The sequence below is a fragment of the Thamnophis sirtalis genome, unplaced genomic scaffold (assembly GCF_051295495.1).
Source record: "Thamnophis sirtalis isolate CommonGarterSnake01/CBP01778 unplaced genomic scaffold, rThaSir2_p1.2 scaffold_15, whole genome shotgun sequence".
Lineage (NCBI taxonomy): Eukaryota > Metazoa > Chordata > Lepidosauria > Squamata > Natricidae > Thamnophis > Thamnophis sirtalis.
The window spans coordinates 13,701,589-13,772,987 of NW_028261395.1; the positions used below are offsets into that span (position 1 = coordinate 13,701,589).

A 71,399-nucleotide genomic window follows, 5' to 3' on the forward strand; every position below is an offset into this window, starting at 1 on the left:
TCACTTCCATAACTCCCTCTTTCTTTCTCTCTCTCCTTTCCTTTCTTTTCCTTTTTATTTTTCCTTTTCTTTCATCTCTCTCTTTCGCTCTCTTTCTACCCCTTCCTTTCCTCCTTCCAAAGCTAGGAGATCCACCTGAAACAAAAACTCCTTTGGAGGAAACCACCCATTTTACACACACACACAGACTCTCGCACACACACTTCCAACCAGCTCTGTGACTCGCCTCATTGTTGGATTTTAGTGGTGGGCCGGTGGCCGAAGTCCTTTCCAAGCGCCCGGCAGCATCGCTCGCATCCCAGGAAAGCCCGGCTGATTAACTTACTGGGACGCGCTTCGATCGGTGCCTCTTCTGCGCAGGCAAACTTCTCTCTCCGGAGCAGGCAGAGAAGGGGGACTTGCAGGGATAAGAGTGTGAGTGTGTGTCTGTGTCAGAGAGAGAGAGAGAGAGAAAGAGAGAGAGAGAGAGAGAGGGAGGGAGGGAGGGAGGGAGGGAGGGAGGGAGGGGAAAAAAGAAAAAGAGAGTGAGAGTGAGGAATCAGAAGCTTTTCAACCTTGTGGGCTGCCTGGGAGGAGGCGGAAAGAGGGCGAGGGCCTCTCCCCCTTTCCTCTCAATCTCCCTCCCTCTTCCCCAAGTTTTTATTTCCTCCCATCCATTCTCTCCCCCACTCCTGAGAGGGAGGCGGTGCTGCTTTCCCTGGGAGTTTTCTGGGCTCTGGAAGGGGCAGCTGGGGGGTGTTGGGTTCCCCAGAACTTCTTTGGGAGAAGCGTCATTCTGAACTCCGCATTGGTTGCAGAAACGCAAAGGGGTGGGCAGCCCTTGGAGGGCCTGTTCACCCTCCCCCTTTTCCTCTCAGCCCTGCAAAACCAGAAATCTTCCCTCCCCGACCAAGCAGCAACTGAGACTGTGCAGGGGAGAGGGGGGGCAGGAGAAGAAGATCTGAAAGATCCCAATTCTGCAGCAAGAGGAGTTTCTGCAATGGGGAGGGGGAGGGGGAGGGGGCACCCCAGCTTCCAAAGGCCTTTTTGCCATAATTGCCATTAGAGCAGATGTTGGGGAGGGGGTCAAGGAGGAAAGGGGTCCCCTGACTCTCCCTCAGACCCCCAGGAGGGGAGGAGGGAGGAAGGGAGGGAGGGAGAAAGGAAGGAAGGAAGGAAGGAAAGAAGGAAGGAAGGAAGGAAGGAAGGAAGGAAGGAAGGAAGGAAGGGGAAGGGACGGGAAGAAGAGGGAAAGGAAAGGCAATGGGAAAGAAGGAAAAGATGAAAAACGGAGGGAATGGGAAGGGAAGGAAAAAGGAAAAGAGAAAGGAAAGAGGGAAAAGGGGAAGAATGGCCGCTGCTGGAGTGGTCGGGAGCAGCCTGAGGTGGGCATTCGGGAGCAGACCAAGACGAGCAGGAGGCCACGACAAAGGCAGGCAAACAGGCTGGGCTGCGTGGCCTCGTGGTCGAGGCAAGGGAGCCAAACAGCAGCTGCAGCAATGACTCTAAGGCCCCAGCCGAGGCCTGCGAGGCAAGTAGTGGTGGGGAGAGACGTGGCCAGGCAGAATTTTTACTATCGGTTCACTGTCTGAATCCCACCACTGGCTGTATCCTCCCTTCCCCAACCGAGAAATTGTTTCAATTGGAAAGGGGGCTCCCAGACTCCTCTTGATCTTCAGCTCTTCTCCTTGCTGTCTTTCCTCAAGGCTAAGAGCAGCTCCTTTCAACTCTTCCTTGGCTTCATTCTTCTTCCCTGAAGTTCACGTAGATTTTGTGCAAATTCTCCTCCACGTGTGATGCCTGCAAGGGGACCTGGTCCTTCAGTTGAGGTCTCTCCAAAACAGAACGTTCACTTCCTCAGATTCTTATGGCTGCATTTACCTTCTTTCCATGGACATCACCCTGCTGACTCAGATTCTGTTTCCATTTAACTACGATTTTGAGATCATTTTCACAAACATACATATCAAATTTGGTATCCTTCATGTTTCTTCCAGTCCATCATTAATGTACTTATATGAGACTCTATTGTTAATCAAGTCCTAGTAGATAAAAATCAGATACTTTTCTACTGCTTTTTACTTATGAACCCTTCTCTGTGTGCTAATCATAAATATTGTTTCTCGAAACTTGATATTCCTCTTATAGTTTTGGAAAATAAACTATTACAAAGACAAAACAAAACTAGATGAAACATTAAAAACAGACAAAGACATTCATATTGTCTCCCCAATTGAATACAATACAGCAATAATAGTTTCTCCCACTTCCAAAATAGGCCCACAATTATAAACTATATATCTACTGGACTTGTCATCTATCTGCTGTATATAAAAAACATAGACAATTGTAGAAGAAAGATTCAATCTGGGATAAGAAACAAAGGTTACTGCTTTTCAAATTCCTGGCTGTTCCCATTCTAGTTTCATCCCTTTCTGGAGAAGAATGAATTTTGGAATATTTCTGAATATGAACTGTACTTGGACCAAAATGGAGAGATAAGAGCAGATGTAGCTATTTGCAGCTACTTGGTTCTCCCCAAAGAGGAAGCCAAGAAAGAGGATCTGGCGTATTTTATAAGACAGAGACTTTATATCGACCCAGATGCTCTTTCACAGCTAAAGTTGCTCAATAAGGTGAGATGAATTTTGGAGTCATTTCTCTGTTTTCCAAAGCCTGAGGTCCCATTTCAAGTGGGCAAAGCCGAGAGTCTCCAGGGTGGTTGGCATCCCATGCCAGTTGGTGTTATCTGATTGTAGTTCTTCAACAGACGGGACCGACAGTGAGTGGAGGGGCTTTGCCATGTTTTATGGAAACCTTTCAAGATCTTACTGGTCAGAGGTTTCTTTCTTCATCACAGTTTTATTCTTTATTGAAAAATCTAATGGGATAGAAATTTCCTAAATCTTTTACAATAAATTTTATTCTCAGATTTAATATGAATATATCATCATATGTAAATCTTTTTTCAATTCCATCTCTGCTGACTTTATTAAGTAGAAAAGTCCTTTATTGTAATGTTAAATGCCAAAAGCGAAAGGGAGGAACTAAATGAAGAATCTGCCAGTAGTTAGTTATACCTCCTGCATCTTCTTAGTAGTAGTCAGGTATTTCATATTTACTTACATGAAGACCAGAGGCTATTTGGTTAATGTCCGTGTCTATCTCTATTTTCCATGAATGTTGACTACTAACACATTTTCTTTGGCATTCTTCATTTTTCTGCTCAGTCCCTGCCTCAGTCCAACTGTGCGGAAAATTGTCATTCTGGATTTGTCAAGAGGGCTCGAGAAGGAGAGCCAGTTTGCTGCTATGACTGCGTTCCTTGTCCGGAGGGAACCTTCTCCACTCAGGAAGGTGGGTCACACTGAGGAAAATGGGAGGCTTTCTGGAAGTGGATCCATCCAGAACCTTTTCATGAAAGTGCAAGTTAAAAGACACAAGCTCACCCTTTTTAAATTTTTAACATGCACAATTTATTATCCAAATGGAAGTAAATCAAAAAGTCTTTGAAGGAGGGGCTGGGAGGAGATGGGAGGAGTGGGTGGCAGACTCAGCAAGCTTTACTAATAGCAGAGGAAACGTCTCTCCTGCTTTCTAGTCTGGATATGTGCTGCTAAGTTCACCTTTCTAGGAAGATCTGAGTTCTTTGAAACTTGATGGATTGTTTTAGGTCCACCTTCTGAAAGACCTTGCAATTCACTGTACATTGGATCCTCCCCCTGAGGATCACTGAAAAGGTGTCACTGGTCCATAATGTGGTGCTGTGGATAGTTATGGGGGCAACTCATTGCACAAATATTCTGACAGTCATGTAGATCAATCAATCAATCAGAGTAGAGCTGGAAAGGACCTTGGAGGTCTTCTGGTGCTATTCCCTGCTCAAGCAGGAGACCTGATACTATTTCAGACAAGTGACTGTCCAGTCTCTTCATAAAAACATCCAATGTTGAAGCACCCACAACTTCTGGAGGCCAGCTGTTCCATTGGTTAATTGTTGTCACTGTGAGGAAATTTCTCCTGAATTCCATATAGCTTCCAGATATTACAGGATAGTGTAAGTATCCTCTAAGTCCAGCATATTAACTGCCATGTGGCAGGACTCTAAATATTTGTATAAAAAGATTATATGATTCATTATTAACCTGTAATAATGTAGCTTCCTATGAATTACATTACACATTACACCAGAAATAATTAACACCCATGGACTTTCCTCAACTTCATATACCTAGCTAGTTAAAAAAAATTACATCCTGCTCATGCTATTTTTAATGAAAAATAAAAGGAACAAAATATTAAAGAAAATTGATTTTTGGTTTCTCAGATGCAGAAAAATGCACCAAGTGTCCAGATGACGAATATCCAAATGAGGCCAGAGTCCAATGTATCCCCAAAGTTATAGCCTTCCTGTCTTATGAAGAACATCTGGGCATCATCCTGGTCTCTTTTGCCCTGCTCTTGTTCCTAACTACAGTCCTTGTTTTAATTATCTTCATTAAATATGGAGAAACTCCCATTGTCAAAGCCAACAACCGGGACCTCTCCTACATCCTCCTGGTCTCCCTCCTGCTTTGCTTCTTGTCTCCTTCTCTCTTCATTGGTCAACCAAGGAAAGCCACCTGCCTTCTCCGACAAACGGTTTTCAGCATCATCTTCTCAGTTGCCGTTTCTTCTCTCTTGGCCAAAACCATCACGGTGGTGCTGGCTTTCCTGGCCACGAAACCAGGAAACCGGGTGAAGAGATGGTTGGGGAAGAGCTTGGCCAACTCCATCATCCTTTCTTCTTCTACAGTCCAAATTATCATCTGCTCCTTCTGGCTGGGAGTTTCTCCCCCCTTCCCTGACTCTGACCTCCACTCCCAGCCTGGAGAGATCATCCTGCAATGCAACGAAGGGGCCGTTGTCATGTTCTACGTCACCCTCAGCTACATGGGCTTCCTGGCTGCCATCTGCTTCACGGTGGCTTTCCTGGCCAGGAATCTGCCTGGGGCCTTCAACGAAGCCAAGCTGATCACCTTCAGCATGCTGGTCTTCTGCAGCGTCTGGGTGACTTTTGTGCCCACCTACCTGAGCACCAAAGGGAAATACATGGTGGCTGTTCAGGTCTTCTCCATCCTGGCCTCCAGTGCTGGTCTGCTGGGCTGCATCTTCATCCCCAAGTGCTACATTATCCTTCTGAGGCCAGATCTGAACACAAAGGAGCAGCTTACAGCCAGAACAAATGTAAAAACATGAGCTATTAAGAGTCACAAACACACCATTGTTTGTAAAAGTACTATTTTTTACCTGGCTACTAAAGGGGATTCAAAATAATTTAATCATTAAAACAGACCTATCGTAAAAGTATGAGGATTCTTTTACTGTGAGAAACATTTACCAATTCTAAAAAAAAATCAGTTGTTTCTACAATGATCAAGAATTATAATATCTATCAGCAATTATAAATATATGGAACTTGCCTGGGCAACTGTTCCAATCACTACTTTAAACAGAAGTTAGCATTCAAGGGATGAACTGAAGTTTGGATGGAAAGAAGGAAAATAATCTGGAGTTGTTACAGTTTTTATTCCGTCCCATCTTGGTATTTCAGCGACTTCCACAAAATAAGAGGAAAAGAGAGAAGCTTTGGAAATCCAGACCATGCAGGAAATTAGAGACAGGTCCTTTCATGTAGGAGTAAGTGGAGTAAAGAGAAAAGAAGGAAAGTGTTAAGAGGAATGCAAACAGAGGAAAGGAAACTCCAGCACAGGGAATGACTTAGGAAGGAAACTGACCAGGAGGAGCCTGGTTGGAAGTCCTTGTTGTATGCAATCTTCTGGTGAAGCTGAGGATTCTCCCAATGAGACAGTCTCCTGGCCTAGAAAAGCTCCATGGATTGTTTCTATCCTGGTGCTCCATACTCAGCAGCAGGGACATGCAGTCAGGGGAGGCAGGGGAGGCAGAGCCTCACCACTGTCCTCATGAAAAGAAAAAAAATGTAAAAGGAAAAAGGCAAGAGCTGAGGTCAGGCTGAGCTAGTTGCTGCCAGAGTCACTGTGGATGACTCTGCTTAACTGTTTAAAAAAGCCTCTAAAAAGCGCCCTCTACAGGAGGAGGCAGGAGAATGACATGCCTAACCTAGTCTGACTTTAGGTGTTTTATGATCACTCGAGCAGACTTAAGCAAGGGTTAAAAGTGTAAAAATTCCTGACATAGGTGAGGCACATCGTTCTCCTGCCTCCTCCTGTAGAGGGCGCTTTTTCAGAGGCTTTTTTAAACAATTAAGCAGAGTCATCCACGGTGACTCTGGCAGCAACTAGCTCAACCTGACATCAGCTCTTGCCTTTTTCCTTCTACATTTTTTTCCTTTTCATGATGACAGGCAAGAGCAGAGTTGAAATCCTCTCTGAAACAGCTGGAAAAGGTACGTGTGGGTTGGAGGGAGGGGGAGGAATTCAAACTTCATCCTCAATTGTAGATCCCTCCCCAAGTGTAGTTTGATTGCAAGCACAGCCACCTTGCCTTTTCAAACACACATAAAAACATACACACACAGCTGGATAAAACTATATAAGCCCAGCTTCACTGATTACAAGTTTCAAAAGGCAATGTGGCTCCGCCTGCAATCAAAGGCTCGGATCGGAAGGCAGCAGGGGAATGAGGGGAGGGGTATTGCAGAGGAGCTGGTTTCAAGTCATTGGAAAATATATCCAATCCAACTTCTGTGTTTCTGTTTGTTTGAGAGAGAGAGAATGAGAGAGGGAAGAGGGTAGGAGAGATAGTCCAATCCAACTTCTCTGTGTGCATGTGTCTGTTTGAGAGAGGGGGAGGGAGGGAGAGAGGGAGGAAGGAGAGGGAGGAAGAAGAAAAAGAATGAAGGAAACTTTTTTGCAAAGGAGAAAAAGAAATGCAGTCACTTTAAATCGGAACTGAGCATGCCTGGCTGTGCAATTCTGGGAGTTGAAGTCCACAAGTGTAAAAAAATTTGAAACCCACCACTGTCGGTGCCTCAGCAGCCATAAACCTCACTGCATGTCACTGCTCAGCGGGTACTTCATGCTCAGCTTCCCAGAGACTGGCTGGGATACCACCAGCACCAGAACCAGTAGCAGGAGGTCCACAATTCATGGGGTGAACCAATCAACCCCCTTCCTGTTTCTAAAGAAGAATTAGGAGAACTCAAAGGACTCCTGTTATGTTCTGGGCGAAGATTGGAGGCGAGGCCAGAGTGAATTCTAACAGCCCTTTATTCAATACTGCCTGTGGGGTATCAACTCCCTGGTTGTCACAGCACCTTTTAAAGGAAACTGATCACCCGAACAACCAATCAGGAGAGAGCATTTTCCCGGTCCAACAGAGGACCAGAATGAAAACTTCAACTGACAACAATACACTATACACCTTCTGTACCTCAAAAATAATAAGACCTCCCTGAAAATAAGGCCAAGCACTTATTTCTGGGGTTTAAAGAAAACAAGACCCTGTCTTTTGGGTGAAACACAGTACAATACCATATTTTTTCAGAGTATAAGACACTCCGAAGTGTAAGATGCACCTAGCTTTTGGGGAGGAAAACAAGGGGAAAATATCTGCTTCTGCCTCCCAGCAATTTGCCTCCTTGCAACAAACAGTACAGACAATATACATTGCTTGTAGTGTTATATTTCAGACTATACTTGTACAGATGCTGTTAAAATTGATGTGCTTTCTGGAAGTATAGTTATTCTCTGCTATTTAAAAGAATAGCGCTTTTTAAAATAATAGCACGGGGCCTCTTCAGATCAAGCATTTATTTTAAAAAGCTTCTTCATTTTCTTAAATTGTCTAGAATAATAAAGCAGTCTTTAAAAAATAAGCCTAATGATTTGAACATTCTGTAGGCATTTATAGTTGTTGACTTGCCTCCTTGCAGCAAACAGCCTGATCAGCGCAAGAAAAAAAAATCTGCCTCCCAGCAATTTGCCACACAGCAAATTTCACTTTCCATTTCTTCCATCAGCTTTTCAGGCTGCAGGGATTGCTATAGCCTGTTGAAGCCCCCGCAAGCCCCCATTTGCTGCAAAGAGGTAAATTGCTGGGAGGCAGAGGCCAAAGGGTTGGGGCTGGTGGGTGGGTGGGGCTACATTCAGTGTATAAGACGCACCCAAATTTTCACCCTCTTTAAGGGGGGGAAATGTGCATCTTATAGTCCGAAAAATACGGTATATAACAACTGTCACAAAGTGGAATATCCAGGTGCTTTCATGATTCAAAAGGAGAGAAGCTAAGCTTCAACTGAAAAGGAAAAGCTTGAATAACAAGGATATTCTGCTGTCCTTCAACATGGTCTCGTCTCCAGAGACTGCTGGGGAAGGTCACCCAGAGCTATAGAGTTTGGTGCCATTCTATTTATTCTGTTCTGTTCTGTTCTGTTCTGTTCTGTTCTACTCTACTCTACACTGCACTGCACTGCACTGCACTGCACTACACTACACTACACTACACTACACTACACTACACTCTACTCAGCGATGGTGGCACTGTGATTAGAATGCAGTCCTGCATTTTCCTTCTGCTGACTGCCAGTTATCTGTGATTTAGCAGTTCGAATCTCACCAGGCTCAAGGTTGACTCAGCCTTCCGTCCTTCCGAGGTGGGTAAAATGAGGACCCAGATTGTTGGGGGCAATACGCTGCCTCTAAGTGCTATTGCTATTCTACTCCACTCCACTCCATTCTAGTCTACTCTAGTCTATTCTATCCTTAGGTATTAAAAACCATCTGGATGACTACAGTCACTCTCACCCCAGAATTCCAGGTTCAGGCAACAAGCCAGCTGATCAATTCATGTTTGTCAATCAATTCCTATTGCAACCAATGAGCAATCAACTGGGTACAAATATGAAAAAAAAACCTCAATGGAAAAATGTCCCAAAGGTTCTTTTTCAAGAGGCAAATGGACTTCCTTGTTTTCCTTTGAACATGATTACGTGTCTTAATTTTAAAAACAGCAACTAGCACCATTTTTAACCACAGAATTGGACCCTGAATCTTCTCCTGGCATATGTTTTGTATTTGGGTTGGCCATTTTGAGTGTGACAGACTGACAGCAGTCATCTCAAAATTTAATATAAATAAGAATAAGTAATAAAAATAATTGCTTCAAAAAAAAATCCATGGGAAATTGTGGGACCAATAACAGCCTGCCACCTCGGGGCCATTTTGAATATTGCAGGCAGAGGCCAGTGATGGAAAAGTTTGATGTACCGTATTTTTCAGTGTACAAGACACACCTTTTTTCCTCAAAAAGAGGCTGAAAATCTGGGTGCATCTTATACACTGAATACAGCATTTTTTGCCTCCCAAAACCTCGCCCCCTTCACCAAAATGGCTGTGCAGAGCCTGTAGGAGGCATCTAGAGAGCTCCTGGGGGCTGGGGAGGGCAAAAATGAGTGAAAAACTGTCTGGTTTTTGCTCAATTTTGCCCCCCCCAGCCCCCAGGAGTAATCGATAAGCCTCCTAAAGGCTATGCAAGCCCCTTTTTTGTGAAAAATGGGCCATTTTTGCTCTTTTGGGGGGGGTCACCCCCCAGCAGCACTCTATAGGCCTCCTAAAGGCTATCCATGCCCCCCCCTTTTTTTTTTGCCAAAAATGGGCCTTTTGGGGAGGTCTGCAGAGTGCAAAAACGTTTTTTTAATTTGCCTCTTCAAAACCTTGGTGCGTCTTATACTCTGAAAAATACGGTAAATAAAAGTCATCAGGGGACAGATTGTGGGATTGGGCTGTGAACCCCCTCACACACACATTTGGCTAGCGGTGAAAATGGGGTCCTTCAAATTAAATGAAAACTATTGCTTTAAAAGTCTCTGGGAAATTCATCATCTTTTAACAATCCCATTGTCAGCATTCGAAATATCATGCAGAATTAAATCAGAGTCCAAGGCAATAGTATCCTTAACGTTCCAATTTAATAAGTCAGACATGTTGGTACATCTGTGGAAAATCCCAATTCTGAAAACTTCCTGGGATTTCACACAGTTGAAACTTCATGATCTTAACCCCACACCCACAAATCCATCACATGGTCCAATCTTCTTCAGCCACGCTGGCATTTCCACCCATCTAGTTCCGGTCAGATGCAGAGGTGCGGAGACAAAATATGACCTTGGGCTTCTAGAAAAGAATGACAACAACACATTCCACAATTCTACTCCTTTCTATTCCCCCTTCCCAACTACTACACTAGCTAAACAACATAGGAAAATAATAGTGAGTGTGGCAGGCCAAAAATCCTAAAAGGAATATAACTGCAGGCCTGACAGGCAGCCTCTCCTCAGAAGAAAACGTTTCTGGAAAAGAGAATAACATAAAAGTTAACATAAGACAATTAACCACCTCTTCCCCTCTCAGGGGGACCCTTTGGCTTATTGGGAAACTTCTAATGGAATTGTTCTACTAACTTCTCCACTTTTAGGTTCCAGCTTTTCACCTAAGTAGCTTCAGACAAAGGGTAACCCTTCCAATGCACTAAATACTGTAAGCAACCCCTATTCAGCCTGGAGTCTATGATTTTTCCACCTCAGATTGTGTTTCCCCTTCTATCACTACAGGAGGAGAGAAAGCTTGGGTGGATGGTCTTTTGCGAGACCCAATTACTGGCTTCAACAAGCTACAATGAAATTCTGGGCCAATTTTCCCTAGACTTCTGGGTAGACTGAGTCAAATTATAACTGGGTTAACTATCTTCACTATTGGGTATGGACATAGAAATGTTGGACCAAATTCCTTGCTAGGCATTCTTAATCTCATGTACTTGGTAGATACAAAATCTTTGTCCCCCACACCAAAGGGGATTTGGAGCGAGCGGTGTTTATCAGCTTGCTTCTTCTAAGCTTCTGCCGCATCTGCTAGAGCTTTCTTCGTATTTTCCCATCCTTTCTTTAGTGTGTCCATCCATTCATTCAAAGACATGGAGGAGGGAGGTTCTCTAGCTCAGGCATCGGAACAAATTCCATGCCACTGGTAATCTGGAAAGGAGTAAATCCGGTGCTGCTGTGGACCGCCTTGTTGTACGCCACTTCGGCCAAGGGTAGCAAGCCCGACCAGTTATCTTGCTGATAGTCCGCATAACACCGGATGTATTGTTCCACCACCGCATTGGCCCTCTCTGCTGCGCAGTTCATGCTGGGATGAACCTCTGAGCTCAGTCTTGGGTGGACTTTCTTTCTTTCTTTCTTTCTTTCTTTCTTTCTTTCTTTCTTTCTCTCTTTCTTTCTTTCTTCGGCTGTAGGACAAGCCCATGTGGCGTGTGCTCCCTTCTCTTCAACAGCCGCCTCGTTTCCAATGGAGGGGGGGATCCATGCAGAGGAAGGTGTAAGGTGTGGAAATACGCTTAAGCCAAAAATGAATCAAAATGAAGACTTAAACGGAGGCTTGAAAAACAGAGAAAACAGACTTTATTCTCTGATCAAAGTGAAAGTTCTGGGTGAGAAGGCCCAAATCCATGCACAAGAGACATGGGAGGAAAGTTCTACAAACACTCGATGATACTGCGTCCTTTCTTATACCCAAAAGTCTTTGTTCTTCGTATTCTCATTATTCTAAATTACTCTGGTCCTATAATCTAACAACATTGCAAAACTCAAGTCATATATCCTAACTGACTAATTACTCTAAATGACTCTAGTCATATAATCTAAATAGATTATAAAACTTCATTATATATCCTAACTTAGATTTACATCCTTCCTGGCAGGGTTTATGTTTTGTTATCTTTTCCCTTCTCTGTTTGCTTAATTACCCCTTTGTCCCCTTATTAGCAGCACAAAAGGTGTGAGGATTGCTCTGGTATTTGAGATGGAGCATAGTTATGTGCTGATTCCTGGAAGAGGCAGGGTGGCATATGAAGGATCCAGATCTTATCACAGGAAGAATGCCATCGATTGCAGGCATATATTTTTACAGATGCTTAGAAGGAAAATACTTTCACAGCAGTATAACATATCTGTATACTACAACAGAAGAGATATCTAGAACAACAAGTTTCTACTTTAATGGGATAATACTTATTACTTGTATTACTATTCCCTTCAAAGGAAAAATGCAAAAAATGCCCAAAGGGAGACTTGTGCATTCTTGCCACGTGAATATGAAATTAAATTTCCAATCTTCTCTTCGTTATCCTTTTAAACTCCTACAATACAGAACTTTATCACCATAAAAATTTAAATTCTTAGGGATTTATTCCTCTGCTTTCATTTGTGCCTGTGGAGCTTTGTCAAGCCAGGTGGCAGATCCAGCTGAGGAGAGTTTTTGGCTTCCACTGATTTAAAGTTTTCTCTCCTCCCGGGAATAACAGACTCTTCTTTAACTGCTATGTTTTTCAAGCAAGACTTTTCTACCTCCATTCAGAGGGAAAAGAAGAAAGCAGCCTCCTAATCCCCCTCCCTCCTCCGCCACGGGTTTTCCGATGACCTGGAGATCAAATTCCTAAGAGGGATCGGGAGAAGAGCTGTATCCCTACAAGTTTTAAAGAGGAAGACATGGGGGGGGGGCGGAGAGTGACTCGCTAACAAACTCTACTTTCGCTTTATCTCTTTCGGTCTTAATCTGTTTAAATCGCCTTTGGTATTGCGGGGGGGGGGGGACGACACAGAAAGTATTGCGTTTCAATGACACTTTGTGGCAAGGACACGCGTTAGTTGCGCCCTTTCCTGGCTTCTGTGCGCAAAGAGGTCAGCCTCAAAACGACTCCGGCAAAGCGGCAAGAGGGGAACGGCAGCCACTTCCCTCTTCCAACAGCCCCAACCCCTCTCCGGGAAAGTGGCTTTTGTCGGTTGCCTTTTGAAACTCCGGAGGGCCCAGCAGAGCCTGCCAGTCAAGGCTTCCCGATGTTAAGCAAGGGAAACATCTGTTGCTTCAGTAGAAAGGAAAGCAACTTCAGAGCTGCGGCTGACGTTGGGCCGGCAAAGGCTTCCCACTGACTCCCCCCCTCCCACCTCCGAGTTCCTGATAGATCGAATTATTTCAGCAACCTCTTTCCCACCACGGCACCCGGCCCCCCCTCGCACGTCACCTCCGCTCCGTTCTCCAGAAAGCCTCAGTTTTTTGCCTTTAGGCATAAGAATGTTTGAAAGGCTTTTTTTTTAATTTGGGGGGGGGGGAAGATGATAAAGGTTCTACAAGAGCAAATCTCCATCGCAAGCTACGCCTTTTCTTCCTCCAAATAATGGTCACCGCTTATTGTAGGGAGTCAGCCTCCTAACTTCAGTCCAGGCTCTGCAATTACCTTCTCTCCCCCCCCCCCAAACCCGCAGAAAGAGGGGGGGGAATCGGTCATTATCATTAGCACTCTCTCCCACGCCTGGCCTCCCCTTTGGAGGTAAGGGGCGGGAAGACCAGATCTCCCAGGGATACAAATATTCCCCAAGCGGCCACCACCCGCTTCTCGTCTCCCCCCCCCACTAGAAAATGGGAGAGGAGTGAAATAGTGCTATGCTTTGGAAATGCGGATCTCCAACGCCAGGTCCGGGGCTTCCCTCCAGGCCTCCTGCACAGCCAGCAGCCGCGTCCACAGGCTCCGTGGAGAAAGGCGGGCCGTGGGAAAGGGGAGCAAGTGCGCTCGCCCGCCTGCCCGCTCCAATCTCGCCCGCTCCGTTCCCAAACCCCGCTTTTCGGAAAGAGTTCTCCAGCAGCCTCTGGCAAGGTGTCTTCCCCGCCCCGCTCGGGCCGAAAGCAAATCAAGACAATAAAATCTAAAATGCTGGTTTACCTTTCTCTGCTGCTTCTCTCCCAGGCTGGATCCAAGAGGAGACCCCTGTCCTAGTCTTCCTCCTGCCCTCGTGGGCTTCAGGCACCAAAGGCTCCGGGCGAGATTGCGCGGAGCAATCTGCCCTGCCTGGCTCCCGTGACGGAGGGCGAGAGAGAAGCGACAGCTGGAACGAGGTCCGGTGCGGTTCCCGGCCCTTCCCCAGAGGATCCAGGGACAGGGAGGGACCCTCCTTCGACTCCGCTGTTTCTGGGGGGCGCAGAGCCCTGGGGGAGCCTGGCGGGGTAGGCGAGTCCTCCGCCCTTGTTCCTTCCTTGGCTGTGGAAGAAGCCCTCGATTCTTTCGACTGGGCAGGAGGGCGGGGGGGGGGGAGCGAGCAGGAGGGGGAGCTTTGGGGGATCTGGCAGGCCCTGTTAGTTTCTCCAACGGATCCCCCCCTTGGATGCATCCCTTCCCAGGTCCTTCTGGCTTGAGGGACAGAGAGGAGCCAACGCCTGGCTTTTCCAGAGGTCTCTGTGGATGGAAGCCTCCCTGGGGCTTTCTATGCCCCTTGACAAGCTCCTCTTAAATGTAGGTTTTCTGGCCATGAAAAAGAGCTTTGGGCGTGTTAGTTCAACGCCAGTTTGACCTTCCTTTGAAAGACTCTTTGAATCTTGTGCTGCACAAAAGGTCCATTTATATTGGGAAGGAAAGTTCGGTTCTGCCAGCTAGAATGTTTCTGATTCGGTCATTATTAGTCAATTACAGGGTGTGTTTTTTTTATGCCCCAGATCAGTGGTTCTTAACCTTTTTGAAAGAATCCCCCCCTTGAGCCATTGAGGACGTTTCCATCGCCCCTTCCCCCAACATAACCTCTCAATCACAACACAAGGAAATAATTCTTCAATTTATGCAAACACATTTTTTGTTTTCTTTAAAATTGTCATCAGGACATATCGATGCAAATAATTTATTTCAAGTCTTTTTCCCAAAAGGTCCAAAATTGGAGGAAAGATCGGATTCCAAAGTCTTTTTGGCCCAGAGACAGAAAACCTCTTTCCCCCAAAGGGCCCAAGAGACAGAAGGAAAGAGGGCTTCGCTCTGCCCCACAGTGTCAGCTTTCCAAGTATCATGTAGAATTTAATCAGAGTCCAAGGCAAAACGTTCCTTAAAGTTCCAATTTAATAGATTAGACATCTTGGCATTATGCTATGAAATCCCAATACTGGGAATTACATCAGAATCCCACCCAGTTAAAAGTTCATGATCTTCTCCTCACACCCATAATCCATCATATGATCCAATCTTCTTCTTCCATGCTAGCACCTACGCCCAGCTGCTTCCGGTCAGGTGCAAAGGTGCAGAGACAAAAGATGACCTTGAGCTTCTAGAAAGGAATTTTTTATTTTGAAAACAACACATTCTACCCCTTGCTATCCCCCCCCCCCTTAATGAGAGTGTAGCAGGCCAAATATTCTTAATGGAACCACTGCAGGCCTGACACACAGATCCTAAACTCATCCACTAAGACGGCTCCCACTTGCCCCTCCCCAGCCCTCTCCCCCTTCTAGCCAGAGTGCTGCCCTCCCCTCCCCAGAGGGACCGGTAGGTCTCAAGGGTTACGGAGTCCTTTGTGGGGAGCCTCCATGGCAGCTGGCAAGTCTCCTGGTCCTCTTCCCAGCCTTCAAAGACACACGGAGCTGCTTCCTCTCCATCCGGACCCTCATAGACTCCAAGGATCGCCTGAATGGAGCCCTGGAGTCATAGTAATGTGGAAATGGTCCTGAGAGGCCGTGTGGGGCATCCTGCTGCTCCTTTCTTATATCTCTGATACACATTTTTATAAGGATCTGAAATTTTGATGAATCTCATCACTGTTAAATAAAGAAAGTGAAGGTGTCATTTCTGTGTGGTCTCCTGTCCAATGAGATGATCAAGGTTATCCTAAGGATTGAGGAATTGAGGCATGAACTCTGTGTCAGCTGAATGGAGGGGGAGGGGAAGTTGGGAGAAGGGGAAGGCAAAGGATAGAGACATAGGAAGGGAAGCAGACAGCAAAATGGAAGCAAACAGGGAGAGAAAGGAGAAAAGTTTTAACTGTTTAACTGTTTAATAATTTATAGGCCGCCCAATCCTGAAGGACTCCGGGCAGCTTACAGAAATACACTTCAAAAATAAAAAAAATAAAATAGAGAGAATAAAAACAGATTAAAAGATCACTTCATACACTCAATCTAGGCAGGGCTGGACCTCATACATGAGGTCAACAGCCCCAGGCCTGCCGGAAGAGCCAGGTTTTGGTAGCCTTTCGGAAGACCGTGAGAGTGGGAGGGGTCCGAATCTCCAGGGGTAGATCGTTCCATAGGGTCGGAGCGGCTACAGAGAAGGCCCTCCACCGGGGGGGGGGGGGTCGCCAGGCAACATTGTCTGGTTGATAGTACCCGGAGAAGGCCCATCCTGTGTGATCTTATCAGCCGTTGGGAGGTATGCGGCAGAAGACGGTCTCGCAGATATCCGGATCCTAGGCCATGTAGGGCTTTAAAGGTAATAACCAGCACCTTGAAACGCGTTCGGAGACCGATAGGGAGCCAGTGCAGCTCACAGAGGATGGGTGTGACATGTGTGTATCTTGGTACACCCAATATCGCTCGCGCGGCTGCATTCTGGACCAATTGTAGTCTCCGAACACTCTTCAGGGGCAGCCCCATGTAGAGCGCGCAGGAAAAGGAAGCAGAAGGGGAATTGGAAGAAGAAAAAGGGAAAAAAGGAAACAGAAAGGAGAAGGAGAAGAAAAGGGAACTGAAATAAATCCCTTCACCTTCCCTTCCCTTTGGATTATTTTGCAACTACAAATAACTGAAGAAGAATCAGCCAGACACACTCACAACTTCAGAGAGCAAACCAATCAGAAGGCCTCTTCAGAAGGAACTCACACAATGAGTCTCCCCCTCCCTCCCTCCCTCTCCCTCCTCATGGAGATTTCCTTCCTGATCAGCTGCCAATGTCTGGTCAGTGTCTGCAGCCTATTTGTGACACCGTCTTATTACGTAGCCCTTACACCGCAGAAGAGCTTGGTCAACTCCATCATCCTTTCTTGTGCTGAAGTCCAAATTGTAATCTGCTCCATCAGCTACATTATCCTTCTGAGGCCAGACCTGGACACAAAGGAGCAGCTTAAGGCCAGAGTAAATGTAAAAGCATGAGCTACAACACCATTATGATATTGGAAGAATTGTTAAAGTTTATTTTATTTGAAAAGAGATATTCTTTCCACTTTGATAGTAGGCAGGAGCCAAAGAAAATCAAATCTACTTGTTTCAGAATGGGAAATGATTGAATGGCTGTACTTCTTGTATCTCCCTATTCATCCCCATAAATCTATTTTATTCTAAATATAAAGAGAACTCTGGGAAAGTCATTCAGAGGAATGTAATATTCAGCAACTACCAATGAATCAGACACCTTATGAAAAATAATTGAGGCACTTGTTCCTACTGACAGAAACTAAAAGTTCGTGTATGTAAGAGAGAGAGTAAGATCCTAAGGTCAGATGGGAGCTGTAGGAGCCCTGCTCTAACTGTGTTGTTGGATCATCTCCATGAGAAGCCTTGGAATGGCAGAATGAGCTGGAATTGCAGGGATTGACATGCTCTCCTTCACTATTATGTCCTTCTTTCTTGATTTCCTGATAAAACCCCTTTCATAGAAAGCATCGACCGGAACAGCTGTTTGGGATTCCACTTTGGGGTTGTTATTATTTAAGTATCTCCCTTTTAGAAATCCCCACTTTTTTCCTTTCTCATCCAGAGAATGAAAATAGCAACATCTAATCTGTCCCTTTAATTTTCCACTCTATCACTCGTCCATAAAGCCTTTCCCTGCTTCTATTCCAAGTGGGCTTGTGTGTGTGAAGGGATGGAGAAGAGGCCCAGGGGAAAAAGCCCTTGAGAGTCTCTCCGGGAGGAGGTTGAGGGGATCCTGTGTAGAGGCAGCCTCAAATGCTCTGGATTGAGAGCATGAGAGAGTTCAATGCCGCCTATTCATCCAGGTCAAGAAGGGAAGGGAGGGGGAGTAAGGGGGGGGGGCATCCAGGTTTCTAGCAGGAGGAACCCATGGAAGGTCTTCTGCTTTCCAACCACAGAGATTGTGGGTGGATCAGGAGTCGGCCTGAGGCTTCAGAATAGTTTCTGATTGCCACTCGGATCCCTTTGCAAATTCCATTTTAAGCAGGTAGAAAAGATTTGATGGACCAGACCAAGATACGTCCAAAATCCACGCTGACCCCCCAGATGCCTCTGGTCTGCCCACAAGCAGGGGGGGGGGGACGTATCACTTGGCCATGACATTGAACCAGGTAGGGGAGGGATTCAGCCAGTTCCCACGGGTTCCCTAAAACCGCTTGTTAATTGTATGAGCAGTTCGGCGGCCAACCGGCTGAATTGCCGCGGCGTGTCCTCCTACCCCCTCCTGAGGTGTGCACCCCCCCCCCCCACGAGAAAATGACCTATCTCAAGATCCCATGGATCACTTTCTTCAGACAGTGGAATTCGCCACTGGCTCCCTCTCTTCGCAAAGCGAAGGGATCGCAAAAACTCTGCTGAGCCCAGAATGAGACTTCCTCGAACTTCGGCATTGGGAGGGGCCAGAAAGGAGGATGACCAATGGGAAATCTCTCTTCTTTAGCGTCATAGGTCTCCGGGCAGAGTCTCCTTTGACTTCACCCAGTGCAGGAGAACGTTCCAAACAGAGAAGAAGCTCCAGTTGGTTCTTCAGGCCAAGATCCCCCCTCCCACTTTCCCCGCTTCTCTCCCTCCACAGAACTGGCTCTCCTCCTTCGGGTGAAGCCCCAAAGGACTCTGCCCGGAGACTGATGACGCTCAAGCAGGGAGAATTCTCATTGGTGCTGCCTCTAGTTCTGGGCCGGCCCTCCTACTTCCGAAATCCGAGACAAACGCCCCCCCCCCTTCCAGATTCCTCCTCTGTGGTTGGGAGCATAAGGGGAGACCCACGCAGGCCGAACGGGGCTTCAGACGACACAATGCCTGAGAAACGCAGAATGTGCGTTTTCCCAGGATCTGACGAAGCCCCAACGGACCAATAGGAATTCTCGCTACTGTAGCGTCATCAGTCTCTGGGCAGTCATCAGTCTTTGGGCAGTCTCCCGTGACTTCACCAGATGGAAGAGAGATTTCGGTGCCTAGAGAAAAAGAGAGGGAGAGGGAATATGTTCAGTCTTGGGGGAGGGGGGGCGCAGATCAAGGAGATTCATGCCAGCCCTGGAGGGGAGGGTAAACTTCCTTCCCCCCCATCCAGCATGGAATGGGGCTGCAGTGGATGAGTGAAAAGGAGGCGCAGCTCTCTCTCCCCCCCCTCTCTCTCCCCCCTCTCCCTCCATCATTGGGAGTGCCCCTCCCCCAACCTAGTGGGGTCACCCCCCCTTCCTCTCCCTCCCGGAAGCTTCTGCCTTTGATCCTTTCCTGGCAAAGGGGCTGCCGGAGGGCCGCTTGTACCCGCAGCGCTGTGGGGTTGTCTGACTGTCCGCAAATAACCGCTCGTTTTGTCAATGGGGGCGAGGGATAAAAAGGTGGTGGGAAGCAGGACTCCCTGGCTGAGACTCGTGAAGAGAGCAAAGAAAGGGGAAGGTCCCGTCTGGGGCTGCCATGAGGCTCCCCTTGAGCTGCATCCCCCCAAATACCGAACGGATCCCCCCTACCAATTTCTCCGCTTCTCTCTCTGGCACGAACTCCCTCCTCCTTCAGGTGAAGCCCCAAAGGACTCTGCCCGGAGACCGATGACGCTCAAGCAGGGAGAATCCCCATTGGTGAATGGTTCTGGCCCCTCCCACCTCCAAAGTCCGAGGCCAATGGTCCAGGCTCCCAGGAAGCGAGCAGAAGGGAGAAGGAAGGGGAAGTTCTGATTATGAGACCCTGAACGTCTCTGGAGATAAATTCCAATGGACTATCAGGCAATCAAGGTAGTCCTCCACTCATGACCACAATTTCTGTTGCTAAGTAAGTTCTGTGTCATTTTACAAACTTTTTGCCACAGTTGCTAAGCAAATGAGTGCAGTCGTTAAGTAAATCAAGCGGTCGTTAAGCAAACCTTATAGTGATCCCATGACCCCAAGGTACTGCAACTCTCATAAATACACTCCAGTTCCCAAGTGCCTGAGCTTTGATCATGTGATTTATGACAGGCGGTCGTCAATGTTCCCTCTAATTTTTTTTCAGTGTGAGCGGAAAAGTATAGTGTTTGAGTGGCATATTTTCATGCCTGAGCACCTGAATTTTTTTCACAGATGTCACCTAAGACAACAACAAAATCAGTATTATTTGAAACTCAAAGTTATGTTTATTCAAGGTACCCGCTTAATTAAAAGTGTTATATAATATCAGTATCACTTAACAACGCTCCTGCTTAGCAACCAAAATGTTGGCTCAGAAAGTCTGGCATTTGAAGCACGCAAGTCTTAAAGCTGTTGTTACAAGACCCTTGCACCCCTAACCCTTTAGGGAAAAAAAAACCCCAGGGGTCTTCAAACTTGACAGCTTTAAGACTTGTGGACTTAACTCCCAGAATTCCTCCCTGAGGGGAATTATATATTTGGACTGTTTCATAGTTACATTAGAGAACTACATTGTTAGAACTTAGCCCAAAAGATACCTTTTATCTGAAAATCCAAATAGAGTAAACCTGCTATTATCCCAGAGCACTAATGTCATTTGTCCCAATCTGTTTTACGAGTCTGTATTAAAATAGATAGAAATATTTTCACTAAATTTTATAGATCTATATTTCAGGAACCTATCAGAAGTTAGGGCAAGATAAGAGTAGAAGAATGAATTTTGTTGCAGGTCATGGGGATTTTTTCAGCATCTTAAAAGTGGAGTGCATGTGCATTGAACTAGCAATACCATTTAATAACAAAAGGAAATGGCTGAATTAAATTTGGTAAAGTTGCAAGCGAGCTGTAAAAAGCTTGTGGTTTTTAAAATCATAGAATCGGAAGGGATACTGGACAAGGGATACTGCCGCCACCGCCCCTCCTTCGCCCGGCGGGGCAGTGGTGGTGGCAGCGGCAACGGCTACTTTAAGTGCTCCCTTGTCTCACAGCCGGGGCCGCTCCAGGCCGCCGGCCGCTGACACGTGCTCCTGCAAGAGCCTCTGCGCAGCGCCGGGAGGCCGCAGAGAAGCTTCGCTTTGTTTTTCACTCAGCCTTCCCCCAGAGGCGATCCGGGACTTCCAGCGGCGGAGCTTGGAGAAGCAGCGGATGCAGGCCGGGACAGCGGGGGGGGGGGCAGCGGGGCATTTTGCATTGCGGGAGCCACCAAGCACCTTTGCTGCAGACCCGGGCGCTTGGTTGCTCCTGCGACCGCTGCCCTGCTGAGCCTCACCAGGTATCAACCTCACCGCTGGGTGCCTCTTGCTAGAAACCTGGATGTGCCCCCCCCCCATCCCTGTTACTTCCCCTCTCCTTCTGGACCTGGATGAATAGGCAGCATTAAATGCAGGGAAAAGCTTTATGGACAAATTATAGAGTGGGAAATTAAAGGGACAGAATAGTGTTAGTTGTTGCTATTTTCATTCTCTGGATGAGGAAGGAAAAAATAGAGTGGGGATTTCTAAAAGGGAGATATTTAAATAATAACAAACCCAAAGTGAATCCCCAGAGAGCTGTTCCGGTCGATGCTTTCTGTGAAAGGGGTTTTATCAGGAAATCAAGAAAGGAGGACATAATAGTGATGGAGAGCAGGTCAATCCCTGCATTCCAGGTCATTCTGCCATTCCAAGGCTTCTCATGGAGATGATCCAACAACACTGTTACAGCAGGGCTCCTACAGCTCCCATCTGACCTCTTATAATCTTTCTCTCTCACGTACACGAACTTTTAGTTTCTGTCAGTGGGAACAAGTGCCTCAATTATTTTTCATAAGGTGTCTGGTTCTTTGGCAGTTGCTGAATATTACATTCCTCTGAATGATTTTCACAGAGTTCTCTTTAGCAAGATTTATTGGGTTGAATAGGGAGGTACAAGAAGTACAGCCGTTCAATCATTTCCCGTTCTGAAACAAGTAGATTTGATTTTCTTTGGCTCCTGCCTACTCTCTAAGTGGAAAGAATATCTCCTTTCAAATAAAAGAAACATTAACAATTCTTCCAATATCATAATGGTGTTGTATCTCATGTTTTTACATTTATTTACCTTCAAATAAAAGCCAAAGGGGCGACTTGGAGCCAATCCCCAGGGGACTCGAGTTCTAATCCTCCCTTAGGCATGAAAACTTCCTGGGGGACTTTGGGCCAATCACCAGGAGAGTCCTGAGTTCCAGTCCCACCTTAGTTCTTATTGAATGGGGCTGTGGAAGTTGGAAATATTTTCTTAGATTAATTTGGGATACCAGAATTGGGGATTCCTAGAGTGTGAGATGTCCGCGTGTCCAATATTGTGGTGTGTGATGGAAGAAAGTGAAATTGTGCAAAAATGTCTATTCCATGTTGAGCAAAGCCATAAGTCTCCGCCTTCTTCTGCTTGTGGGAGAACCAGAGGCCTCTGTGTGGTCCCTGTGAATCTTAGAGTGACCTTCTTCTGGTCCATCAGATCTTTTCTTACCTCCTTAAAATGAAATTCGTAAAGGGATCCTATTCCCAATGGGGAGCCGTTCATAGACATAAACATTGATTAACAACAGATCAGCAATCTCTGTGGTTGGAGAGCAGAGCAGCTTCCATGGGTGCCTTTTCCTAGAAACCTCAAAGTCCCCCACCCCCTAATTCAGCCCCTTCTTGGACCTGGATGGATATTATGCAGCATTGAAGGTTTGTGACCTGGTCAATGATGCAGCTGCCTTTAGACAGGATCCCTCCAACCTCCTCCTGGGGAGAGTCTCAAGGTCCCCTTTCTCTGGACATCTTCTCCGGCCCTTCACAGACAAGACAAGCTTGGAAGAGGAGCAGAGAAAATGCTTTAGGTCGAAATTGTAGAGTGGGAAATTAAAGGGTGTGAAAACCGCTATTTTAATTCTTGGTTGATCAAAGAAAAAAAAATACAGTGGAAATTTTACACATTTTTTATTTACTTTGTTTTTATTATTTTTATTATTTTGGTGTGAAGTTCATAACAAAACAAAAACAATCCCAAACTGAAATCCCAGACAGCTGTTCTGCTGAACCCTTTCTGCAAAGGAGTTTTTATCAGGAAATCAAGAAAGAATTATATATTCGATTTCCCTCCCCAGCTGACAGCCAGTCAAACATGGGATTTCACATCATTCTGGCATTCTCAGGGAGAGGATCAGGCAACCAGGCTGGTTCTTGGTTCCCACAGCTTCCTCCTGAACTCTTTTCCTCTCTCTCTCTCTCTCTATGTCTCTCTATGTCTCCCTCCCTCCCTCCCTCCCTCCCTCTCTCTCTCTCTCTCTCACACACACACACACACATTTTGAACTGTAGGAACAAGTGCCTGAATTATTTTTAAAGGTGTCAAATTCAATAGCTGTTGCTGAACAGCAAATTCCTCTGAATAACTTTCAGCAAGGTTTATTAAGTTGAAAGAGAAGAGAGCTAGAACAATTCAATAATTTCCTATTTTGAAACATATGAATATTTTCTTTGACTCCTGTATACTGTCAAAATGGAAAGAATATCTCCTTTCAAAGAAAATAAACTTTAACAATTCTTCCAATATCATAATGGTATTATATATCATGCTTTTACATTTGTTCTGGCTGTAAGCTGCTCCTTTGTGTTCAGGTCTGGCCTCAGAAGGATAATGTAGCACTTGGGGATGAAGATGCAGACCAGCAGACCAGCACTGGAGGCCAGGATGGAGAAGACCTGAACAGCCACCATGTATTTCCCTTTGGTGCTCAGGTAGGTGGGCACAAAAGTCAACCAGACGCTGCAGAAGACCAGCATGCTGAAGGTGATCAGCTTGGCTTCGTTGAAGGCCCCAGGCAGATTCCTGGCCAGGAAAGCCACCGTGAAGCAGATGGCAGCCAGAAAGCCCATGTAGCTGAGGGTGACATAGAACATGACAACGGCCCCTTCGTTGCATTGCAGGATGATCTCTCCAGGCTGGGAATGGAGGTCAGAGTCAGGGAAGGGGGGAGAAACTCCCACCCAGAAGGAACAGATGATAATTTGGACTGCAGAAGAAGAAAGGATGATGGAGTTGGCCAAGCTCTTCCCCAGCCATCTCTTCACTCGGTTTCCTGGTTTTGTGGCCAGGAAAGCCAGCACCACCGTGATGGTTTTGGCCAAGAGAGAAGAAACAGCAACTGAGAAGATGATGCTGAAAACTGTTTGTCGGAGAAGGCAGGTGGCTTTCCTTGGTTGACCAATGAAGAGAGAAGGAGACAAGAAGCAAAGCAGGAGGGAGACCAGGAGGATGTAGGAGAGGTCCCGGTTGTTGGCTTTGACAAGGGGAGTTTCTCCATATTTAATGAAGATGATTAAAAGAAGGACTGTAGTTAGGAAGAAGAGCAGGGCAAAAGAGACCAGGATGATGCCCAGATGTTCTTCATAAGACAGGAAGACTATAACTTTGGGGATACATTGGACTCTGGCCTCATTTGGATATTTGTCATCTGGACATTTGGTGCATTTTTCTGCATCTGAGAAACCAAAAACCCTTTTTCTTTAACTTTCTGTCCTTTTATCTTACAGGAAATACCTTCTTTGGATAACAACTGATACCATTGGCATTTTCCAAGAAGTATTTCTTAATGATTTCATTAAAAAGAGCATAAGAAGGATATTTTTAAATATATATATATAACTAGGTATTTGAAGTTGAGGGAAGTCCTAGGATGTTAATTATTTCCTGTGTAATGTGCAGAATCTTCATAGGGAGCTACATTACTAGAAATTAGTAATGAATCATATAATCTTTTTAGGCAAACATCCTGAATTCAGCCACATGGCAGTTAATATACTGGACTTGGAGGACTCCTACAGTATCTTGTAACACTTAAAAACAATCTTGAATTAAGGAGAAACTTCCTAATAGTAAGAACAACTAACCAGTGGAACAGCTGGCCTCCAGAGGTTTTGGGTTCTTCAACACTGAATGTTTTAAAGAAGAGACTGGACATTCACTTGTCTGAAATGGTATAGGTTCTCCTGCTTCAGCAGGGGTAGAAGATCTCCAAGGTCTCTTCCAGCTCTACTCTGATTTATTGATCTACATGACTGTCAGAATATTTGCGTAATGAGTTCCCTCCATAACTATCCACAGCACCACATTATGGACCAGTGACACCTTCTCAGTGATCCTCAAGAGGAAGATTCAATGTACAGTGAATTGCAAGGTCTTTCAGAAGGTGGACCTAAAACAATTCATCAAGTTTCAAAGAACTTGGATGTTCCTAGAAAGCTGAATTTAGCAGCACAAATCCAAACTAAAAATCAGAAGAGATATTTCCTTAAATAGTAGTAAAGCTTGCTCAGTCTTCCACCTCCTCCTCCCAATTCTTCCCAGCCCCTCCTTCAAAGTTTTTTTTTTATTTACTTCCTTTTAAATAATAAATTGTGCAGGTTAAAAATAAAAAAAACCTGGTGAACTTCAATCTCTCTTTTAACTTGCACTTTCATGAAAATGTTCTGGATGGATCCAGTTCCACAAAGCCTCCCATTTTCCTCAGTGTGACCCACCTTCCTGAGTGGAGAAGGTCCCCTCCGGACAAGGAACGCAGTCGTAGCAGCAAACTGGCTCTCCTTCTCGAGCCCTCTTGACAAATCCAGGATGACAATTTTCCGCACAGTTGGACTGAGGCAGAGACTGAGCAGAAAAATGAGGAATGCCAAAGAAAATATGTTAGGACTCTCAGTTCATGGAAAATGGAGGGAGAAATGGAGGGAGACAAGTAGCCTCTGGTCTTCACTGAGGTAAATATGAAATCTCTGACTACTTCTAAACAGATGCAGGAGGGAGAACAACTGGAAGATTCTTCATTTACTTCCTCCCTTTTGATTTTGGTATTTAATATTACAATAAAGTACTTTTCTGCTTTAAACTTTATTAACGGATTGAATTGAAAAAAAATTAAGTATGATGACATATATAAAAGATTTAGGAAACTTTTATTCCATTAGATTTTTTAATATAGAATAAAACTGATGAAGAAAGAAACCTCTGACCAGTAAGATCTTGAAAGGTTACCATAAAACAGGGCAAAGCCCCTCCACTTAGGTCCCATCTGTTGAAGAACTTCCATTAGATAACACCAACTGGCATGGAAGGCCAACCACCCTGGAGACTATATAGGCTTTGCCCACTTGAAATGGGACCTCAGGCTTTGGGAAACAGAGAAAAGACACCAAAATTTCTCCCACCTTATTGAGCAACTTTAGCTGTGAAAGAGCATTTTCTTCGATAGAAAGTCTCTGTCTATCAAAATACGCCAGAATCTCTCTCCTGGGATGTTCATTGAAGAGAACTAAGAAGCCGTGAATGGCAACATCTGCTGTTATCTCTCCATTTTGGTCCAAATACAGTTTTCTATCAGAAATATTCCAAAATTCATTCTTCTCCAGAAAGGGATTAAACTAGAATGGGAACATCCAGGAATTTGAAAAAGAGAAAAACTTTGTTTCTTATCCCACATTGAATCTTTCTTCTACAATTGTCCAATCTCCAAATATGGTTAAATGGGGTACAAATACTGCCAATATCTTCATAAGTGAATGAAAAAGTTTGAGAAATATTTGTCAATCACATACTGACAAAATATAAGGAAAATGTAATCCACACAATTGGTCAATTATAGGGAACATTCAATAGAATGAACAGAGAAAAAAAAGATGATCCATAAACTCTTTGAAAACAACAGGTTGATTCCCTGAAAGCATGAGATGATCAAGAAGAAATCATTCAGGCTAATCTTTTCCCTTGTAATCCTGATGGAAAACACCTCCAGATGTGCTAATTCTGCTTTATTGTAATGTGACTTTAACAAAAAAATTTAAATCTGAAAGAACAAATCTCCCACCAACACTTTACTCAGGCTGAAAAGTTAGGGAGGATCCTTTCTGAGTTTCTTTCTCTCCCATTATGCAGCTGCAGGATTTCCCCCTCTTATCTGATCCCTCCCTAGGCAGCCTCTCTTCTCCTCATCCCAAAAGTCATTCTCACATATCATTACACTTTCTAAATGGATTATGGGAGCTCTGGTGATAGAACTGGGTTTCAATAAAGGACTCACAAAGAATTTTGTGAATTTTGTGGAAACTTGAGGGGTGGTATGATAACTAAATGGATAAAAACTGTCTTCAAAATGTTACTCAAATATGTTTTAACAATTTTTAATCTTTCCTATGAAACCTGAAGGTGATGGATTATAATTTGCCATTGGTCGTCAATTTTTCTGTTATTAATATGGTAATTAATAGGATCTTAGAGTAAGCTAATTTTATGTGATTTAAGAATATAAAGTTCTTTCAACTTAGAAGCTTTATTTGAAACTTTATTTTAAATTTCATTTTAAAAGTTTGATAAAATAAAAATGGTTTTAAATCAACTTAAAGGCAATAATCAGAAGCAAGCAACAATTGTTGAATAGGATGGATTGGATGGACTGGAATTTAATTTGCTGCTGGCATCCCTGAGGAAGGAGTCTGGCTTGAAGGCAGGCTGCTTGGAGATGGCTGGAGAGGCCATGGACCCTGAAGACTCAAAGTGGACAGAAGGGATGACTGATGAAATGGATTCTTTCAAGAAGATTGAGGGAGATTTGGGAATGAACTTGTCATATTTAACTGGAAAACAAAGAGTTTAAGATTCGTCATGTTCCCATTTACAGGAGGTCCCATGACTTTGGGGAATGGGAAGCAGTTGTTGAGAAAGATCCTAATTAAAATTTTAAGGAAATGTCTTATTAAGAATCAACCAAAGCTGCTTAACCCTGGGCAGATTCTGGATGGATCAGAGGTAATGAATGTGGTGGTCTGTAGTAGAGAAGAAGCCCTTATAAATATTCTGTGGGTTAAATACAACAGCAGATAACACAGAAGTTTGAAGTTTTGAAATTTAACTTTATTGTTGGATTGCCTGTTAACTACATTTTTTATATACAGCAGATAGATGACAAGTCAAGTAGTTGCAAATTGATGTGTAATTTATAATGGTGGGCCTGTTTTGCAAGGGGGAGAAACTATTATAGTTGCATTGTATTCAACAGGGGGGGAAATATGCATGTTTTTGTCTGTTTTTAATGCAGATTTTTTTAAAAAAAAAATGTGTTGTCTACTTTTGTTTTGTCATTATAATAGTTTTATTTTACCGGGAGATGTCCATGGAAAGAAGGCAAATACAGCCATAAGAATCTCAGGAAGTGAACGTTCTGGTTTGAGGAGACCCCAACTCAAGGACCAGGTCCCCTTGCAGGCATCCATGCAGCCCAGCCTGTTTGCCTGCCTTTGCCGTGGCCTCCTGCTTGTCTTGGTCTGCTCCCGAATGTCCACTCCAGGCTGCTTCCAACCACTCCAGCAGTGGCCATTCACCTTTTTCCTCTTTCCTTTCCTTTCTCTTTTTCTATTTCCTTCCCATTCCCTCCACTTATCATCCTTTCCTTCTTTCCCATTGCCTTTCCTTTCCCTTCCCACCCTTCCCTCCCTTCCCTTCCTACTTTCCTGGGGGGGGGGGTCTGAGGGTGAGTCAGGGGACCCCTTTCCTCCTTGACCCCCTCGCCAAGATCTGCTCTGATGGCAATTATGGCTAAAAGGCCTTTGGAAGTTGGGCTACCCCTCCCCCCTCCCCATTGCTGAAACTCCTCTTGCTGCAGAATTGGGATCTTTCAGAACTTCTTCTCCTGCCCCCCCATCCTCCCCCCTGCACAGTCTCAGTTGCTGCTTGGAGGGGGAGGAGAGGGGGATTGACCAGCTCAGCCAACAGATTTCAGTCGTCCCTCCTGGCTCACCACTCCAATTTCCCCCTGGCCAAAGGAGTCGGGGAGAGAATGGATGGGAGGAAAGAAAAACTTGGGGAAGAGGGAGGGAGATCCAGAGGAAACGGGGAGAGCCCCTCGCCCTGTTTCCGCCTCCTCCCAGGCGGGCCACAAGGTTGAAAAGCTTCTGATTCCTCACTCTCACTCTCTTTTTCTTTTTTTCTCCACCCCCCCACTCTTTCTCTCTCTCTCCCTCTCTCTCTCTCTCTCTCTCTCTCACACACACACACACACACACACACACACACAGACAGACACACACATATCCCTGCAAGTCCCCCTTCTCTGCCTCCTCCGGGGAGAGAAGGTTGCCTGCGCAGAAGAGGCACCGATCGAAACGTGTCCCAATAAGTTAATCAGCTGGGCTTTCCTGGGATGCGAGCGATGCTGCTGGGCGCTTGGAAAGGACGTCGGCCACCGGCCCACTACTAAAATCAAACAATGAGCTGGAGCTGGTTGGGAGAGAGAGAGAGAGAGAGAGAGAGAGAGAAAGAGAGAAAGAGAGAGAGAGTGAGTAAAATGGGTGGTTTCATCCAAAGGAGCTTTTGTTTCAGGTGGATCTCCTTGCTTTGAAAGGAGGAAAGGAGGGGGAGAAAGAGAGAGAAAGAGAGAGATGAAAGAAAAGGAAAAAGAAAGAAAAGGAAAAGAAAGGAAAGGAGAGAGAGAAAGAAAGCGGGAGTTATGGAAGGAAGGGAAAGAAAGAAAGAGAGGGAGGGAGGAGGAAGTTGAATGAGATATAGTTGGATGGATGGGTCAATAGATACATGGAGGGAGGGAGGGAGGGAAAGAGAGAAAATGAGAGGAAGGAAGGACACAAACCATGGCTTCAGAAGACTCTTTCAAACAGCACAACAATGTTTGAAAGGGCCAGAAGGGATCTTGGGGGTCATTTTCTAGTCCAATCCCTGCTCTAGTAGGGTCAGAAGGGACCTTGGAAGCCATCTAGTCCAACCCTCTGCTCCAGCAGAAGACTTTATACACTCTGGATTATTTTGGTGTCTCTAACAGAGAGGAAAATTGCCAGAAAAGGGAAGGAGTTTACTAGGACAAGGCTGCCATGCAGAGGAAGGCAGAGACAGTCCTTGACTTATGACAATTGAGCCCAACATTTTGGTTGCTAAGCAAGAGCATTGTTAAGTGAGCTTTGCCACATTTTGCTCAATCCATGACATCTCCTGGCTCTGACAGTCATGTGCAGGCTAGGGAAGAACATCTGAAGGCCTGTGTAATGTTCTAATGTGCAGAAGTGATAGTTAAATGTGTGGCAGAAAGTGGACTCTGGGTGTGTTTTTCCAAACGCAATAAGTGAGGTTGAATGTGTATAGTTTTAGAAGAGCTCTGTGTGTGTGTGTGTATACACATACAGTGTATAAAGTAGATAACGCATCTTTTTGTGTGCCTATACACACACTATACCTTGTAATATGTATGTACACATATGGCATATATACATAGGATTAAATTGTGTATTTTGGATGTTCATTAGTTGTAAATAAATAGACAGGGAAATTGTATCTTGTTGACGCAAGGAGAGGCCAGGCAAGGTACCTCTTGACGTGAGTGATGTCAAGTTGGCTACACCCACCCAATCACATGCCCACCAAGCCACACCCACCCAATCACATGCCCACCAAGCCATGCCCACCCAGTCACATGACCACCAAGCCACACCCACCCAATCACATGACCACCAAGCCATGCCCACCCAGTCACAAGACCACCAAGCCATGACCACCCAGTCACATGACCACCAAGCCACACCCACCCAGTCACACGACGACCAAGCCATGCCCACAGAACCAGTAGTAAAAAGATTTGAATCCCACCACTGGATAGAACCCGCTTCCAATAAATGACTCCTGTTACACACGAGTGTAAGATCTGCTCACTCTTATTCCAGAGTCTCAGACTTGGAAAAAGTGAATTCAGTTACAAGAGAGGAGATTTTAACTAAATGAGAGAAAAAATAGGATAAAAGGATGTGCTGTTTTAGAGCTGAGCCACTAAAGCATCCACTTCATGGATCGTCTGAGAGCAAAGACTGAGCAGCCATCAGTCAGAGAAGCTTGAACTGGGATTCCTGCACAGAGGAGGGTTTGGGCTTGATGGTCTCAGGGTTTCCTCCAAATTTATAAAGGTTGTCATGCCACAACATGTACTGTATTTTTCGGAGTATAAGATTCACTGGAGTATAAGACGCACCAAGGTTTTGAAGAGGCTTTTTTAAAAAAAACAAACAAGTAGGTAGGTAGGAAGAGGGAGAGAAATAGAGAGAAATACTGTAGATAAGTAGGGAGAGAGAGTAGTTAGGTAGGGAGGTAGATAAAAGGATAGAGAGAGAGAAATAGAGAGAGATAGAGAAATACAGTAGGTAGGTAGGGATAGAGAGGGGGGGGTAGGTAGGTAGAGGGTTAGAGAGAGATAAATAAAAAGAAATAGAGAGAGAAATACAGTAGGGAGGGGCGGAGAGAGTAGCTAGGTAGGTAGATGTTTCCAGGTGTATTTATCCATGTGCTGGAGAAGGAAATCGCTGACAATCTGCAGCACCTAAGACTTTGTTTTTGCTGGCACAGCACTTGATCAATGTAATTCTCATCAACCAGTTAAAGAGCTTTCCAAGAGGGGGAAAAAGTTTTTACACTCTGCACACCTCCCCTAAACAGCCCATTTTTGTGACAACGCCCCCACTTTTTTTAAAAAAAAATCATGAATAGCCTGGGGGGGGGGGCTTGCAGAGTGCTCCTAAAAAAAAAACCTCCGGCAGCGATTCTGAACCAGAGAAAGAAGGTTTGCCCGGGATGCTCGAGTTTCTGGGGACCCAGGAAGACCAGCCAGCGGTAGGGGTTGCCACTTTGGGACGACCCTGGACGACGCCGGCTCCAGCGACTTTGGCAGCTCCCGTCCTTTTTCAGCTTTTCCGGCTGTGTGACGGCGAGGGACGGCGAGACCAGCCAGCGGTAGGGGTTGCCACTTTGGGACGACCCTGGACGACGCTGGCTCCAGCGACTTTGGCGGCTTTGGCAGCTTCCGTCCTTTTTCAGCTTTTCCGGCTGTGTGACGGCGAGGGAAAGAGCTCCAGCCGGATAATAGCGACGGCGCTCCCCGGAGGCTTTGTTGTTTATTCCACCTCCCTGCCCTGCTTATCAGTGGCGAAGACGGCAGAGACGAGGTCTTGGGGAGACCGCCCCTGTGCTGTACAGACCGTGACGATCTCAGTAGTGTTGGAGCTTTCGGTGATTTTAACACTACTCTGGCCGTTTGACACCGAGGAGGCAGGCTTTATTCTGAGAACAGCAGCAGCGTTCCCTGGCCATTTTAGTGCCTGTTTCATCTTTTTGCTTCGCCTGCCTCTGACGGTGAGATTGTGGGAACTCCCTGGGGTGGTTTTACCCCCAGAAAGAAGACCCTTGGGCTGGGCTATCACTGAGATTGCGGGTGGACAGATGATGGCGGCATTGGGCGCCCTCATTGAATCCCCGCAGCATTTTCCAACTAATAGTGCCCAGCTGACTGAACTTCCGGTTTCTTCCCCAAACGGACAAACAAACCGACATCACTTTAGAGGACGTGGATTGGGGTTGGGTGCCTGTAGAGGTTGCCCAAATTATGGGACTGACTGTAACTACCATCATCACAACCCTCACAGACGCCCTCCCCTCCCCCCTGCTCTGCCCCATGGCTTAGCCTTCATTTATAACATCATTATTGTCCTGGTTCTAACACCATTATTGCTGACTGTGAAGCCATCTGTGGAGAACTATTTGGCCTCCCCCGGAACTTGCAATTTTAATAGAACTTTCGCGCATTTTATAATTTTTTTCCTCTCTTTCTCCTTCTTAACGAATCCTCTTCTCTTCCCTTCTCCTTCTTTCTTTCTCCACTTCTAAACCTTAATTTTTAAACAGGTATGTTGAGTATATGGGATTGTATGTGAGTGTGTGTGTGACCCACTTTTATTGTTGTTACTGTTGTATTTGTGTATTTTAATAATTACGTGGGGACTGGTTGTGTGAGCGTTTGAGTATGGCTGATTCGGAGGACCTGCTGGGGAAAGCGGGGGGGTATCAGGGTGGTTGGGGGGACCATGGCCACGGGAGTGGGTCGGAGCATTGCGGTCATGACAGGGAGGGGCAGATATGGCGGGGACTTTAGGGCTGGCCATTACCGGGGAAGGAGGGTTCGCTACATTACAGAGATCCCTCCTTCCGGCCCTATGAGTCCCACTCCAAGACCAGATGGCGCGAGCAGCCAGGACCCTGGTCTCAGGCTGCTGTTGCTAAATGCCAGGTCTGTTATTCACAAGGCTCCCCTCGTCCGGGACTTAATTGTTGACGAGAGGGCAGACCTGGCATGTATTACTGAAACCTGGCTGGGCACAGAAGGAGGAGTCCCCCTTGTAGAGATGTGCCCAGAGGGATTTCAGGTGCTTCATCAGCCGAGAGCCCAGAGAAGGGGTGGCGGTGTGGCTATTGTTATCCGGGAGTCTCTGTTACCTCGTAGGGTCCCTGCTCCGGAGCTTGTCGGGTGTGAGTCCCTGCTGATTAAGTTGGACCTCAAGGGTCAAGTGGGTTTGCTGCTAACGTACCTGCCTCCCAACTGCGTTGCAGCATCCCTCCCCTCGCTCCTCGAGTCAGTAGCCGAGCTGGCAGTTGAGTTCCCCAGGCTCATCGTTCTGGGGGACTTTAACTTGCCATCGCTCGGTGAACGCTCTGACGGGGCGCAGGAGTTCATGGCTTCCATGACAGCCATGGGCTTGACCCAGGTAATTCGGGGCCCAACCCATACAGCGGGTCACATGCTTGACCTCGTATTTCTCTCGGAGCAGTGGATGTGTGATCTTGGTCTGAGGGGTAATGAGATCATACCCCTGTCATGGTCAGACCACTGCCTACTGAGGCTTGACTTCCGGAGGCCAAACCCCCACCGTAGGGAGGAGGAACCGACCAGGTGGTTCCACCCCAGGCGACTTATGGACCCTTTGAGGTTCCAGACGGAGCTTGGGGAAATTCCTGACGCTCTCGCCCACAGTTCGGCGGAGACTCTGGTTGCCGCCTGGCATTTGGCGGCATCGGAGTCTCTTGACCGGATTGCGCCACTACGGCCCCTCCGGGTCAGTGGATCCCGGAGACCTCCTTGGTTCACCGAGGAACTCCGGGAGAAGAAGCGCCGGAGGAGACGCCTAGAGCACCTGTGGAGGTCCGATAAGTCCGAGGCGAACCAAGCACTTCTGTCCACCTGCACCAAGGATTACATCCGGGCACTGAGAATCGCCAAAAGAACGCATATCTCTGCCTTGGTTGCGTCCGCCGAGTCACGCCCAGCCGCCCTGTTTAGGATCACCCGCACCCTCCTTAATAAGAGGGATGTGGGAGAACCCTTGCAGGGTAGGGCTGAGGACTATGCCCAGTTCTTGGCGGACAAAGTTGCTCGGTTTAGGTCGGACTTGGACTCCACCGCAGTAGATTCAGCCGAGACACAGGGAGATTACTTGGCAAATCATCTCTGGGTTGAGTTCCAGGATGTTGCCTCTGGGGATGTGGACAAGGCCATTCGAGCTGTAAGTGCCTCCACCTGTATTTTGGACCCGTGTCCCTCCTGGCTGGTTGCCAACAGCAGGGAGGTGACACATGGCTGGATCCAGGCAGTTGTGACCGCCTCCCTTCGGGAGGGGCACTTCCCCGCCGTACTTAAAACGGCGGTGGTGAGACCCCTCCTGAAGAAACCATCTTTGGATCCAGCCATTTTAAACAACTATCGTCCTGTCTCCAACCTCCCCTTTATTGGGAAGGTTGTTGAGAAGGTGGTGGCCTTCCAGCTTCAATGGGCCTTGGAGGAAGCTAGTTATCTTGACCCCTTCCAGTCCGGCTTCAGACCTGGTTACAGCACAGAAACCGCTTTGGTCGCATTGACCGATGATCTCTGGAGAGCCAGAGATGGAGGCCATGCGTCCATCCTGGTTCTCCTTGACCTCTCAGCGGCTTTCGATACCATCGACCATGGTATCCTTCTGCGACGACTGCGGGAGGTGGGGGTGGGAGGCACTGTTTTGCAGTGGTTCTCCTCTTACCTCTCGGACAGGTCGCAGTCGGTGTTGGTCGGGGGGCAGAGATCGTCCCTGAGGCCCCTAACATATGGGGTGCCGCAGGGTTCGGTCTTATCCCCCCTACTATTTAACATATACATGAAACCGCTGGGCGAGATCATTCGAAGGCACGGGATAAAATACCACCAATATGCGGACGATACACAATTGTATCTGTCCACCCTGTGCCAACTCAATGAAGCGGTGGACCTGATGAACCGGGGCCTTGAGGCCGTTAAGAGCTGGATGAGCGCTAACAAACTGGTACTCAACCCGGACAAGACCGAGTGGCTGTTGTGCTTTCCTCCCAATAATTTGGCCGACATTCCAACACTCAGGCTGGGGGGTCAAATTCTATACCCCTCAGATAGGGTCCGTAACTTAGGAGTCCTCCTGGATCCTCAGCTGACTCTCGACCACCAGTTGTCGGCTGTGACCAGGGGGGCATTTGCCCAGGTTCGCCTGGTCCGCCAGTTACGGCCCTACCTGAACCGGGAGGCTCTCACAGCAGTCACTCGAGCCCTTGTGATCTCCAGGCTGGAATACTGCAATGGGCTCTACATGGGGTTGCCCCTGAAGAGCACCCGGCGTCTGCAGTTAGTCCAGAATGCGGCCGCGCGAGTGATAGTGGGCGCACCACGGTTCGCCCACATTACACCCATCCTCCGCGAGCTGCACTGGCTACCTGTGGGTCTCCGGGTGCGCTTCAGGGTATTGATGACCACCTTTAAAGCACTCCATGGTAGTGGGTCTGGATACTTGAGAGACCGCCTTCTGCCGATTACCTCCCTCCGACCGATTAGATCACACAGGCTGGGCCTCCTCCGGATTCCATCCGCCAGTCAATGCCGACTGGCGACTACACGGAGGAGAGCCTTTTCTGTTGTAGCTCCGACCCTGTGGAACGATCTCCCCGTTGAGATTCGTACCCTCACCACCATCCAAACCTTCCGCACAGCCCTCAAGATCTGGCTCTCCCAGCAGGCCTGGGGATAGGTTTTCAATTTACCCGCCCGAATGTTGATTGTTGAATGTATGTTGTGGTTTACTATTTTATTATTGGTCTTTTATTGTTGATTTGTTATTGTATACCCTTCCCTTTGTGATTGTAAGCCGCCCTGAGTCCCCTCAGGGAGAAGGGCGGCCTATAAGTCTTATTAAAATCTAAAATCTATTAAAAAAAAAAAAGCTCCTTGTTGGACTTGCAAAAATGGTCCATTTTTTGCTCATTACTGCTGTCCCCAGCCCCCAAGAGCTCTCTGAAATCCTCCATAAGGGTATGCACAACCATTTTGGTGAAGGGGCGGGGCTTCAGGAGGCAAAAAATGCTGTATTGGATGTATAAGATGCACCCTGATTTTCAGCCTCTTTTTTAAGGGAAAGAAGTGCATCTAATATTCTGAAAAATAAGGTAACTCTTGTGCTGTTGTTGCTCTAGCGCCACCTAGTGGCCGGGGGCAGATAAGCCTAACTCTAAGGTCTGAAGCCAGACTCCATTTTCTGCCAGCCTTTGGAGAAGATGGAAGCAGCTGTTGTGACCGAGACACCTGGTCATCCGGAGACAGCCTCCGTCCTTCACACGGAGCATCGCGGGAGAGGTTCCAGCTGCTTCTTTGCTGGCTTTTAATTAATGCTGCCAATCTCGTCTTTCTAGTTGATTTCCACTCTTTGCATCTCCTCAGTTTCACCTGCCCTCTTCTCCCAATAAAGCATCCAGATCCACGCCAGGCTCCCTTTCATTGGAGGAGAATAGGGGGGCTTAGCTGCCTGTCCAGCTGCACACAGACCCACGTGCAATGGGGACGGAAGGAAGGGGGAATTCCACCAGGCTAATCACAAACCCACAAATAAGGGGATTTATTTTGAAAAGAATAGAGCATTTTCCAATTAGCAGTGCTAAATATAAAAATGCCATGGTATCTACTTTTTGGAACCATTAATTCCCTGAGTAATTGAATTGGACAGATCTGTTGATATGGTTCCCCTCCTTCTCCTCTGGATCCCTCCTCCAAAGGATCTAAGATTAATGGATCCATATCGGGATACCCTTACCTGCCATAGCTGCAGCCTTGGAGACCCCAAGATCTTTTTATCCAGCTTCCTTCCCTTCCTGGATCTGGAGGAATATGCAGCATTCAGGGCCTGGGCCAGAGTCTTTGTGAGACTGTAACGGTGGTATTCATTTGGGGCTCTTTTTCTGTCCTTTTTCCTCTGGGTCTCCAGTGGGGCTTTCTGGGTGCATCTTCTGCGGCCTTTGACAGAAAAGACATTCTTTGAAAGAGAACAATGAAAATAATGTTCTTGAAACTTTACTTCCACAAAGAAAAAGGGTTCAAAAGCAGAATCCTTTGGCCTTCCTTTTGTCAGATAACCAAAGTTCCAAATACTATGGATATATCTGAGAAGCCTGGGCTTCTTTAAATTATATCCTGTGAAACTTGTGAGGATCCAGACTTTCCCCTCAATGGGTACTGGCAGACGCATAAGTGTTAAATGGAAAGGAAGAATTCTGTCCCAAATGGATTCCAATTCCATGAAGTGAACAAAGACGTTGACTTGTCTCCACTTAGAGAGGGAATCCCTGAGGGCTGCTGTATATCCAGTTGTTGAGAACAGTTGTGATATAACCACACAAATTCCATTCCTGACAAGCACAGGAGGAAAAGTCCTCATGAAATTCTCTCCCTTTTCTGTGTCTGAAGCAAAGAGGCCAATCAGGGTCCATCTGAAGTGGAGGAGCAGCTGGACAATTGCTGGGTACTGGAATCCTTCTTTGGGATTCATCTGGTGGAAAAAGGGGAATCGACTTTTATCACTCAGAGCCTCTGAAGCTGATCCATAATTGATCTGGAAAAGGAATTGAAAGGATTAGAGCCGTGATGGGGAACCTGTGGCATGCAGAGCGTCCTCTCCTGGCACACCAGCCACCCCAGCCCAGCTCCACTAGCATCCACATGCAGGCGCACCTCCTGCCAGCCAGCTGGTTTTCGGGCCTTTGTGGAGGGCCAGGGCGGGGGGACACATGAGTATGCAGTGGGGGGGGCGCTCACATTGCGCAGGAAAATCTGGTGGGCTGGAAGAGAGTGTGAATGGCCTCCCCCCCCCCCCCCAGTGCTTCCTGGCTCAGTTGGAGGCTTCCTTCAGCCTTCAAACAGTTGCAGGGGTTTTTTTTGGGGGGGGGGGATGGCTTCCAAATTGGTTCAGGAGACTTTCCAGGGCCAAAATGGGGCGTGGAAAGCACAGGATATCCCCCCCCCCCATTATTCCCGAATTGGGAGCTCTTAGGAAAGTCTCCCCTCCTTGTGGGTTGCTAACAGTCATGAGTTTCAAAATTTTTTAGAACCTCTTCTGTAGGTGTAGCCTGCTTTGTGGGAGTGGCTTGGCAGTTCATGTGACCGGGAGGGCATGGCCAAGACGTTGTCAGCATTCCCAGTCAAGATAAAAGTATAAATTGCACAGAAAAGAAAGAGGCATTCATACATCTGAATTTAACTTCAAAGCAGTGGCAACAACATAAATTCTTTAAATAATAATGTTTGTTAGGACTATGCACTGTTTTTGATTATATAGGAATGTAAAGCCCAGAGCATCTACTTGGTACTTTTTAAAGCAGAGGCACCATTTTCCTGGATTCATGAAATATCTACTTTAAAGAGCTGTAGGTGAGTACTATATTTACAGTCTTGTATTCTCTTCAGTGCTTTGTTTGGGACAGAATCCAAAGTCCCATGCAGTCCTAGCATTTGTACTAAAGCTAGGCAAGTTATTTTACAGGGCTCTGAGCAATGCTCCAGATCTGGTCACTGAAGCAGATGTTCCAAAGGACTCCCACAACTTTCCAATGCTTTGAAATCCCAGCAAATGATTTATACAGGCCTATTTCATGCTTTCTTCTATATGGCAATCAGGGTGGTTTTACATATGGTTCACATATGGTTTCCCAAGTACTTAGAGGTCCAAGAACTGCCTTTCCTAGATTGCAGCTTTAGCTTCCTTGAATGTTAACACACCTTCAGGCCATTCAAATATAGACTAGCTCTGATCCTGGAACCATATCCCATATATCAGGGACGTGCAGTCACTAGAGGCAGGGGAGGCGAAGCCTCACCAGTCTCCTAAGGGAAAAGAAAGAATTTTAAATAATTTTTTTAAAAATAATTAAAGCCAGGGTAGTTGCTACCAGATTCAAAGTCACAGTGGCTTAGTGTCTGCTCTCAGTGTTAACTATGGGAGGAGGCCAGAGAAGTCGGAGCCTCTTTTGCCTAAGGAATTGTTCGCCTTTTAAAAGTTAAGGAGGAGTTAACAAGCGAAAACTTTCATATGCAAAAGAGGCACTGATTCTCCAGCCTCATGATCGGGGAGCAGCGAATCATGCCTTAGGAGCTTACGTTGAGCACGCTTACGTTGGGCGGACAAGAGGAGAGTTGAGAGAGTTTCCACAGCTGGAAAAGGTGGATCAGACGGAGGGAGGGGGGGATTCAAATTTATTGTAATTTAATTTGTAATTTTTTTATTGTGAGGTGTGTGTGTGTGTGTTTTCTTTCTTCACAGTGGAGGCGTTCTCGCTGCTTTGTCCCAACAGGCTAGGTGTCTCGCGTTTATGTCCGCCATAAACGTGAGATGCCTGGCCTGTTGGACACAGTGGTGGCAGGGGGAGGAATGGGCTGGGTGGGTGGGGAGGACGAGTGAGGAGGAGGAGGAGGAGGAGGAGGAGGAGGAGGAGGAGGAGGAGGAGGAGGAGGAGGAGGAGGAGGAGAGCGGTGAGTCCAAGCAGGGAGCAGGTCGGGCGGGGGTGGGGGGTGGGCTGGCTGGCTGCAGGCCGGTGCAGCAGGATTGTTTGTCAGAGGAGGTGGGGGGGGCAAGGCGGTGGAGTGCGATGGCGGTGAGAACGAGAAGCATCTCAGATGGAGCCAGGACACCTGGAAGGCAAGCCGGCACTTAAAGGCATGCCAAAGTGCTGGCTTGCCTTCTGGGTGTCCCAGCTCCATCTGAGATGCTTCTCGCTGCTGTTGCCCCCCCGCCTCCTCCGACAAACAATCATGCTGCCCCAGCCTGCAGCCAGCCCAGCACCAAGCGTGGAGGACGAGGAGGAGGAGGAGAAGAGCAGTGAGTCCAGGCAGGGAGCAGGTTGGGCAGGGGGTGGGTGGGCTGGCTGGCTGCAGGCCGGGGCAGCAGGATTGTTCATTGGAGGAGGTGGTCCAGGAACTGGAGAAGCTGGCGGATCGCTTGGAAGCCATGCCGCGCCCTCTCCATGGAGGCTCCAGTCCGAGCGATCCGCCGGCTTCTCCAGTTCCTGGCCCAGAGCTTCCTTGTAGAAGTAGCTGCTGCGCGGCAAAGCGGCCCAAGGCGGCAGGAATGCCCCGCCGGGCAAAGGAGGGGTGGTGGCGGTGGCAGCGGCTGCTTTAAGCGCTGCCTTGTCTCACAGCCGGGGCTGCTCCAGGCCGCCTGCCGCTGGCATGTGCTCATGTGAGAGCCTTTGCACGGCGCTGGGAGGCCGCGGAGAAGCTTCGCTCTGCTTCTCGCTCAGCCTTCCCCCAGAGGCGATCCAGGACTTCCAGTGGCAGAGCCTGGAGAAGTAGCGGCTGCAGGCCGGGGCAGCGGGCGGGTGGCGGTGGCGGTGGCACTTTGCATCGCGGGAGCCGCCAAGTGCTTTTGCTGCAGACCTGGGCACTTGGTGGCTCCCGCGATGCAAATCCACCCCCCACCCCCCGCCGAGGCTGACCACTGCCCTGCTGAGCTGCTTTGCCAAAGTCTGGGAAGGAACTCTGCTGGAGCTGGTGAATCTTTGAAGAGATGCCCAGCTGAGCCTCACCAGGCATAAACCTCACCGCACGTCACTGCCATATATTAATATTATATATTAATATCATATTCAATGTAATCATTATTGCTAAAAAAAACAGGCAGCAGTTAGAGTACTTTGTAATAAAACATGGGCAATAAACAAGAAGTTGATCCACCATCACCACCCCACTTTTAGCTTGTTTCTGTTTTATCTAATATGTCCCTGCAATTCTTCCATAATTCAGACTACTGAAAAGAGTTCTACATAATTAGCCTTTTAAAATAAGCTTGATGTCCAACAGATTTCCTACTTATTAATACGAACAGGTTCTGGCCTGTTGCTTAAAAAATAAATTCATACCACAATCTACAGGAAAATGCAGTCTGTAAGTATAATTTCTTTTGTGCTACTACTAACACCACTCCACATAAGCACCTTACAAAAGGCTAGCAAGAATATTTGCAGAACAGTGTGCTCTCTCACACTTGCCTTTGTTGTTTAAACCACTTTGTAGAGTATAATATACAATATACTGTGTATGTAGAGGGGAAACTACTTGGATTGGCCCGCCTCTTAAGATCTTGGGCTTGGAATTATGTGCACCAGAAACAATACCTATTTGTTTCAGAGTATTTTCAGATTGACAGGCTGTCATGTGCTGAACTACCTGTGCTTTGTTTTGTCTTAACAAACATAAAGTACAATCAGTGCAACTGTTAACTCTTTATGCTGTAAATAATCTCTGAAAATGTAAGAGAGAAAAAAGTCAGTCTGTCCCAACCGCATTTCAGTTTCTGCAATTTCCCTCCACCCTCAAAAATGAGGGCCAATAAAGAGGCTCAAGGAAAGATAATCCATTTCCTATTGGATTTGGAAGTACTTAGAAGTAGCAAAAGTTCCCACTGCTTTCCAGTGTCTCAAAAGCCCATCATAAAGGCGAGAGTCCATTCTTCTGCTTCTCAGTGCAGAAATCCCTAATACGTTCCGGTAGATTTCAAAAGCATCACTTGGAAGCAGAAACAGCCAATGTGGACCCTCAAGAGCAGTCACTGCTGTATAAGGTTTCTTTAGTGCTGTGAGCTATACAATTTAAAGTTTCTGCCCACTGCTATCAAGCAATTTAAGCAGGAATATACCTCTGAGTGAACAGGTATTTTGCTTATGGCATTTGTACTTTACCGCAACAAGCAAGCACTCACCCTCTAAATAAGTTAGACAGTCATAATATTAAAACTTGATAAGTGTTCTTAACAAGAAATTCACAATGGTAGCATCACACATACATTCCAAAAATACTTATGATATTTGTACAACCACCTGCTTTGCAGTTCTTGTCTTCTTAACTGATGGCAGACTGAAACTCAATAAATATATCACCAATAAAAAAGAATAGCATGTCAGAGTACTGAAAAACTCAGCCAAATGGGAAAATGCAAAGAAAAAATATTGGATTTCCTGCTAAGAAGTAACAATTTATATATAGTATGCACAATCCTTTTAGTTAAATTATTGCTGAACAATTTATAATAGTTGCATCACAATATTATTCTATTTGCCATTACTACTCTACTTCCTAGATGTTCACTATAGTCTCCCCCACCCAAAGATTTAAGGGCATGTGAAATAGTTTTGATGAAAGTTGCATGATATGAAACTTCTCTCCTTTGAAATGTTTGGTTTTGATTTTCCAATGAATCAAAAGGAATGTTTCACGCTTCCTTGTTACACAGCATTTGTTTTAACTTTCCATAGCTCTCCCCAAAACCAACCAAGGAAGGTAAAACCATAGAAATCTAATACTGTCGTGCACGGCTTTGCACTAAATTATATGTATACTAAGCCAAAAATAGTTTAAGATTATAATTAGCCCACCTGTTTCCCCCATTAACATGCAAATACATTTTTCTTGTTCAGAGATTTCCCAGTCCTTGCAAATTATCACATTAAATCTACATAACTATTCAAGTTTGTTTTCAGTATGCGCAAAGAAGGAGCAGCCACTACCTTTCAACACTTAGAAGTCCAACAATAAGCTTTTATTCTTACATCAAGTTGAGCTGAGTTGCCCTTCCCAGAGCTAAGGTGTATTGTTTTACACAAGCAAACAGGAATGCTTTGTAAGGTGAATTATTATGCCACCAACGCAGCATACCATATTCACATTCCTCTCTGCCAAGGGTTGCTAACTTATCTTTCCTTTCAATCAAGTGCAGATTTTCCTCTTCCCCCCCTCCAACCTTTAAAGAAATAATAATTACTTCCTCACTCAAGCCTCAAGATTTGTGGGCATTCAGAATAAATCTTCCCAGTTTCCACAACTCACAGAAAACCGAACCTTACTTAGGAATAAACCCAGCTGGTTTCAGGTCTTTGTATCTTGTACTTTTCAAGTAAGGTGCAACCACACAACTCTATGCATGTTTGTCCATGTTTAACTATTCAGAGACTCTTCTCCCCTAAAAGTTCAGCCAGGATTGCCATTCCCAGTCAAACCATCGCAAAGGCAAAGAGACTGTTCTCCTCGCCCTCCTGAGGGCAGCTGGTCACCGCCTCCATAAGACCCATCATCCCCAGAACTCTCCTAAGTGAAGCACTGACCTCTTAGCCAGGTAAGTTTCTTTTTTTTTTAAGGAAGGGGGCACTATGAGGTGGAGGAACAGGAGAGCCACTTATCTCCCCCCCTGTTGAACTTTGCTAAATGGGGTGCCCCACTCCGCCTTTTGCCCCTCGGCGACAAAAAAAGCAGGAAGGAGAGTGGGTGCTTACCTGGAGAGAGCCACATCACTCAGGGCCACGCAGGTCTGACCATCCATTTCTCTTTAAGACAGCCAGGGTGGGGGACATGTGAGTATGCGGGGGGGGGGTTTACTCACATTGCGCAGGAAACTCTGGTGGTCTGGAAGTGGGTGTGAATGGACTGGCCCTCCCAGTGCTTCCTGGCTCAGTTGGAGGCTTCCTTCAGCCTTCAAACAGTTGCAGGGTTTGGGGAGTTTTGAGAAACCGCCTGGGTCTCTGATCCCGACTCACCTGTCTGGAGCCGCTGAAAACTTTAGACTCTGGTGGCGGTGCTGGTTTCCTGCAGCTTCGGCATCCCTGAAAAGGGACTCAGCATTCTCCCTTTCCTTCTCCCCTCCTCCCTTCAAAAGCTGTGAGGTGCTTTCTTAGCACTGGTTGCCCAGCTGGCACGGCCCCGCTCACTTGCCTTCTCCTCCCTCCTCCTCCTCCTCCTCCCTCCCCAAAGACTCCTCTCCTTCTTCTGGAGCTCAGTGGGAGCCGGGCACAAGGGTTGGGAGGCTGCTTTTGAAACCACATCTTGGGAAACTTGACCGGGAAGGGAGGCGGGGAACCAGTCGGGGGGGGGGGGCATTCTGGAACTTGCCTAGGAGGCTGGCCGCTCTGCACAACCTATCTTCTGCTGCCCCCGTGCTTTGCTGGCGGCCAGGCCTCCTACTCCTAAGCAACATTGGGGAGGTCCTAGGAGGACAGCCACACTGTGCAAGCTACCCACCCCCTGTGAGCGACGACGTAACGGGCAGGGAGAGCAAGCGAGGGGGCCGGGGAGGCATTGTGGTCCCGTCCCACAGGACGAAGCGCTTATAAAATGTATGGTAGATTTCAGGATCCTCTTCTATCATACCGATTAGAACTGGAAACAACCCACCCCTGGTTGCAAACAGCTATTTCCAGTGGGGGAAACAGGACAAAGCAAGTGGGGAAAATAGTTTCCTTTGCTATATTTCCAGTCTGAATGAGACCATGTCAGGGTCCCTATGGAAGAGCTCTTTGAAGGATCATTATGTATTCATAGTAAAGCAAATAACTTAGCTCTGTTCTTAAATGCTAAAACTGTTCCACATAAAAAACAGAGGAGCTCTGATCAATTACCAGAGCCATCATTTTGACACTTTTGCTGTCCTGTCGTCTGTCCCCATGAAATGCAAGCATGGAATAAACTGAGCCTGGTTTGTTCTCAGTCTTTTCAGTGGCCACAAACTACTAGCAAAAGTGCCATTTGATCAGAAGGCAAGGAATGTTTCCCCTTTTGCATTTGAGCATCCAAGAAGGGACAGGAAAGACCAAGAATTGTATTTGTATTTGTATTTGTATTTGTATTTGTATTTGTATTTGTATTTGTATTTGTATTTGTATTTATTATACTTGTATGCCGCCCTATTCCCGGGGGGGACTCAGGGCGGCGAACAAACACATGGGGAGGGAGGTAATACAAAAACGAACAAGACAAAACAGTATACAAAGACAAATTAGAAACTACACAACAATCAGCAATTCAAGTGGGGCTGGGAACTCATCAGCCCCAGGGGCTAAGGAAAGAGGGGAAGAGAGCAAGGAAGCAAAAAGAAGGAAAGAGGGGAAGGAAGAATGAAGCGAGAAGGAAAAATAAGGGAAGGAAGGAAATTATAAGGAGAGAGAGTGAGGGTGTGAGGTAAATCCTGCCTTAGCACTTGATCTCCAGCAGCCCTGCTGTCTTTTACCAACCCCTTGTCCTTTCCTTCTGACCTCTCCTGGTGGTCTCCCATCCTATCATTGAGTATACTTTGGTTACAAAGCTAGGTCTCATAAGGAGAGAGAGTGGGCCTCCCTCTGACCCACATACTTTGCCCTCCTGCACTCACCATTGGCAACCAAGGAGAGTAAGCACAGCAGCAGTGAGAGCACGCCCACCATGGCCTCCATTATCAGTGTGCATTCAACACCAAAGGTCACATTAATCAAAAGGATGCCAAATGCAAACTTTTACCTTTCAATAAAAAGGTGTTTGTATCATTGAAAGTGCTGTTATTGTTTTTTTTTCAGAGGAAAGACATTAATCACCTATGAGTTGTTTTTCTAAACTAAAACCTCATTATTCAGGTTAAATTGTCGGGTTGGCAATCTGAGATAAACAAGTGGGTTTTGGGTTGCGGTTTGGGCGTTCGATCTCTAAAAGGTTTGCCATCACTGGATTAGAGCATGCACAGAGTGTAACCTAATTCAGCTTTTGTTAAATTGCTGGTGAGAGATGCTTCATTGTAACCTAAGGTGCCAACTACATTAAAGATTTTAAGATTTTAAGATGGGTAAAGCGGGACAGCATTGACGAGGAGGGGGGGCTCGGAGCACCTGAGCTGTAAAAAAAAAAAGAGGACTGTAAAAACCATGAAGCATTACCCCTGCCGCCGCCGCCTCCTCCGCTGTGCTTTTGAGGAGCTTCCGACAGCTGAGCCACTTGGCCTGGGACCGAGCCTCTTCCTCGCCGCAGTGCCGCTGCCGGAAAGCACCCCCCGCCCGAGGCCGCCGGATGGTCGCGCGTCAGGGTGTGCACGGACAGGAGGGGAGGGAGCTTCGCCCCTTGTCAGGTGCTGTGAGCCGAGCGGAGGGAGGGAAACCACTGCCCTCTAAAGGCCACATCGGGAACAACACTTCAGAGAAATAAAAACTTTTTTTTTAACGGTGTCCTTTTTAAAATTGATGATTCGGCGTCTTTTCTTTCTTTTGGAAAATCGGGACTTTTTGAACACGGAATGGACACGGGACAAATTTTGAAAAATCGTGACTGTCCTGCCAAAAGCGGGATGTCTGGTCACCATAAACTACATAGATAAAACCTCTTGGCGAATTCCCAAGCTTAGCCTAGCAAAGTAACTTCTTGTGAAAAGTAAAATGTGAATTCTACCAAGTAGCCTTGCTTGTAACCTAAAATGTGTGTTCAGCATTCCCTAACAAAGATCTGTGTTATAGGCCAGAAAATGGATTTCTATTCCCTTCTAAAGTCCATTGTTTTCAGACCACTGAGAAAAATCATGAAATTTGTGTGAAATCAATTTATGTTTCCATAGGAATGACGTTCTGTCCAAACTGTGTGAGTTGTAAGATGTTTGGAAAAGTTTTTGGCCTGTGCCTTTTTTTCTCTCTCTGCCTGATCTGTTAAGGTGGGAGACCAAAAGGTTGTCCAGTCTTTTGCTTTCTGCAGAAATAAAAGCTGATAATCCGTAGCCTCATCTTCAGAGTTTCACTGGATTTATCAGATTCTCAGCTGCATTCAAAAACCTTCCACAATGAAGAATGCTGTGTTATATTTGGGGTCAGATCAAGTCCACAATATTAGATTTTAATAAATCCAATCTTGTTCTCATGAAAGCATTAGAATCATTTGTTAATTAGACATTGTTTAAAATATTAAAGACAGAATATTAACAAGATTGCATTATAAAAGTGGAAAATAATAAATAAATTTAAAAACTATAAACAATGTAAATCAAATTACTGTATCTCATTTTTTGTGAAAATTCCCAAATCAGCTCTGAGGGGCAGCAGCTGGAGTCCTTTTGTCCATCCCAAGATACTCCTCAGCGTCTGGGATTCAGTTGGTTCTGCTGGTGGTTTCTCTCTGAAGCCCCAAACATCAGATTGATGTAAGAACATGGGGGAAACCTTGGCCTCACATACTTCCATAATTGGGGCTGAGGAAGCTGGAGAGCTAGGAGGTTTTCTTTTAAGCACCACTTTCACTCATGGCTTTGATCTAACTGAGCTCCTTTGATGATGAGGGAGCCAAGATTCAGTCTCAGAGAAAACTACCCCAGGCAAGGAAAGGTCTTACTTGCTCCATTGGCTGACCATCTATGGCTAGGATGTCATTTCCCAAAGACCATAACTTTTGTGCTTGATTTATTAAGTATCAGATAATTATTGTGAGAAAATAACCCAAGTCTTCCTCACAGGGTATATAATCCAATGTGTAAGTATGATAATATCACAGTGTAAATCAGCATGTTCCAATAGGTATTTAGCATGCTAAACATATGTACCTATAACAAAAGTTATAACAAAATAAAAAGATTGGTTATTAGCAAGATTGTATTATAAAAGTGGAAAATAATAAATGAATTAAAAAACTATAATCAATGTAAATCATATTACTGTATCTCACCACTAAAATTTATTGCAATTAGATTGACATGTGCAAATGCCAACTGAAGTATTCTATTCCAATAAATGGCCTACTATAATTTTTGAGGATTGCTGCATATCAGTGGTAAGTTTCAATTTTTTTTAGAACTTAATGCCGCTGCCAGGTAGTTTTAAGTGGGAATGGCTTTTTATACAGGCGTCTGTCAAAGAGAAGAGGACAGTGCACGCCATGTGGACTTGTCCAACAACTGAAGAAGGAACAGGAGGCGAGGATTCATTGGACAAGCCCACGGCCTTCACTGCTCTCTCCTCTGACAGCCGCCTCGTTTCCTCCCTCTGCATGGATTCCCCAGTACCTTCATTGGAAAGGTGGCAGCTATCAAAGAGCAGAGGACAGTGCATGCCATGTGGGTTTGTCCAACAGCTGAAGAAGGAACAAGAGGCGAGGATTCTGGTACGGGGCCTCTGGAAGAACAGGTACGAGAAGGTATGCTAAATATCACCAACCAGTATGCCCGTACTGGTCAGTACTGGCTGAAACCCAGCCCTGCTGCATATTTTAATGCTTTGATAGCCCAGATTCTTTGTGGAGGAATCTTTTTCACTTCTCCAGTTGTACAAGAAACAAGAAGACCTCAATTCCTAATACGATTTGTCAGTAGTACCATCCAAGATTGATCTTTAATTGAAGTTTTGTCTGTTCTAACAGCCACCAGACTGTCAGAGTCTGACAGTTTCCATAGATTAAATGCCAATATCCACATTTTCTGATTTTACAGTGTAAATCAACGTTTCAATAGGTATTTAGCATGCTAAGCATATGTACCTATAACAGAACGTATAACAAAATACAAGTGTTGGAAAGGACCTTTGAGGTCTTCTAGTCCAACCCCCTGCTCTAGCAGGAGACCTTATACCAGGGGTCCTCAAACCCGGCCCACGGGGCCAGATACAGCCCACCAAAGCCATTAATCCAGCCCAAGTGGGACCCCGAGGCTGCCCCACCCAAATCACTCTGCCCATCTGCTGGACCCCACCCATCGGCTGACTGCAGGCCTTTTCTTCGCAAGTACCACGGACTGAAACTACAAAGTAAGACCAAAGCTTTTGGCCGGCAGAGTGCTTTTGGGGGCCGGGGAGGCCAAAAAGAGGATGCACGGAGGCCCCAGGAGGGGAAAATGCTGCCCTCTGCCTCAGCTTCTTAGCTCGGGCTAAGTGGCAAACAGAGCCATGTCGCCTGGCACATGCGGCCTTGCCCGTTGCTCTTCAGGGTTTCTGGTGCACATGTACATGTGATGAACAGCTGGCCTTTGAGTGCATGGCAGTGCCAGGAACTGGAAAAGCTGGTCTTCTGGTTACATATCAGCCAGCTGATCATCATGTACGTGTGCACCACAAACCGGAAGAGGAGCTGCTGGTGCACCTATGGGCAGTGACATGCACACTGGGCAACTCCTCTTCCAGATCACGTCCCTGACAAGAGCACTTGGTGCTGAAAAGGTTCTCCTTCCATGCACTATTCCAAGGGTGGCTTTTCCAAGGCATTATAAAGCGGTACCAATACTTCACATGATTTGGATTCTCTCCTTCTGTTGATGCAGCCTAGGATTGCAATGGCTTTTTTTGGCTGCTGCCACACATTGTTGGCTCACATTTGAGAGATTGTCCACTAAGATTCCAAGATCCCTCTCACAGTTCCTGCTATTGAGCCAGGTTTCACCTAATCTGTACCTGTACATTTGGTTTTTCTAGCCTCAGTGTAAGATTTTACTTTTCTCTACACTGAATTTTATTTTGTTAAATACTCCCAGTGTTCAAGTCTTTCTAGATCCATCTGGATCTTCAGCCTATCTTCTGGGGTGTTGGCTATTCCTGCCAGTTTAGTGTCATCTGTAATGTGATGAGTTCCCCATATATCCTTTGTTCAAACCATTGATGAAGATGTTGAAGAGTACTGGGCCTAAAATGGAATCTTGGGGTCCCCCACTGCTTGTTTCCCTCCATGTAGACATAGTTCCATTGAGGACCACCCATCACCACCCACCACTCACTTTTCCAGATGCAGAAAAACACACACAAACCTGTGGGACTTTGTAGGTGCCTCCTAAGGTTGACGCCTGGACAGAGATGTCACTGGCAGCTCCATCAAGAAAAGCAAGAACGTTGTCCATCCTTCCACAGGCGTAGTTGGGGACATTGGCTTCTCCAGTGGAGAGAATGTCCAGCAAGGCATCTGAAGTGCAGAAAGTGCTGAAATAGTTGGTGTGGATGTTGTAGCCAAGTGTGAGATTGTGCAGGAGCTGGGAATTCTTGTTGACCATTTGAATGTTGAAAATAAACCGTAAGCCATTTTGAAAATCATAAAAGTTCCTATGGTAAAAAAAGGTGTTATTATAATGAACAGCAACAGCAAATACATACATACATACATACATACATACATACATACATACATACATACATACATACATACATTCCTCCAGAAGCCAGTACTGAGCCTTAAACCAACAATGATCCAAAACCAATGATCAATTATACAAATATGCAAATTGGCTGAGGTATGGCAACTACGACTGGTTCAACCACTACTTTAAATAAAATTCATTATTCAGTGATAAATCAAGGATTGAACTGAGAGAGGAAAATAATCTTGAGTCCTTTCAGCTTTTTTTCAGACCCCTTTTTGAGTCTCTTTCACTAAATCAGACAAAAGAGAAGCCATGGAAATCAAAATCATTCAGGAAATTAGACATATAGGAATAAATGAAGAAAAGAAACAGAAAAGAAGGAGAGTGTTAGAATGGAGGGAGTGCAACTCTATCACCCTGAATGACTTACCTATCACGGAAGACCAACTGAAGAGAAGGAGCCACATTGAAAAGCAACTTTGTATGCAATGTTTCACCTCCGCTTAGGACTATACTGATGAGATGGTCTCCTGGTCTATAAAAGCTCTGTGGTCGTTTTCCATCCTGGTGCTCCAAACTCTGCGGGCATTTCATTCTCAGCTTCCCAGAGACTGTATGAGACAAAAGCAGCATCAGAAGCAGAAGCAGGAGGTCCATAATTCATGGGATGAATCAATCAATCTCCTTCCCATTTCTAAAGAAGAATTAGAAGAATTCAAAGGACTCTCACAAGGTGGAATATGATCCAGTGTCTTTCCTGATTCAAACACAGAGAAACACTCACTTCATCTGGAATGGAGAGAGACATAAATTCAAGAGCACAGACCCTGCCTGTCCCAAAACACCATATTTCTCTGCCCAAAGCTGAAACTTTTATCATAGTTCTCCCTCTCAGGAGGGATCCCTGGATAATTCAACCAGTTCTTGGACTTAAAGGTTGTTGGGAAATTCCCTAGAGGGAAATGAAAGGGAAATAATCCCCATGTGATTCATAATAACAGGGGCAGAGATGCAATTAAATCCATCATCTAGAATTGAGAGGTTTGGGGTCTCCAGGCTTGAAACTGGCCCCAGAGGGAATAAACGGCACTTGTGGCTGAAGAAAAAAAAAAGAAATGTGACATTTGTTGGCATTGGGGTTAAAGAGAAAAATCCCAGATGCTAATTAATACCAGAGTATGTCATAGATCTGAAATAGCTGCCTGCTGAGTTGGAACCAAAAATTATTTAATTTGAAAGCTAATGCTCAAGGGCATCACTGGAAAAGGTCTGTTGCAATAGTGCAGCCAGTCTGTTGAATGAAATCAACTTTAGTGAAAAACTAGTTACCAGAACTTTGCCAAAAAAACAACCCACAGAGACAGAAACACAGAGAAAAATTAGGAAAAAAAACAAGTGAAAAGAGATGGTGAAAGTCTGCCTCTCATGGAAGGAAGGAAGGAAGGAAGGAAGGAAGGAAGGAAGGAAGGAAGGAAGGGGAGGGAGGGAGGGAGGGATGGAAGGGAAGCTCAGGACCCTTGTGTTGCAGATGAAAAAGCTGACCTACAAAATCCAATTTCCATCTTCAGAGACTGGGAATGCAATGCAGAAGCCAGAGGTGGGTTCCTACCTATTCGGTAGAACCGGTTCGTCAAATCTACTGAACCGGTTAGAAAATAGTTCCACCAGTGGATCCGGAAAACAGGCCACACCTACAGAAGAGGTTCCAATTTTTTTTTAAACCCACCACGGGTCCTTGGATATGATTATTCTATACTATCATGCTCATATTTATAAAACTCAGTGCCTCTGTGAAAAGTAAGGATGACTACTGCGTTTGTGGTGCAATCAGAACATTGTGTGTGTTGAAGTTATTTTAACGCAAACCAAAGATGCCTTTTAAAAAACAAGTTTACATCATATTCTTATGCAGGCCAGTGCTGTGTGTGAGGTAATTTAAGGTGGTTCTAACAAGTGTCGTCGGCATCTTCATATCTGGTCACATGGGCGGCAAGCCACTCCCACAAAGGAGGCCACACCCACAGAGTAGGTTCGAACAATTTTTGAAACCCACCACTGGCAGAAGCCCATATCCCATGTTCCCCTGCCACCCTTTTCCATGCAGAGGCCAGCCAAAGGGGCTCTTGCAGACTCTGCCTAGCTGTGGGGAGCCCCTCTTGGGAGAAGGAAGCTAGAGAGCCTCATGTTGGGGAATGGAAGCAGATCTGTAAAATCCCCCTCCAGGTTCCATCTCCTGAGTCCTGGGAAGGGGGGGGGAGACCATATCCCATGTTCCTCAGCCACCTTTTTCCATGCATGGGGCACCCACGGGAAAGCAAACCCCAGACCCACAGAAAAGGCCCAGGATGGCCAGGAAGGAGGAGGGGGACTGGGGCATTCTTGGGAAGAGAATGGGTTTATGGGTCCCAGGGTTGAATGTTGGGGGGATGTAGCCCCAGGGTTCCTCCAGCCTTGCTTGGGCTGCATGTCTTTCCAGGAGAGGCTCCTGTGAGAGAGAAGCCATGTAGGGCTGGGTCTTCCAAGAGGGATCTGGGGTTGCCCTGGAGGAAAAGAGGAGACCTTCTGTGATCTGAGGAAGATGGGGTTCTCCTGTGGTCCCTCCAGGCTCTCAGAGCCCCCAGCTGAGGAGACCTTCTTCATTGCAGCCTTTTCTGGGTAGGGGGCTTAAGCCCTCCTCCCTCTGCAATTCTGGGAGTTTTGTCTCTTCCTCATCCCCTCCCCTTTGGCTTGGCTTCTTCAGCCTCTTCTCCATCAGGCTGAGGGCAGGGAAGCTCCCAGGCAACCGTCTCTTCCCCCCGTGTGATTGGCTACAGGGTTGTCATGTCAAAGGGGGTGGGCCAGGAATAGAGGCAGCCACTAGAGAGAAAGAGGGGCGGGATTTTTGTCTTCCCTGAGAACTTCAGGATTTGAATGCGAAATCTGCTTTCTTTTAAGAAACCCTTTAAATTATTATGGAAAAATAAAAAGTTGAGGTTTGATTTTTAATGCTTTATTTTATTGCAACAGAGGAAGTCAGAAGTCAATTCTTTTTTTTCTATTCTCCTTCCTCCCCTTATTTTTCTTCCCCCTTCTCCCCCCTACCAGTTTCTTCCTATTTGACTTTGTTTTTTTGTATTTTATTTTGTCATTGGTAAAATGTTTAAAGAACAAAAAAAAGAACTGGAGGATTTGAATGTGAAATCTGCTTTAGGAAACTCTGTTCAGATGCAGCCCAGAATCAGAGGGAGGGAAGGGTCAGAGGAAACAAAGGAATATTTTAAAATATATTTATATATAAAATACTGACTGCTACATTGTTTTCATATATTGTTTTAGGAGCCAAGGTGGCGCAGTGGTTAAATGCAGCACTGCAGGCTGACTGCTAGATCAGCAGTTCAGCGGTTCAAATCTCACCGGCTCAGGGTTGACTCAGCCTTCCATCCTTCCGAGGTGGGTAAAATGAGGACCCGGATTGTTGTTGGGGGCAATATGCTGACTCTGTAAACCGCTTAGAGAGGCCTGAAAGGCCTATGAAGCGGTATATAAGTCTACTGTTATTGCTATATTATTATTATTATTCATAACAATGATAATAAGGCTTATTCTTAATGGGGGCTCCATTAATGGAGGTTTTCAAGAAAAGATTGGGGGTTGGACTAGAAGACCTCCAAAGTCCCTTCCAGACCTGAGGTATTCTAACTTTTCTCCCATTAGTTCCACCAACATTTTGGGGAACTTTCAGTCTCTTAGGGCTCCCAGGTTGTGATGACACCACTCCCTTGATCAGAGCCTCCTTATTTGCACTAGTGAAGAAAAACGCAGAGGCCAATGAATAAATACACCCCAAAGACAAACAATGTCACTTTTCAGGGGTCTCCAAGGAAGTTCCACCAATATGCGAACGATACACAGTTGTATCTGTCCGCCCCGTGCCAACTCAATGAAGCGGTGGACGTGATGAACCGGGGTCTAGAAGCCGTTAAAGACTGGATGAGAGCAAACAAGCTGATACTCAACCCAGACAAGACCGAGTGGCTGTTGTGTTTCCCTCCCAAAAATTTGGCCAACATACCATCACTCAGGCTGGGGGGACAAAACTTACACCCCTCAGAAAGGGCCCGCAACTTGGGAGTCCTCCTGGACCCACAGCTAACTTTTGACCACCATCTCTCAGCTGTGACCAGGGGGGCATCTAATAAAGAAATTTGAAAGCCAGGATTGCTGTCTAAATATTTCTCACCTGTTAAGTTCATCTTTCAGATCCTTGTTTTCTTTTGGGAGTTCTGCCTTCTCCCATCTTGCTTTAGACCCAAGCAAAGGAGACAATTCTTCTCCCTCCAAAGGTTTTCTATCTGCAAAGCTTCATTTCAAATATATTTCTTCTCTAAAATATCCAGGCCAGAATAAAATTAGGCCCCTTAGGTTTTTACTTGAATGATCAGGCTTGTTTAAAATAAAACCTAATTAAACAATAGTTTGTTTTTATACATAGCCTTACATTTTCATTAATGTAGTTTTCCTATGTTTTGAACAAGTTGAAAAGAGTCACTTCTTATTTTCCCCAACTTTGTTCCAGGCAACACAGTTCAACTCAGAACATTAGAGAATATTTGTTTATGGAAGGAAGCTGTCGAGAATTTAATATGAAATTCTGGAAGAAAAGCTGGGGTTGCTATCTAAAAGTTCTCAGCCTCTCTTCCAAATCTATGCAGAGTTCTTCCTTCTCTGCAATTAGTTGGATATTTTTCTGTTGTGTTCCTGACAGTTATGGAGAACAGAAAGCAATTAGACTCCATTTTTTAAAAACTTGGAACAATTTCTTAAATTGCAAATATTAAATATAACTTCATGTATTTGTTTGTGTGTGTCTATGTGTATAGAAATCCAATTTTGCGATTTCTGTTGTAACAACCAGCAGTTTCTCCTGTAGGAAGTTAGCACCCATCTCTCTCCTAGAAAATGAAATATTTCGGGAAATATTAAAGGGCAGAATATTTCCCCCTAAAAGGGAGGAAGAAACTCATCACCCCCCACTTTTGACAATGAGCCATTAAGGCCTGGGCCAGTCTATTCTACATAACAAAGATTTCTCCCCTTCAGCTCCAGGTGGTCCTTTCCACCATTAAACCTTTTTGAGTCTCATTAATGCCTGAGCGTGTCACAGATCTGAAAAATAGCTGCCGGCTGCGTTGGAAGAAAAGAAATATTTTATTTTGAAAGCTAATGCTCAAGGGCATCACTGGAAAAGGGCTAATGCAATAGTGCAGCCAGTCTGTTGAACAAAATCAACTTTAATGAAAAACTAGTTACCAGAACTTTGCAGAGTTAAAAGAAAACCAGAGAGACAGAAACACAGAGAGGTGAGGAAAAAAAACAAGTGGAAAGAGATGGTGAAATCAAGTCTGCCTCTCACCCCATAGAAGGAAAGAAGGAAGGAAGGAAGGAAGGAAGGAAGGAAGGAAGGAAGGAAGGAAGGAAGGAAGGAAGGAAGGAAGGAAGGAATCCATTTACAAGAGTGAAAAATCAGTAGCCACTTACACTCCCTCTTCATCTGTAAATGTTCAGGGAAGATCTTTCCTTTCATTTGTGTAAGGATGACACACATTAGGCTTTTTAAATGTGGGTATTTAAGACAGTCGTTGTATAGCTTCAACAGAAGTGGGCATGTAAGATGCCATACAAGGAGATCCATCATTTCCAGTTGCTTTCACAGCCTTCCTGGGCACACAGGTTGTGCTGGATTGCTTTCCTGGTGTGTAGAACAACACAATCCATTTCTCTCGGGTGAAAGGAGAACAAGGGATTCCTTCTGCTGATGTACCCAGCTGGTCATTCTTGAAAGTTGCCTCTGATATTTTTCCTAATTTGACTTGGACCCCAGCATAGAGGTAGTCCTCACTTAAGAACTGCCCTGTTTAGCCATTATTTAGCAATCATGACAGCACTGAAAAAGTAACATTATGGACAGTCTTTGAATTTATGAGAGTCCCCCCACATCCCACAGTCACGTGGTTTCCATTTCCATGCTTCCCCACTGACTTCCACCAAGCAGTCAATGAAGAAGCCTGAAATTATAAGGTGGAGTTATGGGATGGCTTGCTTAATTGTGTTGCATAGCAACAGAGTTTCCCCTCTCAATTGTGATAAAGCAAGGATGATCTGTATTGGCAAACATTCAGAGTCATAAATACACACTCCTCTCTGTTTGAAATCTGTACAAAAACTTTCAGCCCATCAACTGCTTTCATTTTCCTATTTAACATATGTATTTATTTAGTATGTTTATGTTACTTCACACTCTATAATGTGGAAGTATTATTACCCCCAGTATGAGAAGGGCGGTGTTCTTTTCAGAGATAAACATTCCCTCAATGAATCACACTCGTTCAATCTTGATCAGTCATTTTAACCGAAGGGGGGTAATCTGTGTCCCCCCCCCCAATTTAATCTACTCTGAAGAAATCAAACATTTGTCATCGAACTTCAAAGGATCTGGGGCTTTGTAGTCCTTTGAAACCGGCTCCCCACATATGAAGCTTTTAATGAGATAAAGGAGGGATGCGGAGGGTCTCACCTGGATGGGCGATGGCTGCAGAAGAGCCAGCCAGCCAACAGGTGAGTATTTCCCTTCCTCTTTCCTCTCCCAAAGAAGAAGAAGAAGAGAGCCCCCCTCCTTTACTTACCTGCCAGAATCGCAGCTCCTCCTTTCCTTTCGCTCTGCCCAAGAGTTCCAAAACTCCCCCCCTTCCCACAGGGGGCGTCCTTCCTCCCCGTTAGTCGAAGGTTTCAGCCCCACCGAGGGACTCGTGAGCGCTCCAGCGGCCGCTGCCTCTGCTGTCTCCCCCCAAGGACTCCGCAGCCCCCGAGACGCTCCGGTTCCAGCGCCCTTCGGACTTCAGCCTGGCAGCCGGGCGGAGCTGGAGGGCCAGAAGGGCCCCTCGGGGAATGTGTAGGTGGCGGGACGGCCATCCAGACAGCTCTTGCTCCCTCCCGCTGGATCCCTTTCTCTTCCACTCGGTCTTCCCGGGGTTGATCGAGGCTCCCGGGGGTTTTGGGTTGGTTATTTAGGCAAGACTGACTGGGTGGATTTTGCTCTGCTGTGTAAGAGCTGCATAATAAGAGGACGTCACGAATAGGCTCCTGCAGGCAGTTTGTGGCAGCTGTTCAGGGAGGAAAACTCCGTGGAAGAAAAGAGGAGGGATGGAGGTGGGGGTGAGAGCCAAATAAAGACCAACAAACGAAGCAAGAGAGATGCTTGAGGTCTCTTCTGAAGAGGCGTTCTAGTTTGCTCTCTGAAGTTGTGAGAGGGTCTGGCTGATTCTTCTTCAGTTATTTGTAGTTGCAAAATAATCCAAAGGGAAGGAAAAGTGAAGAGATTTATTTCAGTTTCCTTCTCTTTCCTTTCCCCTTCCTCTTTGTTTCCTTTTTACTCTCTCTTTCCCTTCCCCCTTCTTCTTCCAATCCCCCTTTTGCTTCCGTTCCCCTTCCTATTCCTTTCCCATTTGCCTTCCCCCTTTTCACTCCTTCTTCCAGTTTCCCCTCCCCTTCCATTCAGCTGACGCAGAGTTAAGGCAAATTCCTCATTCATTGGGATTATCTTCATTATCTTGTTGGACAGGAGACCACACAGAAAAGAAACTTTATTTAACAGATTAATATCCATCATCGGACAGTCATAAAAATATGTATCAGAGATATAAAAAAGGAGGAGCAAGATGCCGCAATGGGTCCCCAGGACCATTTCCACATTACTATGACTCCAGGGCTCCCATTCAGACGATCGCCCGGTCCCCAGAGGCTGAGAGGGACCAGCTGCCCATCTCTTTGAAGGCTAGGAAGAGGCCGGGACCAGGAGACTTGTGAGCTGCCACGGAGGCTCCCCACAAAGGACTCTGTTCCCTTGAGACCTACCAGTCTCTCCGGGGAGGGGAGGGAAGGGCAGCGCTCTGGCTAAATGAGGGGTGGTGGTGGTGGAAGTGGGAGCTGTCCTGATGGGCGAGTTTTGGAGCTGCCGGGCAGAGCGAAGGGAAAGGAGGAGCTGGGATTCTGGCAGCGGGGGGTGGGGGGGAGGAAAGGAGGGGCCTCTCTTATTCTCTGGGGGAAGAAAGAGGGGGATTTAATACTGCTGGGATTAAAAAGAAGCCCCAAGGGACCCCGGTCGGTCAGTCAGGGCCACTCAGGAGCCTCCACGGTGCCCGGAGGCTGCGAAGGTCTGGAGGGGGAGGGACTGGCTCCACCTCAGCCCGAAGAAAAGCATAGTTCTGCTCCCCCCCCAATCTGTTCTCCTGTCATTTTTATGCCCCCCCCCCCAGTCAGAGAACATATTCTCCTTCTCCAGGTGTGGCTGTCTGTAGTTGGGGGAGTGAAGGAGGGCCAGGCTGTTTCGACCACTCCCCCCCCACCTACCCCTTCCAAAGATACAGAAGATGGATGGGGGGGAGTTGAGGGGCCTCGGGGCAACTGCCGCTGAGAAGAGCAGAGGCAGAAAGGAGGCTTTTCTCTCCTTGGGGGGCAGCGCCCCTCGGCTGACCCTCCAGGAGCTTCTCAGCAGGCCGCCCTCGGAGGGCCGGATCGGACAAAGACCGGGGAAGCGATTAAAGGGGAGTGGATAAGGTGACCAGATTTTCAGATTGGTAAAGAGGGACACCTTTGACCGGGGGGGGGGAGGGGGGGAGGGGCTTGATTAAAAATTTTATATGGAAAAATTATACAGAAAAATTATGGACTGTGCCGAAATGGATAAATTAATGAAAGAAATACAGCTGGGTGAGCTCTCCGGTGCACCACGCTTTCCTGCCTCCTTCCATCACGAACCAGATCACAGACAGTGGTCACATTGAGGAAATGGGGATTTTATAGTATCCTTCCCCTGGAGTGGGGAGGAAATGGGGATTTTGAACTATCCTACCCCTGGAGTGGGGAGGGAATGGGGATTTTATAGTATCCTTCCCCTAGAGGGGAGAAGAAATGGGTATTTTGCAGTATCCTACCCCTGGAGGGGGGAGGGAATGGGTATTTTGCAGTATCCTACCCCTGGAGTGGGGAGGGAATGGGGATTTTGCTGTATCCTACCCCTGGAGTGGAGGGGAAATGGGGATTTTGCAGTATCCTTCCCCTGGAGGGGAGAGGAAATGGGGATTTTATAGTATCCTTCCCCTGGAGTGGGGAGGAAATGGGGATTTTGAACTATCCTACCCCTGGAGGGGAGAGGAAATGGGGATTTTATAGTATCCTACCCCTGGAGGGGAGAAGAAATGGGGATTTTGCAGTATCCTACCCCTGGAGGGGGGAGGGAATGGGTATTTTGCAGTATCCTACCCCTGGAGTGGGGAGGGAATGGGGATTTTGCTGTATCCTACCCCTGGAGTGGAGGGGAAATGGGGATTTTGCAGTATCCTTCCCCTGGAGGGGAGAGGAAATGGGGATTTTATAGTATCCTTCCCCTGGAGTGGGGAGGAAATGGGGATTTTGAACTATCCTACCCCTGGAGTGGGGAGGGAATGGGGATTTTATAGTATCCTACCCCTGGAGGGGAGAAGAAATGGGGATTTTGCAGTATCCTACCCCTGGAGGGGGGAGGGAATGGGTATTTTGCAGTATCCTACCCCTGGAGTGGGGAGGGAATGGGGATTTTGCAGTATCCTACCCCTGGAGTGGAGGGGAAATGGGGATTTTGCAGTATCCTTCCCCTGGAGGGGAGAGGAAATGGGGATTTTGCAGTATCCTACCCCTGGAGGGGGGAGGGAATGGGTATTTTGCAGTATCCTACCCCTGGAGTGGGGAGGGAATGGGGATTTTGCAGTATTTTACCCCTGGAGTGGAGGGGAAATGGGGATTTTGCAGTATCCTTCCCCTGGAGGGGAGAGGAAATGGGGATTTTGCAATATCCTACCCCTGGAGTGGGGAGGGAATGGGAATTTTATATATCCTTCCCCTGGAGGGGAGAGGGAATGGGGATTTTGCAGTATCCTACCCCTGGAGGGGGGAGGGAATGGGTATTTTGCAGTATCCTACCCCTGGAGTGGGGAGGAAATGGGGATTTTGAACTATCCTACCCCTGGAGTGGGATGGGAATGGGGATTTTATAGTATCCTACCCCTGGAGGGGAGAAGAAATGGGGATTTTGCAGTATCCTACCCCTGGAGGGGGGAGGGAATGGGTATTTTGCAGTATCCTACCCCTGGAGTGGGGAGGGAATGGGGATTTTGCAGTATCCTACCCCTGGAGTGGAGGGGAAATGGGGATTTTGCAGTATCCTTCCCCTGGAGGGGAGAGGAAATGGGGATTTTGCAGTATCCTACCCCTGGATGGGGGAGGGAATGGGTATTTTGCAGTATCCTACCCCTGGAGTGGGGAGGTAATGGGGATTTTGCAGTATCCTTCCCCTGGAGGGGAGAGGAAATGGGGATTTTGCAGTATCCTACCCCTGGAGGGGAGAGGAAATGGGGATTTTGCAGTATCCTTCCCCTGGAGGGGAGAGGAAATGGGGATTTTGCAGTATCCTACCCCTGGAGTGTGGAGGGAATGGGGATTTTATATATCCTTCCCCTGGAGGGGAGAGGGAATGGGGATTTTGCAGTATCCACCCCTGGAGTGGGGAGGGAATGGGGATTTTGCAGTATCCTACCCCTGGAGTGGGGAGGAAATGGGGATTTTAAGGGTGCGGAGGACATGCCTCTTGTTGGTCGAGGCATCGGCTACCCTCCCTTCTTCTGCCTTATCTCTCCGTCTACCTTTGCGTTGGGAGGAGCTGAGTGGGAAAGCAAGATGGATTGCCATTGTCAGTTGCCAGGCTTCTGCCCAGTAGCAGCAGCAGCAGCGCTGGCGCCTGAGTGTATGGCGGAGACACCTACAGACCTTCTCCGGCTCACTGATTCTCCCCAACCACGTGATTTTCCTCCTTTCCAGCTGGGTGGCAGGAGCGCCTGGGATCTCCCTAGGTCAAAGCCAAGAGGAAGGGGGGAGATTCCATATGAAGGCATCCCGAGGCTCTACTTTAACCCATGCGGGAAGTTTGAGGGCGGGATTGCATCTTTTCCCTGGCTTCTCCGAGCTTCATTCCTCCCGCTTCCGCTCCTTCAGCTGGAGACAATTACACACACACACACCCCAAAGAATCCCAGGCACACAAACAAGCAGCGTGCTGAGCTGTCATCGGGGCTGCTGAAGCTTGCGAGGGAGATCTAGAATGAGATGGGATGGGACTTGGAGTCCTACGAACTTGGTGAGTGGGGATTCCTGCGATGGGATTTGGAGTCCTAAGACACTGGCCATTGGGGGCTGCTGCGATGGGATTTGGAGTCTGATGCCCCTGGCGATTGGGGGTTCCTGCAAGGAGATGCGGGAATAGGGAAGAGGGGTCTGCACAAGCCCCACCCCACCCCCTTCTTTAGAAGAGCCGGAAGCATGAGAGGAGGGGCGGTTGCACCACCATCCCCCCACTCACTCGCCCTGCCTGTCACTTACTCTGAGTTCGAAGAAGAAGCAGCGGCCCCAGGTGGCACTTTTCGCAGAGGTTTTCCCACAGCTTGTCCGGAAGTGGAGCTGGAAAGGCGAGCTCGCTCCCCGTTCACTCGCTACGCTACCCCGCCCATGCGAGCGGCAACGGATGGACGGGGGACTCATGCGGCGTGCTAAGTGGACTCCAGCCAATCAGTGAGCTGGCTGGGATGGAAAACTTTAAGCACGCCGTGTTTTCCATCCCAGCCAGCTCACTGATTGGCTGGAGTCCAGGCCAATCAGTGAGCGGCAGGCTGGGCTGGCTTAGATTTTTAGTGTAGATAAAATAGATGGGGGAATGGAACGAGCGAGCTAGCGGCAGCTGATGATGGGCGGGAGAGCCAGCGAGTGCCAAAATAAAGCGGGGGTTTTTGAGAAGCGGGCGGGACACGGGAAAAATGATGAAAAATCGTGCCTGTCCCACCAGATGCGGGAAGTCTGGTCACCTTACAGTAATCCCACAGTCATTGAAGCAGGTTTTGGTGCTTTTGGCAGTGTGGGCAGGTGCCAAGTCCTGCTGGGAAATGAAGTCAGCATCCCCATAAAGCTCATCTGCGGAAGGAAGCATGAAATGCTCCAAAATCTCCTGGTAGATGGCTGCGTTGACCCTGGACTTAATGAAGCACAGTGGACCAACATCAGCAGATAACATGGCACTCCAAATCAACACATTCTAATTTTTTGAGTTTCACCTGTAGACAATGAATCCCACAATCTCTTCACAGGAATGGGGCGTGGGGGCTGCCCCTGGGCCTTCTCTTGGGGTCTGGGCTTTGCTTTCCCCTGGGTGTCCCATGCATGGAAACAGGTGGCAGTGGAATATGGAATATGGTCTCCCTTCTGTTTCCAGGACTCAGAAGATAGAACCTGAGGGGTGGGGGTTGCAGATCACCTTTCCATCTGCAACACGAGGGTCCTGACCTTCCCTTCCCTCCTTCCCTCACTCCCCTCCCCACATGGGGTGAGAGAGGCAGCCTTGATTTCTCCATATCTTTTCACTTAGATATTCCCTCTCTCTCCCCCCCCCTCTCTCTCTGATTTATTTTAACTCTGCAAAATTTTGGCAACTACTTTTTCACTAAAGTTGATTTTGTTCAACAGAGTGGCTGCACTATTGCATAAGCCCTTTTGTGTGATGCCCTTGAGCATTAACTTCCAAAATAAAGTAAACTTTTGTTCCAACTCAGCTGGCAGCTATTTCATATCTGTGACATGCTCTGGCATTAACTGTCCCCTGGAGTTTTGTCTTTATGTAACAAATATCAGAATTATTTGTTTCTTCAGCCACAGCCACCGTGTATTCCCTCTGGAGTCAGTTTCAAGCATGGCGACCCCAAACCTCTCAATTCTAGATGACCAATTTAATTCAATCTCTGCCCCTGTTATTATGGATCACATGGGGATTATTTCCCTTTCATTTCCCTCCAGAGAATTTCCCAACAACCTTTGAGTCCAAGAACTGATTGAATTATCCAGGGATCCCTCCTGAGAGGGAGAATTATGATGAAAGTTTCAGCTCTGCTCTTTGGCCGACTCCTCCAGGGGAGACTTTCGGCATTGAAATAGGGAGTTTTGGGACAGGCAGGGTCTGTGCTCTTGAATGTACGTCTCTCTCCTTTCTAGATGAAGCTGAGTGTTTCTCTATGTTTGAATCAGGAAATACACTGGATCATATTCCACCTTATGAGAATCCTTTGAATTCTTCTCAATCTTGTCAAGAAACAGGAAGGGGATTGATTGATTCACCCCATGAATGATGGACCTCCTGCTTCTGCTTCTGATGCTGCTTTTATCCCATCCAGTTTCTGGGAAGCTGAGAATAAAATGTCCACTGAGTTCGGAGCACCAGGATGGAAAACAACTACAGAGCTTTTACAACCCAGGAGACCATCTCATTGGTATAGTCCTCAGTGGAACAGAAAAATCGCACACAAAGTTGCTTTTCAACGTGGCTCCTTCTGTTCAGTTTGTTTTCCGTGATGTGTAAGTCACTCAGGGTGAATGGAATGCCCTCCCTCCATTCTAACACTCTCCTTTTTCTATTTTTCATTTATTCCCTATATTGGGGGATGTGTCTAATTTCCTGAATGATTTTGATTTCCTTGGCTTCTCTCTCGTCTGATTTTGTGAAAGGGACTCAAAAAGGGGTCTGAAAAAACGCTGAAATGGCTGCAGATTATTTTCCTCTCTCAGTTCAATCCTTAATTTATTGCTTGAATCATAAATTTTATTTAAAGTAGTGGTGGAATCAGTTGTAGTTTCTGTACCTCAGCCAATTCCCATATTTGTGTAACTGATCATTGGTTTTGGATCAATGTTGGCTTAAGGCTCAGTAGGCTTCTAGAGGATTATATATTAAAAAAAACAACATTTGTTGTTGCTGTTGATTATAACAACATTTTTGTTTACAATAGGCAAACTCCTTCTTTTATAAATGGCTTATGGTTCATTTTCAACATTCAACTTCTCAAGAAGAATTCCCAACTCCTGCACAATCTCACACTCGGCTGCAACATCCAAAACAACTATTGGAGCACTTTCCACACTTCCGATGCCTTGCTGGATATTCTCTCCACTGGAGAAGCCAATGTCCCCAACTACGGCTGTGGAAGGAAGGACAACTTTCTGGCTCTTTTTGATGCAGCTAATAGGGACATCTCCATCCAGGCATCAACATTAGGAGGCATCTACAAAATCCCACAGGTTTGTGTGTGTTTTTCTCCATCTGGTAAAGTGAGTGGTGGGTAGTGGTGAGTGAGCAATAGATGCAGTCATGTATGCCATGATCCTCTTAGTTAAACTTGAGAAAAATGCATTCCTTGCAGAAGAACCAGAAGGTTTTAAATAGTGAATAGCTATATAGATTTTATAATAAGTATTGCATGTTAATAATCTAATATTGGTAACAAATCTGTCCTGAAACATCTCATCTATATCAGCAAAGTAAAGCACGGTTTGCTGGCTTTCTAGATGTTAGTGCATTTGTCATAATTATCAGAGAAATATTATGTAGGAAATTGGTTGCCCTCAAAATGGAGCTCAGCCTGTTGGCCCTGATCCAAGCTCTTTCTCCAGGTCCTTGTTTAAGAGGGAGGTTTGGGCTCAATGGAGCCATGAGAAGAAGGATTGATACTTACCAAGGAGGAAGGGAAGGATGCATATCTGAACCCCTGTTATTCTGTCTAGATATTGACAATTTACCCAAATGAATGAAGGATCCAAAAACAGATGATAAATAAATGTTGTTTCATTCTTTGACAAAAATGGGTGATTTAGTGGACCAGCAAAAGGCAGTGCACGTAGTATACAGTACTTGGATTTTAGAAAGGCTTTGACAAAGTAAACCACCATCTACCTCTTCAAAAGCTAAAAATATGTGGGATAGACAGCATCACCCCCAGATGGACTCAGCCTGTGGTCCTCAATGGAACTACGTCTGCATGGAGGGACACAAGCAGTGAAGGACCTCAAGGTTCCATTTTAGGACCAGTACTCTTCAACATCTTCATGAATGATTTGGATGAGGGATAGATGGGGAATTCATGACACTGAACTAGCAGGAATAGCCAACAACCCAGAAGATAGGCTCAAGATCCAGATGGATCTTGATAGATTTGGACAATGGGAATATCTAACAAAATGAAATTCAATATAGAGAAAAGTAAAGTCTTTCACTGAGACTAGAAAAACCAAATGTACAGGTACAGATTAGGTGAAACCTGGCTCAATAGCAGGAACTGTGAGAGGGATCTTGGAATCTTAGTGGACAATCTCTCAAATGTGAGCCAACAATGTGTGGCAGCTGCCAAAAAAAGCCACTGCAATCCTAGGCTGCATTAATAGAAGGAGAGAATCCATATCACGTGAAGTATTGGTACCGCTTTATAATGTCATGGAAAAACCACCCTTGGAATAGTGCATGGATGGAGAACCTTTTCAGCACCAAGTGCTCGTGTCAGGGATGTGATCTGGAAGAGGAGTTGCCCAGTGTGCATGCACACCAGGCAGCTCCTCTTCCGGTATCTGGCATGCACGCGTCCAATGACCAGTTGGCTGGTGCGCATGCGCTTATGGAAACCAGAATACCACCACTTCCAGTTTCTGGCACTGCAATGCACGCAAATGCCAGCTGATCATTGTGCACACATGTGCACCAGAAACCCAGAAGAGCAACAGGCAAGGCTGCGCATGCCAGGCAACATGGCTTTGCGTTCCATTTAGCTCGAACTAAGAAGCTGAGGCAGTGGGCACCATTTCCCCTCCTGAGGCCTCCGTGCATCCTGGGCCCCCAGAAACCCTTTGCCGGTCAAATGCTTTTTTCTTAATTTTGCAGTTTCAGTATGTGAGCCTTGCGAAGGTAAGGCATGAGCTCAGCCGGCGGGTGGCTGGGGTGATTTAGGTGGGGCAGCCTCATGGTCCCATGTGGGCCGGATTAATGTCTTCAGTGGGATTTATCTGTCCTGCGGGCCATAGTTTGAGGACCCCTGGAATAGGGTCTCCTTCATGAGCAGAGAGTTGGACGAGAAGACCTCAAAGTTCTCTTCCAACCGTTTTATTTTGTTATAAGTTCTGTTAAAGGTACATATATTTAGCATGCTAGATATGTATTGGAATATGCTGATTTACACTGTGATATTATCATACTTACACATTGGATTATATAACCTGTGAGGAAGACTTGGGTTCTTTTCTTATAATAATTATCTCATACTTAATAAATCAAGCTCAAAAGTTATGATCTTTGGGAAATGACATCCTAGCCATAGATGGTCAGCCAATAGAGCAAGTAGGACCTTTCCTTACCTGGGGTAGTTTTCTCTGAGACTGAATCTTGGCTCCCTCATCATCAAAGGAGCTCAGTTAGATCAAAGACATGAGTGAAAGTGGTGCTTAAAAGAAAACCTCATAGCTCTCCAGCTTCCTCAGCCCCAATTATTAAAGTATATGAGGCCAAGGTTTCCCCCATGTTCTTACATCAATCTGATGTTTGGGGCTTCAGAGAAAAACCATCAGCAGAACCAACCCAATCACAGTCTCCGAGGGGTAACTTGGGGTGGACAAAAGGACTCCAGCTGCTGCCCCTGAGAGCTGATTTGGGAATTTGCACAATTTCTGCTTTGCCTAAAATCAGAAAATATGAGTATTGGCATAAAATTTAATCTATGGAAACTGACACTCAGAAAATTGTGGCTGTTAGAACAGACAGAATTTCAATTAAAGACCAATCTTGTATTGTACAACTGACAAACTTTATTAGGAACTGACGTCTCCATGTTTCTTGTACAATTGGAGAAGAAGCTAAAAAGATTCCTCCACAAAGAATCTGGACCATAGAAGCATTAAAATATGCAGCAATCCTCCAAATTATAGTAGTCCCTTTAGTGGAATAGAATACTTCAGTTGGCATTTGCACATGTTAATCTAATTGCAATAAATTGTAGGGGTGATACAGTAATATGATTTACATTGTTTATAATTTTTTAATTTGTTTATTATTTTCCGCTTTTATTATACAATCTTGCTAATATTCTGTCTTTAATATTTTAAACAATGTCTAATTAACAAATTATTCTAATGCTTTCCTGAGAACAAGATTGGATTTATTAAAATCTAATATTGTGGACTTGATCTGACCCCAAATATAACACAGCATTCTTCATTGTGGAAGGTTTTTGAATGCAGCTCAGAATCTGATAAGTCCAGTGAAACTCTGAAGATGAGGCTACGGATTATCAGCTTTTATTTCTGCAGAAAGCAAAAGACTGGACGACCTTTTGGTCTCCCACCTTAACAGAGCAGGCAGAGAGAGAAAAACAGGTGAACGCCAAAAACTTTTCCAAACATCTTATAGCTCACACAGCTTGCACAGAACATCATTGCTATGGAAACATAAATTGATATCAATTGAATTTCATGATTTTTCTCAGTGCTCTGAAAACAATGGACTTTAGAAGGGAAAAGTACATTTTCTGGCGTATAACTCAGAGCTTTGTTAGGGAATGCAGAACTTACGTTTTAAGTAACAAACAAGGCTCCTTGGCAGAATCCACATTTTACTTTTCACAAGACGTTACTTTGCTAGGCTAAGGTTGGCAATTCGCCTAGAACCAGGATGGCGAACCTATGGCACACGTGCAACAGGTGGCACGCGGAGCCATTTCTCAGGGCACGCAAAGTGTTGCCCTGTTAGCTGGCAAGAGCACATGCGCAGATTGGCCAGCTGAGTTCAGCCTTTCTAAAAGCCATTTTTCGCTCTTCCTAGGTTCCAGAGACTTTATAGGAGCCTGAGGAGGGCGAAAACAGTCTCCCCCCACACCCCGGGAGGCCCTATGGGCAAACCTGAAGCTTGGGAACAGACTTCCGATTTGTTCGTAGGGCAGGTTTAAGCCCTCCGGAGCCTTCAGGGACCTTCAGGGGGCTTCCCTGAAGGCTCAGGAGGACTAAAAATGACCCTACGAACAAACTGGAAGTCCCTGAAGGCTCTGGAGGACTAAAAACTGTTGAGGACTCATAAAGTCCTCGAGTTACGACCAGGAGGCCAGCAACAGACCAAGCTGCGCCCTGATTGGCTGGGGCGCAGCATAGCCTGTTGCTAGCCGCCTGGGCCATCCTGATTGGTCGGGGTGCAGCATCAGCAGTTGCCAGACGCTTGGAGAGCACCCATTGGTCCGTCTATTCTTGTTGCCTGCATAAATGCAATGTCAAGCGGAGGATACATTTGAATCGCTGTCAAACTAGTTTACAATAAACCTGTTCTGTTGAAGTCCTGGCTCTTGTGCCTTCTCTACCCTCGATCTCCTAAAAAAATGACCCTACGAGCAAACTGGTAGTGACTTTTTCGTCCTACGGAGCCGCCAGGGAAGCTTCCTGAGGGCTCCTGAATGCTCCGGAGGGCTTAAACTGGCCCTATGAGCAAACCGGATGTCACTTCCATTTGCTCATAGGGTCGTTTTTAGTCCTCCTGAGGCTTCAGAGAAGCTCCTGAAGCCTCCAGAGGGCCTCCGGGGAGGTGGGGGAGGCCGTTTTCGCACTCCCCAGTCTAATATAAAACCTCTGGTGCCTGGGGAGGGTGAAAAAAGCATGCAAAAAAGGGGGTGGTGCCTGTTATGCACGCATGCACGTTGGGGAGGAGAGGTGTCACACATTGCATTATGGGTGCAGCATGCCCGCGCACGACCCCCCTGAGCTCCCCCACTTATGGCACGTGAGCCAAAAAAGGTTTGCCATCGCTGGCCTAGAAGTTTTATCCATGCAGTTTGCACCTTAGGTTACAATGGAGCGTCTCTCACCAGCAATTTAACAAAAGCTGAATTAGGTTACACTCTGTGTATGCTCTAATCCAGTGATGGCAAACCTTTTAGAGACCGAATGGCCAAACTGCAACCCAAAACCCACTTGTTTATCTCGGATGGCCAACATGACAATTTAACTTGAATAATGAAGTTTTAATTTAGAAAAACAACTCATAGGTGATCAATGTCTTTTCTCTGAAAAACAACAACTCTACAGCACTTTCAATGATACAAACACCTTTTTATTGAAAGGTAAATGTTTGCATTTGACATGCTTTTGATTAATGTGACTTTTTTCGTTCAATGCACACTGATAATTTTTCTAACCTTGACTCAGACTGGAAGTTTGAGAGCAACACATGCAGAACTCAGGTCATCTGTTAGTCCAGGGGTGTCAAACTCAATTTCAAAGAGGGCCCCATTGTGGTTGATTTTGGAGGCCATGGTGGGTGTGCTCTCACTGCTGCTGTGCTCACTCTCCTTGGTTGCCAATGGTGTGTGCAGGAGGGCAAAGTATGTGGGTCAGAGGGAGGTCCACTCTCTCTCCTTATGAGATCTAGCTTTGTAACCAAAGCATCCTCAACGATAGGATGGGAGACCACCAGGAGAGGTCAGGAGGAGGGGACAAGGGGTTGGTAAAAGGCAGCAGGGCTGCTGGAGATCAAGTGCTAAGGCAGGATTTACCTCACACCTTCACTCTCTCTCCTTATAATCTCCTTCCTATCCTTCTGTTAGCTCCCCTCTTCATTCTTCCTTCCCCTTTCCTTCTTTTTGCTTCCTTGCTCTCTTCCCCTCTTTCCTTATTTTTCTTTGTCTTTCCTGTCCTGACTGGGATGCTCATATGTAAAAGGGGAAACATTCCTTGCCTTGTGATCAAATGGCACTTTTGCTAGTAGTTTGTGGCCACTGAAAAGACTGAGAACAAACCAGGCTCAGTTTATTCCATGCTTGCATTTCATAAGAGAAAGTGTGCTTCAGCCAGGGCACCCAAACTGCTGCCAATGGTGTGGGCGACAGCTGAGCAGGGAGGCAGGGTGTGTGTGTACTTTCATCCCCATTCAAGCAGGGCCTCTCATTTCCTCCCTGGCACGGTTGGGGCATGGAGGCTGCTGCCACCTAAGCACCATGATTGCCTCCTCCCCAGCGAGCCAGCCCCACCTGACCTGCTCCCTGTCGGCTCCTGCAAATCCTCGCCATTCTCCCCCTCCTCTTCTTCTTCATGTCGTTGTCCTTCTCGCCCAAGCGGCAGTGGGCTCCACAGGACAGGCTCTCATTTCTGCACTGGGGCAGAAAACTCTGGTGGGCTGGAAGTGAGTGTGGATGGCCTCCCCCCCCCCTCGGTTCTTCCTGGCTCAGTTTGAGGCTTCCTTCAGCCTTCAAACAATTGCAGGGTTTTTTCTTTGCTCCCAGGTTGGTGGAAGAGGCTTTCCAGGGCCAAAATGGGGGGAAAAACCCTGCACTTTCTGCACCCCATTTTGGCACTGGAAAGCCTCCTGTACCTACCTCAAAGCAAAAAAATAAAAAATAAAACCCCTGCAACTGTTTTAAGGCTGAAGGAAGCCTCCTACTGAGCGAGAAAGCATTGGAGGCCCAGACCATTCATTCCAGCCCACCGGAGTTTCCTGCGCAATGTGAGCACTCACAGACACACGCACGCACACAAACACACACTGCATGCTCACGCGTCCCCCCGCCCTGGTTCTCCACAAAGGCCCGAAAACCAGCTGGCTGGCAGGAGGTGAACCTGCATGTGGATGCTAGTGGAGCTGGGCTCTGGTGGCTGGTGTGCCGGGAGAGGAGGCTCTGCATGCCACAGGTTCCCCATCACGGCTCTAATCCTTTCAATTCCTTTTCCAGATAAGTAATAAAATTGCTTCAGAGGCTCTGAGTGATAAAAGCAAATTCCCCTTTTTTCATCATATGAATCCCAAAGAAGGATTCCATTACCCAGCAATTGTCCAGCTGCTCCTCCACTTCAGATGGACCCTGATTGGCCTCTTTGCTTCAGACACAGAAAAGGGAGAGAATTTCATGAGGACTTTTACTCCTATGCTTGTCAGGAATGGAATTTGTGTGGTTATATCACAATTGTTCTCAACAACTGGATATACTGCATACCTTAGGAATTCCCTCTCTAAGTGGAGACAAGTCAACGTCTTTGTTCACTTCATGGAATTTGATTTCATTTTGGACAGAATTCTTCCTTTCCATTTAACTTTTATGCGTCTGCCAGGACCCATTGAGGCGAAAGTCTGGATCCTCACAAATTTTTCAGGGTATGAAATGAAAAAGCGCAGACTTCTCAGATACATCCATAGTATCTGGAACTTTGCTTCTCTGTTAAAAGAAAGGCCAAAAGATTCTGCCTTTAAACCCTTTTTCTTTGTGGAAGTAAAGTTTCAAGATCATTATTTTCATTGTTCTCTTTCAAAGAATATCTTTTCTGTCAAAGGCCGCAGAAGATGCACCCAGAAAGCCCCACTGGAGACCCAGAGGAAAAGGGACAGAAAAGGGATCCAAAATGCCTACCACCAGTACACTCTCATAAAGACTCTGGCCCAGGCCCTGAGTGTCGCATATTCCTCCAGATCGAGGAGGGGAAGGAAGGAGGGAGAAAAGATCTCGGGGTCTCCAAGGCTGCAGCCATGGCAGGTAAGGAGATCCCGATATGGATCCATTAATCTTAGATCCTTTGGAGGAGGAATCCAGAGGAGAAGGAGGGGAACCATCTCAACAGACCTGGTCAATTTAATTACTCAAGGAATCAATGGTTCCAAAGAGTAGATACCATGGTGTTTTTATATTTGCTAATTG

The 71,399-nt window shown here is 46.4% G+C and overlaps 1 protein-coding gene across 1 annotated transcript; it reads right to left on the reverse strand.

Moving 5' to 3' along the window:
- Nucleotides 1-23,356: 23,356 nt before the first annotated feature.
- LOC148042482 (vomeronasal type-2 receptor 26-like) lies at nt 23,357-50,604 on the reverse strand. The gene is made up of 6 exons (XM_087702188.1): nt 50,246-50,604; nt 49,489-49,777; nt 36,763-37,557; nt 26,020-26,232; nt 25,339-25,465; nt 23,357-24,299 (listed from the first exon to the last, which is right to left on the reverse strand). Exons 1-6 carry the CDS (start codon nt 50,470-50,472, stop codon nt 23,389-23,391), a joined length of 2,562 nt encoding a protein of 853 aa, XP_087558314.1. The 5' UTR covers nt 50,473-50,604; the 3' UTR covers nt 23,357-23,388.
- Between the last annotated feature and the right edge of the window lie 20,795 nt (nt 50,605-71,399).

Bases quoted from the DNA above. Each gene is read 5' to 3' on its own strand.
- LOC148042482 (XM_087702188.1), bottom strand. From the start codon at position 50,472: ATGGACCTCCTGCTTCTGCTTCTGATGCTGCTTTTGTCTCATACAGTC. The intron at 49,778-50,245 runs GTAAGTCATTCA...TTTTTACCATAG, and splicing joins CAGTTGGTCTTCCGTGATAG to GAACTTTTATGATTTTCAAA. The intron at 37,558-49,488 runs GTTTGTGTGTGT...TTCCTTTTCCAG, and splicing joins GCACCTACAAAGTCCCACAG to ATCAATTATGGATCAGCTTC.